The sequence below is a fragment of the Cryptomeria japonica genome, chromosome 2 (genome assembly GCF_030272615.1).
Source record: "Cryptomeria japonica chromosome 2, Sugi_1.0, whole genome shotgun sequence".
Classification (NCBI taxonomy): Eukaryota; Viridiplantae; Streptophyta; class Pinopsida; order Cupressales; family Cupressaceae; genus Cryptomeria; species Cryptomeria japonica.
Genome location: NC_081406.1, coordinates 496,241,368 through 496,313,456, shown reverse-complemented (window position 1 = coordinate 496,313,456; position 72,089 = coordinate 496,241,368). Strand labels below are relative to the sequence as shown.

The 72,089-nt window shown below is 37.6% G+C and overlaps 1 protein-coding gene across 1 annotated transcript; it reads right to left on the bottom strand.

Annotated features, from left to right (window-relative positions):
* Window positions 1–17,131: 17,131 nt before the first annotated feature.
* LOC131078896 (uncharacterized) lies at window positions 17,132–62,790 on the bottom strand. The gene is made up of 7 exons (XM_058016719.2): window positions 62,543–62,790; window positions 46,740–46,883; window positions 46,473–46,616; window positions 45,866–45,937; window positions 18,416–19,024; window positions 17,787–17,858; window positions 17,132–17,617 (listed from the first exon to the last, which is right to left on the bottom strand). Exons 1-7 carry the CDS (start codon window positions 62,648–62,650, stop codon window positions 17,381–17,383), a joined length of 1,386 nt encoding a protein of 461 aa, XP_057872702.2. The 5' UTR covers window positions 62,651–62,790; the 3' UTR covers window positions 17,132–17,380.
* Window positions 62,791–72,089: the final 9,299 nt, after the last annotated feature.

The following is a 72,089-nucleotide window of genomic DNA, read 5'->3' as shown; positions in this document are numbered from 1 at the left end:
TCCTAAAGAAATATAAGACTCTATAGCCCAAATAAGAGGAAAGGCACTGATCATTTGTAAACAAACCCTTTAACCATACCAATCACCCTTTACTTTCAAGCATTAGGATTAGTAGAGTAGGTATAGTAGGTAATTTAGCCAAAGTGTAACATATATACTTTTGTAAGATACATAGATCAATACACACATCTGAAATCAATCTGTTTAAGAAACTTGTGCCATTATGAGACTAGGAGATATCATATTAAGACACTAAATCTGCTGTAAAAAGCATTAGTTGAAGGAACAACTAGTGAGTAGGTATACCCGCCTAGGTCCTATAGAGCCTAAAGTGAGAGAGTTAGTAACCAAATAGGTTCACTCTATAAGTTGGCCAAGTCAATTGGAGGGTTTGATCACAGGAATTGGCATTTCCTTAGAACCTATCCAATCTGTTGATTTGAGACCCAACACAACCGAAATAACTCCATCCAGAAGTTACTCAGAAAACAACTATTCCTATCACTTACTATGTTTCGTCGTAGACCATGTAAGCGAAATACCTCACAAATGAACAACTCAGCCACTTGAATTGCTTGGTATCCTCTGGGGATGGGAAAAAAATGGGTATACTTGGTCAAGTTGTCTACTACGACGAAAATGCTATCCTTTCCTTGCACTTTGGGGAGCCTAGTAATGAAATCCATTGAGATGCTATCCCATTTTTGGTTGGGGATTGGCAGTGGTTGCAGCAATCTGGTCGATAAGGTGTGCTCAGATTTGTTTTGCTGACAGGTGGAGCATTTTCACACATACTACAAAACGTTGTTCTTAAGTCCCTTCCAAGAAAACCTTTCTTGGATCTGTCTGTAGGTTTTCAAGTATCTTGGGTGTTCGGCCAAGGGAGAGTCGTGCATTTCCTTAAGAATATTTTCCTTCATCTTGGACTCGGGTACTGGATAAAGTATGTCCTTGTAGTAAATGATGTCGTCAATCACCTTGTATCAATCATCCTGCACTTGACCATATATTAGTTCATAGGAAAAATTATTCTTGGAGTATTCAACCAACAGATATTCTTTCCAATCCATCAAAATTTGGGATAGAGAACATATGGCAGGCCTTCTTGACAAGGCATCAGCTACCACGTTATTCTTGCCCTTCACATACTCAATATCGAAATCAAATGCCTAGACTTTTCTCACCCACTTTTGTTGTCCTTCGTTCAGATTCCTTTGCTCCAAGAAATATCACACATTGTTGTGGTATGTCTGTATGACAAACTTTGCCCTAATGAGATACTATAGAAATTTCATCAGTGCATACATGATGGTGAGAATCTCCTTGTAGATGGAGTACACCCACTAAGCTCTCAAGATATTTTGACTCTCTAACGCAATGGGGTGATGGTCTTGCATCAACACCACTCCAATGCCTTCTCTTGAGGCATCACACTCTAGGATGAAAGGGCGAGTGAAGTCCGGTAGTGCCAGAACCAGACACGCACTCAAAATTTCTTTTAATTTGTCAAACGTGCGTTGCACCCGCGCATTCCAATGGAAGCAACCTTTCTTTGTCAGATTTGTTAGTGGTGCACCAAGCTGTGAAAATCCTTTCACAAACCTTATATAATAACTGCACAATCCAAAAAAATCCACGTAACTCCAAGAGAGTCTTGGATGGAGGCCAATCCAGAATTGCTTGTATCTTATCCTGGTGAAATTCTACCTCCCGGGCGTTGATGACATGACCCAAGTACAGGACCTCGGTCATTCCAAACTCACATTTGGACCTTTTGGCATAAAATGATTGCGATTTCATAATCCCCAATACTTCGTCCAAATGTCCCAGATGTTCCTCCCAGGTTTTTCTATAGATGAGTATGTGATCAAAGAATACCAGTAGGAACTTACGTAGTTGCTTGTGAAGATGTGGTTCATGCAAGACTGAAAAGTGGTTGAAGCATTGGTTAATCCAAAAGGCATGACCAAGAATTAATAGTGTCTGTAATGGCAACGAAAGTCCGTCTTTTCCACATTTTCTCCCTCATACGGATCTGATGGTACGTGGAGTGAAGATAAATTTTGGAGAAATATATTGCACCATTTAGTTCTCCAGTAGCTCATCGATCTTGGGAATGGGGTATCTATTCTTGATAGTCTTCTTGTTTAGTGCATGGTAGTCAACACACATTCTGAGAGTTTTGTCCTTCTTCTTCACCAGTAGTACCGAGGACGCAAAGGGGCTAGTGTTGGGTCGGATCCACCCTTTATCTAGGAGTTCTTGGATCATTTTCTCTATCTCATCTTTGAACTTCTTTGGGTGGCGATAGGGTGTGGTGATCACGGGTTTTTGTCCTTCCTCCAACTTGATGGTGTGCTCAAACCCTCGATGTGGGGGTATACCAGGTGGAATATTAGCGAAGACCAAACTATGCTCATCCAGAACTGACTAAATTCCCTCATCTTGGTAGTAAGTTGGTTGCTCTTTCATAGGTTTTGTTGAGATCAAGCAATGTGCTGCCCAGACTACTTCATCATGTCTGAAGATGGCTTCCATCCTTTTGGCAGAAATCTCCCTTGGGCCGCCATTCGACATTCCCCTAAGAACCACCTTCCTACCATCCACCTTGAATGAGAACTCCATCCTTTTGAAGCTCTGCGTGTATTGGTCAAGGGTCTGCATCCATTGAATGCCCAATATGACCTCCGTGCCATCCAGATCTCCAACAAAGAAATCATCGATCACCGTGTAATTTCCCATGGTGATGCTCAGTTGCGGAACTAGGTGAGTGCATGATAGAAGATTACCTCCTGCCACCTTGACATCTAACCCTTCATGCTCCTTTGTACATAAACCCCTTTGGGTGACGAGTGATGAGTTTACAAAGTTGAGCAAGGCCCCATTGTCGAGCATAACAAGGACTCGTTGCCCTTGAAGTGTACCATGTATCCTAAGCACACTTCACCTTGGGGTACCTGCCAATGTGGCAATGACGCCTCCCCTCTGTACCAATATGGGAATTCTCTCTACCAGGCTAGTTTCTTTGGCAGATTCTTCCCTTGGTGGTTCACTTTCCTCATGCTCCTCTTCTCAATTGGACATCACCTCAATATAATGAATCTTCCCTTTTCCCAAACATCGGTGTCCTAGCTCCCATGGCTCCCTGCAGGTGAAACAAAGCTTCTTCGTTCTGAGTTCCTGTTTGGTGGCTTCATCAAGCGATGACTTCTTTGGAAAGGGTTTATTATCCTTCTCCTTCGGAATGAAGGGTGGTTTGGTATGTGCAAAATTTCTGGAAGAGGAAGATGTTGCCATGTTACGGGCCTTTTTGATTACTTTCATGAGTGTGCTGGGGTTGAACCCTTTCACCCAACCTTTTAGTGGTTCTATCAATCCGTCCATGAACAAGACTACCAATCTCTTCTCCGAGATGTATGTTACCAACACATATAGCCTTTGGAACTCTGTGATGTAACTGTCCATAGAACCTGACTCTTTTAGTTATGCCAGCTCCTTGAAATTGAGTTCTAGATCCTTCCCATAAAATTGGTGTATGAGCCTCTCTGTGAAGTCGACATAGGAAGTTATATGGTCATGGCCAAGAGTGACCATTCCACGATGCCACCATTCGTGAGTGACTCCTTCAAGGTGAAGTTTTGCAAACTTGATAGCTTTATCTTCAGGCATTGGGTTGAGTTGGAAGTAGGTATTTTCTTTTTGTACCCAAGATCGTGTCGAGGTTGCTCTGGTCCCATCAAAGGATGAAAGGTTGATCTTACCAATCTTTCTCTTGATGTCATTGTTATAGTGTCTATAACAGCCCCGACTTCTGTCGCCCAAGTATTTCATCTGGAACTCAGCATAATCCTTGAAGGACATGTCCTTCTCGAGATTTGCATCCCTCTAATCTTGGTTCAATTGTGCTTGCATCTCCTGAAAGGTGGGTTTTTGCTCAACGTGTGATGCTTCTGATTTATGGGGAATAGTCAGCATTAGTGGCCGTGAATGTGAGCGTTAGAAGTTGGACATTCTAGTGATCGAATCATCGTCCTGCCCATTCTATTCTTCATTTGTTTTTCCCAAGGCTAATTTTCGTAAGGTTTCCTCCATGATTTTTTTCGTTTCCCCCCTTTGGTTATGGTGTCATTGAGCTGAGCTTGGCTTCTGGTTAGCTCCCTTAATAGTGCCATGAATTTTCATGCAGGATCCTATGGTTTCCCCATTTGGTCGGCAAAATGGTACCTCCTTCTAGTGTACACTTGCATCCACTACACGACTAGATAGCAAGATCACCAGCTTTGATACCACTATAAAATTTCATACATTGTATGATGCCTTCAGACACTACCCCTCGGGCGATGATCGTACAATGTGCTCCTTGTGTGGTCCATACTCCTTCATGTATGGTGATGACCGTACTGAATTCTCCCTTGATGTTCGTACGGTATACCCTCCCTAACCATACGGTGAGTATTGGGTGAAAGTATGGTAGATGTTTCTCGGTCGTATGGGGTGTACGGTAGTGGTCGTACGGTGGGTGAATACCCATTGAGTTATGCCCTTAGAGCCCTCCAAACACTTAGTCAGTTCGATGTTGCACACAGGCGTGGAATGAATTATATTATGTTAGACACAAGAGTCATAGATGAAGATTCACACATGGAAAGAGAAATTATATTGATATTGTTCACACAATAGATTACACAGAATCCAAATAGAAGCAGAATAGGGTGAGGGGAAACTCCCATTGAAACTACAAATGCCAAGTAGGGAGGATCTCTCACCTCTGAAATGGTAGACAAGGTGAACTCCAATTGGAATTCGTACATACAAAGAAAATTACAAAATTCACATACCAACACAACTGACAGACTCGACCATAAATATGGCCTCTGGAGAATTTCCTGAAGGGTTACAAATGGGCCGACACAACCAAAATAAGACTTGATTAATCTAATTAAATAAAGGGCCCGAAAGATTTTGTTATTACTTTTGGGGCCTTAGTATAAGTATTTTAATTTTATTATTTAATTATATCGGGGACATCACAACTTCATGCCATGTAAAGAGATTATGGATAGCATAGTTCTTATGTCAGAAGTCCTTCATTATATGTTTAAGGATAAAGTGAAAGGTATGATAATTAAGTTAGATGTTTCAAAAGCTTACAATAGGGTAATTTGGAATTTTTCGATCCATGTTCTTAGTAAATTTGGATTTGCCAATAAGTGGATCGATTGTGTAAAGCTTTGCATCTCCACTATAAGATTTTCTCTTTTGGTGAATGGTTTGTCTTGTGGATTTTTCGACCCTACTAATGGTTTGAGACAAGGTGATCCGCTATCTCATTTTATTTTTGTGTTGATGGCTGAGATTCTGAGTAACAACATAAAAAAATGTACCCGGATGGGGTTCTAGAGGGGCATTAAAGTTCATCCTCAAATTGAGCATATCACTCACTCTCCATTTCCAGATGATACACTCTTTTTCGGGGTTGCTTTGATGGAAGAGGTGGAAGTCATTAAAGACGTTAGATGAATATTTGAGTGCCTCTAGTCAATTTATGAATAAGGAGAAACTACATATTTACTTCCTCAATATTAGCAAACAATCCCTAGCCAGGATTGCGCATAAGTTGGAATATTAGATTGGTACTTTTCCTCTTAAATATCTAGGAATTCTCATTAATGTGGGAGCGAGAAAAACTCAGATTTGGGAAGAAATGATTAACAAGTGCAAAGCTAAAACAGTATTATGGAAGAACGTATGGCTATCCCAAGCGAGTAGGATTCAGATGATTAGGTCCATCCTATCAGTCGTGCCAATATACAATACGGCTTGTTTCAGGATGTCGAGCAGCGCCGACAACAAGCTAGATGGTCTATTAAAAATAATCGTGGAAGGAGAAAGGGAGGATAGGAAAATCCCTCTAATCAATTGGGACACAACATGTCTTTTAAAGGAGAAAGGTGGAGCTGGACTTAGGAAGATGGGTCTCCAAAATGTGGCCTTGGGTGCAAAATTGTCCTAGAAAATGTACAAACACCCAAAGAAAATTTGGTGTAGAATTATGAGATGCAAATACTTGGACTTTGAGGAGGTAGACAAATTTTTTACAGTGGCCAATGTAGAGAAACGATTGATAGTCTGGAATTCCTATGGAAATGTAGGAACCTCATTACTGATCATCTATCCTAGCAAATTGGGAATGGGAAAAAAGCCAATTTTTGGTACGATTCATGCGGAGGAGAGCGAACCTTAATAGATGAATTTGAAGATCATGGTTGGGTAACACAAGTTCAGGAGAGTTGTGGGGAGAAGGTAGTCAACTACATCGATGGTCTTGGCCAGGAGGGAGATGGAATAGTATGAAAGAGAATAGATATAGGTAATAAGGAGTTTTGTTCCAAATTGGAATCCTTATTGAAAAAAAGATCAGTGTTCTACACATTGGCAGAGGATAGACTTTCTTGGTGTGCCTCTAAATCAGGAGAATACAAGGTTAAATGGGGATATGAAGTGCAAAGGAGCAGGTCAAGAAGTTCAGGTTGGCCGTATAAATTATGTTTGCAAAAGACAATTTTACCTAAATCTAGTGCATATCTGTGGATCGCTTTACACGACACGGTGTTGACGAGAAATTGGCTAAAAGCAATTGGTATAGTAGGACCGATTTGGTGTGTCATGTGTATGCGGGACAAGGAATCTGCTAACCCTCTTTTGTACACTTATCCAGTGGCGAGTTATTATTGGGAATCGTTGTTTGATATGGTGGAGTTGAGAACTGTCTCAAATGCAGAGATGAAGGAATTCCTCTCTTCATGGCCTAATTCATTTAACTCCAAGTGGTGGGATAATTGGCTCCCTACCTTGTTAGTTTGACACGTGTGGAAATAAAGGAACAAAAGAATCTTTAAGGAGATCAACCTACCCAATGACAAATTAATCCTCAAGATCAAAGGAGCCATAGAGGAAGTAGTAAGTTGCAACTTCAAGAAAAAACACGTGAGAAGATTCATGAAATGGGACAAGGTGATGGAGTCTAAATGGTCAATCAAAGAGACAGGTCAATTTTAGCTTAATGCCAAGAAGTTGTACAAGCAAAAGGTCAAATGAAAGGTTCCCGAAAAGGGATGGACCAAACTCAATTTTGATGGCACTAGCAAAGGTAATCTGGGTAAGACAGGATTTGGGGTTGTCCTAAGAAATGAGGATGATTCCTTTATTCAAGGAGTCTATAATAATCTTGGGGAGATTACCAACAATGGAGCCAAAATAAGAGTGTTGGAAGCTGGATTGGAACTATGCGCAGACACGGGTCTTTCAAAAGTGATCATTGAAGGAGATTCGCAGATTGTCCTTAATGGAGTTTCTAACTGAAAGTTCCTCCATTGAAAGCTAAGTAGGTGGCTTCCTAGAATTAATCATCTTCTAGAGAGTATTGGGAATTACAGCCTAGTTCACACCCTCAGAGAAGGCAATAAAGTGGCAGATTTTTTGGCCAATTTGGGAGTCGAAACGGAGGAGACTTTTAAGATGATATGTCCTCATGATATTCCAGAGGATCTTGATAAGATTATCTATATTGATAGGCATGACCCCCCCGTGAAGGAATAGGGTGATGATCTTTTCCTCTTTTCTAGCAGTAGTAGGTAGTAGGTGTTTGCATTGTAGGGTGATGTACATGGAGGGAAATGTGATCAACTCACACATTTAAGAGAGAGTGTGAACCTCAGTAGGTTTGTTAGTACGGGGGTGATAGTAGGAGGTGGTATTTGTCTTCTTTTTTTACGACAGTCAGAGATCACAATTGAGAACCAGAGATTTGGATTCAGATGTGTAGTGCTTTGGATAGAGAGATTGGGATATTTTTTGGATACCAGAGTGTTCTAGAATTTTGAAAGCTCTATTTAGGGCAATAAAAACAAATTGTAGTGTGTGGGCTAAGGAACTCCAAGGGTGGCAGGGATTCAAGCATTGTAGTTGGATGGCAATGTTTGTTGTTATGAGATGTATGAATTGTGAAGAATCTATTGAGAGACAATGCCTAAACTTGTTTATCAGAGAGGATGATATCTATGAGGTGATCCTGGAAATGGTGGATGTATTTATGAATATGCAAAGACATTGGTGTGATTGATTTATTTATGAGGTGGTGCTTGTACCTCTGTTCAATGTTCTGGAGTCAAAGGAGAGATGTATCAAGCTACTTGGGGATTTTGTGGAAGTAGTGAATGGGGATGTAGTGGCAAATTCTCTATGGGGTTTGCAAAATGGTTCCAAGGAAAGCATTCCAAGGATTTACTTTAATCCAGCCACATATTACTCCTCAGACTTAGAAGAGGAGTCTGAAGTGGAAGATGACCAGGAGGAGCCAAATGTGCACGGAGAGGAAATTAGTGAAACAGACTCAAAGGATAGGGAGGAAAGGGAAAGGAGGGCAGAGAAGAAGAGGAAGAGGAGGTTTATCGTGGAAGCATGGCCTGTTTTCAGACAAGGGGTGATGAATGGGGATCTATCTGAATTTAGATAACTCAAGAACTTAGACGATTGGTGGCTGACAAAGGAATTTGCATCTACCCTATTCGACTTAGGAGAGTTGGTGTCTCAGCTGTTGCATTTTCTTATGTAAATGTTGTTTGGGTATGTTGTGTTGGTGGGTAGGTCATAAGGTAGTGTTTGTGCTCCATTTTTTGTGTAGTTTGTAGTTTGGAGCGTTAGTCCTGCTGTGTAATGTAATTTTATATATATATATATTGGAAGTAATACATGGAGCTATCCACATCAAAGAATAGCACTTACCATTAAAAAAAAATAAAAAAATTGAACAATTTAATTCAATATAAAAGATTGCATACCAAAAATAAAATAAAAGACTTAACCACTAAAAAACGTGCGAGGGGAAAACTAATGTATAATTGTTTCATTCAAAGAAAACTTTGTAAAAGCTTCACGTCATTGATATGCAATAAATTGCAACCATAACATGTGATTTTTCTCAATGATTTTATCTTTGCAAACCATTCTCGACAAACCATATAATAGCAAATAACATCTTTCAAACTAAGTCTTGTTAAAATATGAAAACAAATCAGCTTCTCTAAAAAAACCAGAGAACCCTAATTATAGCCTTAAAAATATGCAAAGCCAAAAGATGTTTACGTGATTAATAGAATAAACAAAAATATTAACAAAGAACCCCAAATAACAACCCTCATATTACTATTCCCAAAACTCCCTCAAAAAACTAAAACCATCAAATCACTTCAAATCAACCAAATATGTCAATCGATTCAAATCACATCACATAATATTATTTATGGCAAATGACACCAAGGTCCCAAAAACAAGTGCAACTACATTAGCTTCCAAAACCCAATGCAAATACCTATACATTTCTGTGTGCGGGAAAAGCGGGTCGATGAAACTTAAAATGTGAAAATGTTCAAAGGGACTTGTCCACACACCCACAAGACTTCTTGGTGCAATTTATAGAGTCATTCTAATTTCTAATCATTCTTGATAGTTGTATCAACAAGCCATTGTTACCAAGTAGATACGTTCAATGTTTCTTCATAATGACTGTCACCTCAAGTGGAGTACTTATTTCATCTTATAATATAAAATTACTTATTATCTTGAAACAGGTAAAGATCACAAAATTGAATAAATAAATTAACAAGTGCTTTTCAAATGATAAAATATTGAATGTTTAAATGTACATCTGATAATATATTTAAGTACATGTAATAATAATGATACATTAATCCAAATTGCTTAACGTGCAAAAAATGATACAAAGACTACCAAACCAAACTCACTTTACACATGCTACCACATCACTTATTCACAGATTAAATGTAATGCTTGCCAAAATACCATAGAGAAATACACTAACTAACATGGAAATAGAGATAAATTTTTTTAAAAAAACATCTACCAATGCTACATAAAAAACTATCTTCCCATATGCATCAATCATCCAATAACAAGAATAACATCTAATCATCATAACATAATCTCAACAACACATAACGCAAGTAAAAATAAACACAATGCACGTAAGCATTCCCTAGGGTACTCCAACATCATTACTTCCTATCAACACATGTAACACATCCACATCAAGAAGCCATTAACATCTATTACAACAATTACTTTTTCCCAATTAGTTACCATCTTCCTTATCATGAGAATCAGTAGCTTTCAATGCATAATTTAACATAACCCATTATCCTTTTGGTTCAGTTTATGGCACCAAACCAAATGTTCCTAACTCCCATTTACTTATTCATTTCTAACACCATAATCCAATTCCAAGATGATCTACCACATTTCCAATATTACATGAAACCAAATGCATAACAATATACCCAATGCCTTTATTGCCATTAATGAATCAATATCCAATATACTCACAATACTTCATTGTGTTTACTTACACATCATATACCATATACATGAATACAATATCCTTTTACAACAAGGAACAAAACACTTATTCATATTACAATTATACTATGTATCCAATACATATATATGTCATATCAATCATATACATCAATTTGCTACAAATATCAATCCATAGCTGAGAAGAAAAGAGATCCACATCCAAGGAAGAATGTCCCAATGGAAGAAGGCATCAAACCACCCGACCATGTGGAACCAAATGAACCACCCCTTGTGCTGGGAGATGACACAAGATTCCACTCACACTCTAGATCTAGGATGACACCTAACAACCAAAGGAAGACTAATACAAAAAAATTGCAAGAATGCAAATAATAAAATCTCCAACCATAATTCCTCTAGAGGCAACACATCAAATCGATACTCAAGGCACCATGACCTACATCTAGGGGAAAGAGTGTCATCACATGCGACAAATGAGAACCCGGGCACCTATCCTGCTCATCCTAGATGCACATGAAAAGCCATCTCAACCTCTATGGAGTAAGGGAGATTAGCTTACCTGGGTTACCAAGGCCTTCCCAATCATATCCCGAATCTCTACCACTGGGCAAGGCAAAGGGGCCACCAACCATTTCTTATCTTATTAAGATGAACTATTCTACCCAAACCCCAAGAATTATTAATTAGATTATCACTTGATTACAAAGTATAAACTCCCAATGAGATATTCTGGCGATCTAGACTCTGGGTAACTTGGTTGTCTACTCCACACAATCCTAGTCACTCACTTGGAATCCCACTCCCCCCTAGCATGCTCCTAGAACTTTAGGGAAACATCATAACAATGCAAAACATGACCATGGGCTCACAACCCAACAAGACCTAGTAAACCAAGGTACAAAACAACCAATAACATCGAAAGCACAACAAGAAGGCTCACAAGAGACATACAAAGCAAGAACCTTCACCAAGCATGGGAATAAAGGAACTAAAGCATAGGTATGAAATCAAGACCAATCTAAGAGAAAATACAATCCTCAATAGTGAGGCAATAACATCCCACTAGAGTTATCATAAACATTTCTCAACAACAAGGCATCGTTCCTCTCATCGAAGCAATCAAATGCATAAGTGCAATCCTCAACGGTAAGGCACAAAACCTCTTACTGGAGCTCAAAAACCATTATGCAAGATCAAATGGCATCATAAACAACTCAAAGAAACTCAAAACAATCCAAAAATGCCTCTGGGAAATGCATAAAATCCGAAAAACCAATCATACAAGTCAAACTTGCAATTTTGACACTCTTGGACCAGATTAGCACTCCTGGTTTCTAGATTAGCACCCTTGGTACATAGAATGGCATTTTGGGTGAATTGGGTAGCGTTTTGGGTTGATAAGATAGTGTTTATGGTTAAAGTGCATAAATTCAAGGGAAACTGACAAATGAAGAAGGGGCACTTGCCCAGGTCTGCACAGGAGCTCACAAATAACCCAAGAGCACTCCCAGAAGGTTCGGGAGATTGAAAAATCATAAGGGAAACACAAGTATAAGGAATTGCATACTCACAAAAAGAGTCATCATCCTTTGACAGTCACATACACTCTCCAAAAGTGCTCCCTATTTGCACATCAACAAAGGAAGACATAGTAACACCATAATATCTACAAAGAAATATTACTAAGGCTATTCCAATCCTATACACATCTCCAGACCTTCAAAAATGGTTTATGACCAAAAAGCAAGTCACAGGGAGAAACAAACAACTCCTGACAAGCTACAGGGCACCCCAAAACTCACAAATTCAATACTATAACAAAGGAGAAGCAGAAAGCACAATAAAAGAGAAATCAAAACTCCATTCCAAGGATTTTAATCCAAACAATTCACAAAGATTTGGAGGTATGAATCGCACAGAGAAAAGACACAGAAAAACCATTCCCCTTAAAGCTTCATTTCCAAAATTTGCAATTAATCCAATTCTGGTTCCAACTTCCTCAAAGCTTTCCCAAATACAAATTTGATCCTTAAATATCAATCCTAATTCCCAAACAATCTTTTGACAGGCACCGCGCTTACAATCTTTACCAAAAATGAATTTTGTAGAGATAAAGCCATGAGCTCCAACCTGGAAATGCATCCCAAACAAAAGAAGATTTGAAGAAAAGAAATCTATTCCAGCAAGCCAAGCAATCCCAACTTCAATCTAAGCTCCCAAACAAATTCGAAATGCAAATCCAAAATTCTTTTGGATAGTAATCTGACAACATTCCAGAAAGCTTAAATAATAGAAAATCAAACCTCAAACTATAGAATTTTTTGACGAATCAGAAAATTTGATGAAACAATATATTATACCTACCATACCATATACCAATGCAAAAATAATATAAAATAATATTTACCAAACTTACCAAGCTCACAACCAATGGTAAAATAGGGTAGGTAGAATAAACAATTAATTAAATAACCAAGTGAATAAAATAAATTAAAATAATATAATCAATCAATATAAATAAAACCATGGGCACAATTAATTATAAAAGTCCATTAATTAAATAATCAAAGAAATATAAATAAATACCCATATATATTAAAACCACAACAAATAATTAAATAAGTAATAATTAATCTTCAACCATAATAATGATATTAAATCATTAATTTAAATATAAAACCAAGAATAATTATTAATAATAATAATCACCCATTAATTTTAAAATATTTATATCAACTATTTATTTAATTTATTATTATAAACTATATTAATCCATTAATTTAATTTAACATTATTAAACTATATAAATCAATCCAATTAATTAATTAATAATTAAATCAAATAATAATCACAACACTTCACAACAAGAATAACCCAAGGAATCACTAGACACTAAACAACAACTCGCACCAAGACACTATACCGACATGGGTAATCAACTTAAACCTAAAGTATAAAGTGGGTTTTCATGTCATCTCCAATCAACTTGCCATTGCGATTAGACACGCTCAAACCTATGAAGCCAGGTGGAGTCGATGTCTAGTACCTACAAACGTATCATCACTAACTCAAGTACAACAACATATTTGATAACATATATCATAAATAAGCAAGCAAGTGATGAGAATTGCAACATCATATCATACTTGCAATGAGTGATATGACATCGTCTCTATCACGAATACACTTAGAAGATAGTCACAACAATCAAGCATTATCATAATCATCATCATGAAATGGGGTTAGTATATAGTACAATACCATCATATCATCTTAAATTAGACCAAGGTATATCAATATGATATATTGTTGTACAAAGGAGCATGATGACTCAGGGAGAGGCACTACATTAAAACAATTCAAACATTTGAATCCTACAAACAAAGACTAGCCTATGAAACAAATTAAATTTGTCATGTGAATGACACTAGGACAAAAGTTTTGACTTTAAAAAGTTTACATTATTGAGACCTAAAATATTTTTGGATAATTGCTACTTCCAAAACATACATACGTTAAGCACCTGGATATGAAACAACACAATAAAACACATACAAGTCACTTGGCTCAAAACACATATTAGCTTATGGGAAACTTGCATATTTTAGGCTTAGCTCTATATAACGCTTTGATAAGGAAAAATAAGGCGAAATGCTTTTGAAACTAACATAATAACAAGCGATGTCAAGTTCCTACCAATAGTAAAAGTGGAGATGAAGATAGAGGAGAGGAAGAGGAAGAGAAATAGATAAAGAGATAGAGAGAGGTTGAGGGGGAGATTAAAAAAAATGAAGAGATAGAGATAATGTGGCACTATGATAGAGGGATAGAGAGATAGAAATATAAATAAATATTTAATTGTTGAAATGAGTGTTACTAGATTATAAATAAATTTTGTTGTTAACAAATTAAAAAAGTAGTCACCTTGTTCTATTGTTTAGCAAACTTGAAATTAACAAGGCATAAAATATGGAATTGTGCATATAAAATCAAATGTGGAAGTAACTATTCTTATTGTCCTATAATTTATGTATTGACAACTGCATGTGCTCCATGTGATATACTATAGTCAATTATACATTCTACATAATTGTATTTCATTTTGACAAAATAGAAACTAACATTGTTTGCACTTGCATAGATATACTTAAAATTTAAATTACAATCCTTTTAATCTAATAAAATCTTTCATCATCTAAACTAGACAATTATGGTGCCAAGGAAGGTCTATATTTATAAACATTGTACAATCAACAACATAAGAACATGTATAGTGAAAAATAAGACACTATTAATATTAATCTAAATCTTGTTAGAGAACCATGTCTTAAATCAGTGAAAAATTATATGTCCATATGAGATTTTTAATGACACATTAGTTATGCTTTAATTTAAGCTTTCTTTTTTAACATTATTAATGATAATGCTAAGAAGTGTGATTTAATTAGGAGGTAAGTTATAATTCATTAAAACTAGCAAAAGTTTTTAAAGGTGTTATTAGATGGTTTGTGTTATTAATATGATAATTATGTGTGAGTGGAAAGCAGTTTGTGTGGTTATTTAATATGATAATTATTAAAAAAATTGAAGTGTAATAATTATGTAATAAATTGTGTATTTTCTTTTTTTTTAAATTCACTCACATAAATATCAATAATAAAAATAAGAAAAATTATATTTTTATAATTATATTAAATAAAAATTATATTTTTATATTTTTAATAATAAAAAAAATTCTTTGATTTTATTGATAAAACTAATTGAAAATATAAATTAATAATAATAATTACATAAAAATTAAAATAATCACATAAAAAATCAAAATAATCACATAATATATCCTCATATTTCTTTAAAAAACAATCTACTGAAATATTTCACTCCTCCATGAACATAGGATGAAACGCGCTAATCGCAATCCAGAACAAAATACGGGGAATGCTACACTTGCAAAGTGAAATTTCCAAAATCATCCAAGAACTGTTAAATTCAGAGAGATCAATGATCGACATTTAATACAATGACTGCCAACCACAGTAATCAATGGTCTTTAATGAACTTGGACGACTTTTTAAAATTTTCCTTAAGTCTTGACAACCAAAGCATAATGTTGTAGTCCGTGTGTTCAGTCTGAACTTTTGCTAGTTTTTGACTTCCTACTACGTCGCAAAAGGCCTTTGTATCACAAATTTCTCAAGGCATTCGCACCTTATAATTGCAATGTTATGTTAATGTTTGACGTAGCAAGTGTATCAAATGGGTCCTGAGCTCATCCATTTTTCCCCCTTTAATGCGCAACGATCTAAGTTTCCACCATCATTTGCACATGTCTATATGCTATTGCATCATGTCTCTTTAGTCTATTGTGTTTTCCCGTGTTACAATCTCCAAAGTTGCGACCTCATGAAATGATGACAATTGTTTGTATGGTCAGAACTAGGCCCAAATATCTTTATTCTTCAGCCCAAAGGAGCGGGCCCGCTCACTTCTTGCGCAACGTTCTTCTATCGTGTCTTCATACAACGGGCCCTCGTTCCAAATTACGAGCATGTGTGATGCTGACATGTGGCAACCAATGTAACAGTTTGATACACGTGAAGTATTTGAGTAATTGCGATTTGAAGAAGATGATGAAAGAAAATTTTTAATGTCCATGAGACTAAAAATAATCAATAAGACTGACCACCTGATAAAATCAACTTTGCAATTCCATCCTTGCATACAATGTGAAAAAATGATGTGAAAGAAATACAACAAAATGCAAACAGGTCAACTAGCTATAGGACACGTGTTAGGTTAATGAAAATTCACAAATTTTAAGCTCCACTTAAATATATAAAGCTATATAAGCAAAAGTAAAGTGATATGAGTAGAATTTGACAACTCGAACTGGCACAGCACATAATAACTCAAATTAACAATATCGACCTGCACCAAGGGACAAATTTCGTTTTTTGTTTATAAAAAATCTTTTGCATTAAAAAAACTCACATCTTTACATTTGATATCAAACACGTTTAGTTTAATCTTGAAAAATTCTAACTCCTAATTTGTTGGAATGTACACTTTCATTTTAAGCAATATGCATTAATGCCTCATTATTATATTCACCAAATAACCTTATACCAATATATAAAACGTTTAAACCTCTAAATATTTTATTACTTGAAAAACACTTGTGACTACATAATATTTTACACAACTGATATTTTATTATTTGAAATGTACTTGTTTTTCTCGAATAACGTGAAGGTACACTTGTACATTTACATTTTAAGCAATATGCATCAATGCCTCATTATTATATGTGCCAAATAACCCTATACCAGTACAGATTACATATAAACCTCCAATATTTTGTTTCTTGAAAAGTACTTGTGACTACATAATATTTTAAACAACTGATATTTTATTTTTTGAAATGTACTTGTTTTTCTCAAACAATGTGAAAGCCCCAAAAATGACTCAGACCTCAGCCAATTAGATTGCAGATATTCAAATCTTTAAATATTTTCCGTTTAAAAATTCAAATGATAACAATTGATAACATTTGAAAACATATACATTTGCTTAAAACAAAATATTCTAGCACTTCATTTGATAACAGGTACACAGATAAATCAGGTCATTAAGTGATTTGGAATACTATAGTTCCCGCCTGTCAGGTACTAAAAATTATACAAATGCATAGTGAGTAAATTATTAGCAGAACAATAACATGCCAAAGAAGTTCCAATGAAAATTGAAACACATCAAATATATTACGAAGTTCCACAGAAACACACCAAAAAATATTGCAGGCTTAAGAGAATGCCTCTAAAATCCAGAATCCATAAAATCATGTTCATAATAATAAAACCAATACGTTCATGTTAATAATCAAGTAACCAATATGAAAAGACTGCTTGGCACTTTAAAAACGTAAAAGAAAAACATTTCATTGCCTTCAAAGCATACAAATGCCACAAAACAATTTCTGTTGGGCCTAATCCTCAGCTATAGGAAACACTGATCCAATTTTATCTCCTTCAAGTGGATAGCATTTGATGTTCACATTGTAAGGACCTAATTCAACGTGATTGTCCTGCCTTCCCACACAAAAGCAAAGGGTGTACAGAGCAATCTCAAACTCTGGGCTGACCCCAATCAAAACGCTAGAAACTGACTTGAGAACACCATTCCATGTAAACTGAGCAGTAAGCAATTGAGTTTCAGAATCTGGCTGCACATTTTAACACCAGAAAGGCATGGTTAGTAAGTTCAAACTCCTATTGTATGTCCAAGGAAAAGAGGTGTGTGTGTGTGTAAATGTGAGAGAGGGAGGGGATGAGTGGAAGGAAGGGTGAGAAGGAGCAAGAGGATGAGAGAGAGAGAGAGGTAAGTGCACTCACAAATTGTCCACGCCTCCTTGGATAGATGTAACCTTGATAATCAACCCTTCCCTTTGATTCTTCTAAGTAAAACTGTGACACATAAAAAAATAACTTATTAAACAAACATGCATCATTGACAACAAAATAGCTTTCATCCTAATGAAGGATCATGGAATGATCCAAAACATTGATGGGAGAAACTCTTACACAGTTACACCTAGAAACAGTATCAATCACTATCATGGACTGTGGAAAATTAATACTATGTCTGTTACAGCTTTCATGTTTGTTTTTCTTGTCTCCCAAGGGTCTGTACTTTTGCATTCAAATTCACTTTTATGTCCTTTTCAACTTTAAGCAAAAAAATTTAACTGATGAAGGAAAGCCTTATGTCTAGTCGTGAAGAAAACATATCTTCAGTGTTTTTCCTCCAATCAAGTGTCTTCCCTCAAAAGAGAAACTAGTAAGGCATTAAAATCGTTCCTGTATCTCTTTTTTGTTTTCCATTCTTTGCTATTTGAAAAAATGACCAAGCAATGTAGAATATTGAAAAATAGATTCAAAGAGATTGTTGCATTACTTTCAAGCTGCACTGCTTTCAGATTGAAATAACAAAAGAAACAAAATACTTTGGAGACTGTCTGCACCTGAATCCAGTTGTGGAAGCCTGAAACTTCTTTTGTTTGATGCCGCTTAATTTCTCCAACAAAAACATGTTCAAATGCTGAGGAGTTATCACTAGTCCCACATCTATCCAAGAGATCAAACCAAATGGATTTCAATTTTCCCTTGAAAACTGCATAATTAGGAGATGTAAGTCCCTTGGCAACCAGGTATTTGTGGAGATACTTGATTGGGACAGTTCTACTGATCTCTTCAATAAACGCAGTTTGTTCCTGTTCTTCTTCTGAAGTAACCACCTCATGTGACCCTTGACTTGGGTTGTAGTTATCCAAAAGAACATAGAACCGAGAATATGTAGGTCTTCTAAATACATGCTTGTTCACCCAGCTGAAAAGTACATTTGGTGCATCGTCACCTTCATTGTATGGTTTTTTCCCTTTTCCACAATCAATTTCATAGTCCTGACCAGGTACCAAGCGATTAAGATCAAGTTCCCAAAGCCTGTTACATGCTCTTGACAAGTCAGAAATCTCCTCTTCCGTTGGTTCTAGGTCAATATCATCCCCGACTCCATCTGCATATGACTGTTCACTGGGAGGCATTTTATAGCTCTGCCCTTGCTCAGTAGATACCTACACCAAGGACACTGTTTATTGCAATAAGAAAATGTATAAGCTATAATGAGTAAATTGCAAATGTGAAATTGATCCACTAAGAACCTATGATTCTGGAATAAAATAGAATGGGAGAGAAACTTTTGATTTCAAAATTGTCAATTTTTGTACAGTTATCACTAACTGAGCCTTTAATGACTAACATTACAATAGAAAGGCTTCTCTCATTTTGCTAGCTCAAATTTATTCTAATGTGAAGCTCGTGAACTGATACCATCTATGCCTACCAGATCTGCCAAGCACAGGCTACCTCACAGAAATGGTATGACTAGATGCAAAAACTCTTAATTTTCACAAAAAAATAACTTCAAGTATGGAAGCTGCAACTAGTAACATGGTGAAAAGGTAACCAGGATTTCAGTAGTGCTTTGACGATGCAATATATAAACATGCTACGATAAAATTATGCATTGAAATGGTACCTTGAAATCTAGAAATTATTAACCATTATCATAGGAGACTAGCTTGATGAAACTATAAAGAATTACCATGGATAGAATAACCCACAACGTTCTAGAAGATCCTTGAGAAATGTGTCAGCAAGACAAAAAGGGCTCTCAGTGACACCTAACGGGCTAGATATTCCCAGGCTATAGATTCCTAGGGTAGAAAGGCACCTAGGCACCTATCCCTGAGGGTAAGACTATTGTTCTTTTGTAAATTTATCCAAATGTACTTGCGGCTGATTGTTTACCACTCCTAAATAGGTTAGCCTCTTGGATGCAAACTAAAGACTCCACAGGAACATACTACACCATCCAAAGAGAAACAATACATGCTATTCCATACTGATTACGAAAAAAAGACAGACTGAGACATTAATTTTCACATGTAGGCTTCAATGAGAGATAAAGGATGCATAGACTCGCTCTCCAAATTTTATATTTTCTTCTTCAATCTTAGTGAAATTATGTGGCAGCTAGACATAAAGGATGAGCAGGCTCTGAAAGCAAACTAAGTTGGTGGAAGCTGTCTAAGAGATGCTTGATGCCTTGCCTGCTTGGGTTTTCCTAAACAAAGAAGACGTGGTAAACTGAGACCATCTTGATTCTTTGGTTTATCGAAGTTTCCATGGATCAATTCTTTCCCTTCCAATCCAGTTTAGATGTTCCCCCTCAACTTCTGACAAAGTAGGGCATTAGTAATGCTGTCAGAAAAGATATATATGGCAATATATTTGGGACACTACTCTGTCAACCTGATGCATGGTAGAATTCTTAAGATGTTCTTACTTCCAATAGATATAAACACTATCATCTTGAAGCTAATCAGTAGAACTTGGTGAATACAAATACTCTATAATGGTACCCCCAAACAAAAAACCAAGTAACTCAAAATGCTAAAGGAATAGAAGTTAGAATCCTCACCAGAATGATAAAGAAAAATACAATCAAGGAAGATCTGGATAATCGGCAGACACATTTATAGAAGAGAACCTCCTTGAACAAATCATATATAAACCCACAAGTCTATCATATTCTTCTTCTAATAAGTAGGATAATCCTCCTCAAATCTCCACCATAAACTCAATCAAGACAAACATATTAGATGTGATCTACCATGACACAAAGTAAGTAAACCAATAAAAAATGTGCTGAAGTAAGCAGGCCCTAACAAACATGTGTTGTTAAGTATTAAGAAGGTTTGAGACCCTGAAAATGGAAATTTGATCTGTTGTAACTAAACATTAATTAAATGAATTAAAGTTCTCTACTGCTGTAACTCTAATAATCATTCTTGAACATAAATCATGCTACAACAAAGGAAATTAGCTCCAGCAGATAACACATTTGATTCAAGATATGTCATTGGAAAACCCAATTGAGAACCTACAAAATGAAAAGGATGCACATCATAATTCCTTCAGTGAATCAGTATTTACCAGGAAAATTACAGAAGACATGCTCCCGATACACCAGTGTAGCTCATTGCTACAACAATCTCACATGCTCTGATTTTCTTTTTTTCTAAAACAACATCCTATGTCATTAAACACTGCCTGCAACTACTAAAGGAACCCTTTCACCATGAAATACTTTGTTTTACCACCCAACAATGATAATTTATATTGAGTTAAAGGTGGAATGCCCATCCAAGTGTGGAACTGGACTGATTATAATGTTTACCTCCTAATGACTAAATTTGGGAGATACAGCATCACTCCTTGATGAATTTGTCAACCAGAAAATCCGCTCTGCTGAATTTCTACCTGATATCCTTGGCAGTGAATGACTATCAAGGGATTTGTCGTATAGTGATGGATTCATCAATTGGAAAATATATTTTGTATATATTTTTTCCCAACTCCTTCAGTTTCATGAGGGACTGTTGGTCCTTCTAAGGTGTTTAGTTAGCTGAAATTAGGAGTGAAGCTGCAGGATTGGGTTTGTTCAGAGAGTATCTTCACTACTTAGTACTTTGTGTCTTATGTCTTGTCTTCTCATGTCACATTGGTGTTTTGAGGTGATTGTTCCATGCTTGGAAGTATGATGCATGATATCAAAAGATCATAAGCTATCTGATAAATTCCAGATCATAACTTCCCATTTTGGGAGGCTTCTATTTCTTATACTAAGATATACTCAGGCATAGCCAATCACTTACATGCAATTGAGAATGTCAAACAAGGATTCAATTATGATTCCATAATGGAATTGATAGAGGATCATTGGAAAAAGTTATGTTCCACGAAGTCCTTTGATGAGGGGATGTAATGTCCTTGCTGGACAAAAACCAAGTATGTTGGCTAAACCCTGACAGACATTCCTCCGTCATGCTGGTAGGCATGCACCCAAACCAATTGCTGGTGCCAGCAACCACATGTCCACAAATGTGTGAGACCCTTTATGTACCCGTGATAGAATTATCTGTTACTGTTATTAGTAGTCTGACATCTTATGAGACATTTTACGACGAGGTTATCATATATGGACATCTGAGTTTAGCACATCCATTTTTAGAGTTATGATACACATTTATATGATTTCAGTTATGGTGATTGATTCATGTTGCCAAATGTTTATGTGTAGGATTGGTTTATGTATGGTTAATTCTATGACGTGATGATTTATGGCATGTTTTGTATATTATGGACCTCTGATTATATGTTGGAGGAGGCTATTCAATGGCAAATCAAAATTCAAAATGATTCTATTATGTTATTAAATAATATTTGTTTTTATATTGCAAATTGATGCTCATTGCTTTGGCTATTAAATTAGTTGAGTCATTATTAGTTCTGTGTTGTGTCCAAGTGTGGGTATGACAAAAAGGGGTTGGCCTACACTAGCACTCTAGTGGGATGGGATGGAAACCCCACTCTTAACGCCAATGTGCACCATTCACCATTAGTTCAAGCTTTTGGCATAGTGGTTGCCTTGCTTGGTATCAAAGTCGAGGTCTCAAGGTCGAGCCCTAAAGAGTGTGGTAGGCATGTAATGTCCCTGCTGGATGAAAACCCAATATGTTGGCTAAACCTCAACAGGTGTCCCTTCATTGTGCTGGTGGGCATGCACCTGAACCAGATGATGGGGCCAACAGCCATGTGTCCACGAAGGGGCTGGCCTACACTGGCACTCCAATAAGACGAAAACCCGCTCTTAACACTGGTGGGCATCATTCACCATAAGATTGATCCTTTGGCTTAGAGGTTGCCTTGGTATCAAAGCTCTTTAAAAATTTAAAATATAACTCCCAAAAAGTTCCACCAGAGGTTATAAAAAGAGGATGAATTAGCTCATTTGGATATGTTTTGTCATTTTCATGTCTTCTCATTGTGAGGTTTGGATTGTGTGTTCAACTCAAAAAACCAAAACCCCAAGGGTAATTTGTCTTCTCATTGTGAGGTTTGGATTGCGTGTTCAACTCAAAAAACTAGGACCAAAACCCTAAGGGTAATTTGTCTTCAGAGATGAAAGGTTTCTTCCTAGTCAAATCGAAGGTGAATTCATATAGGATTCACGGTTTTCATTTAGATGATGAAACAAATATATTGAACTAAGTTGCTGTTTGTAGGCTCCAATAATTTTACATACAAATTTATTGGGATTTGCCAGCAAATAATAAATTTTTCAATGTTGTGTGTGAAATGGAAAATAAAACAAATATTGTAGTGTGGTGTGCCAATGGAAGAGCATCATAAAATCAGATTTTATATTAGTTGGGATTTCAACCTAGTCGTAAAATTTAATAGCTCCCTAAGGAGCACTCCCAATCATAAGAGGTGAGTTGATGCATATGGTAAGGCATTTAAGCTTTCTTAACAACCAGCACTGCATATAAAGGAGGAATTGCAGCACATATTAGGCTGTCGTGCACCCTTTGTAGGGGTGTCATACCATTTATGAGAGAGTCGTACCATGTCATATAGCTTTGGGAGAGAGTCAAGAGTAATAAGGGAACGCAGATTGGACTGAATACTTCCTCATCAGAGTTCAGCAACAAAAATCAATAAATATTTATTTTTGTTTGATGTTATCATTCCTGTAAGGAAATTCTGTATGTTACACTTTACAAAACAATATACACATTTGTTAATAATAACTGGTGCATATATATTTGTCAGTAAATTAGTAAGAGAAATTTGTTATCAGCATCTGGAATTGTGAATATTAATTCTGGGCATCTATTTATGTCATTATGATATAAGGCAAATTGTTTGATGAAATGTCTATATGACATGAATTGTAAAACTTGCAAGTTAGATCATTTTTTTCTGGGTAGTATTATTACAAGGTATGCAAGGATATGTCAAAGGGATAGGGAGACCAAGGGCCTAGATTTGGGATGGCCGGATGCAAGGAAATGACGTAGGCGCAAGGAGATTGAGGGTCTAGATTTGGTGACAATGGGGGAATAGAGGTGGGTGGGGAGTAAGGAGGCAAAGCCCCCAACAAAGTCAAGGGGCAAAAGCCCATTGTGGGGTCCCTCCACCAGCAAGCCCAAGTAAGGCATTTGAAACCACACAAACCTTTATTTCACAATTTTATCACTATGTTTTCCGCAACGCTAAGTCCTTACTATTTCTAACCGAATCTTCATTCTTCAAAAAACTAATAGTGAAAGTAAAGAATATATAGTTTAAATGATGAGGGCTACATAGTTTTCATCAATGTCCACAAAGACTTGCACTTTTTGCTTTCACTCTTCCTAATGCTCACACTCAATCAATGAAGACTTGGCTAATGCTATCACTCTTTCTATTGCTCTCAATTTTCCTATCCTAATGAACTCTTGTAGCTTCTTGTTGCAACTTGCAGCATTGCTCAATGCTATGGAAACATGATATTGATTTGAAGTGAGGTGGGGATCATAATCTATTGCTTTCCTCGAGTACTTAGGGTGTGAGTGGGATTCATAAACCATTAGGGTTAGGATTAGTGGTCCAAATATTTTTAAAATGTTCGATTTCCTTTAAAAGAAACATTTTTCCAACTATTTGATGCAAGGGATTTCTATGAGTTTTTGGCACATTTGAGGGATGCTAACAAGTCCATTGAGGGTCCCCAAGATGTCTCTCAATATCCCTAAAGTTTCCAAATCAGGGGGACAACCCAAAAGTGTTCCTAGAAGAGGTGGCAGAAGCACAACAAGGGGATGTTTTGTTGGACTCATTGCCTTGGAAATGGTAGGAATTTGAGGGACGGTGAACATTAGGAAAAAGCCAAAGGAAAAAGAGAGTAATTGATGGAGATCACAAAAATAAATGCATAGGTGAATGACAAATGGATGCCACTTGAAAACCCATGTGCCGAAGATCACAAGGTTGTTGCCATATAGCTAGTTATAGAGGACAAGTGAAGTTCAATGGATGATCCTCATATGTGAAATGATAATTCGATGTTGTAATTAATTAAGGAGAGGAATACTCCTTATATAGAAAATTATAAGACATTTTTTCCATAACGGAAACAATCAAGAATAGAAACACGATAGTAGAAAGGAAACGTCCTAAAACTAACTAAAGACGAAAGACATAAATGGAAGTTTCTAAATACTAACTAAATGACTAAGATGACCATTATATCAATATTACAATATAATTTTAATACCCTCCCTTAATGGTCATTCTACTAAGTACCCTACAGAAGAAGTGACATAATCTACAGATCATTTGGCTACGAATGCATAGAAGGCTGCCTCCTTCTCCTCGAAATGCTCAGTGACATGAGCCAGCTGTTGAGACCCTCCTTGGTTTTGTAGAACTTCTAGATATGACCAAGTTTACCATAATCCTTCTACCACAATCCTTCCAACATGATGTTGGGTAACAAAGCCATCCCTCCCTTTATCCAGAGACACTAAAATCAGCTTCTCAAAACTCGTGCAAAAAAACCATCATGGTTTTATTTGAAAAAAAAACAGCAAACCTAGAAAACAGCAACACCCTTATGATTTTTTGTGGAAAAAATCAGAAAACCCTCCAATAGAGAAAGAACCCATGATTTTTGCGTGAAAAAATCATGCAAAAAACAAACAGAGAAACCACGATTTTCGAACAGAAAATCATGCAAAACCCTCCATATTTTTTGTGGCGAAAAAATCATAAAACCCATCCACAATTATGCTGATTCATAGGAAGAACAATAACATGCATAGAAATGAACATAACAACATTAATATTTGTTAGAGTAGAAGGTATTAATTTACTTAATTAATTAAATCCTATTGATTTGATAATTAAGTCACCTTTTCTCTATTTCACTTAAGCTAAACTTAGGAATATTAAAAATTTAATTTATTATTAATTATTAATTGCTTTTAGGGTTTTCCTTTTTAGGTTTGATCTCCTTTTATAAGGATTGATCCCTTTGTAATCCTTAACCAATCTGATTATCATTATTGTATTCTTGCTTTGGGTTTTCAAAGCAATATTTGTGTTTTGTGTGAATCTTCCAATGTTGTGACAAGTTATTTGCATACAGGTGTTCACTGGGTTCTGTGAGGTTGTATTTCACAACTTTAACAATATTTTATACATTATTCTACATTTTATTAAATGAGATTAGTAACATAACAACCAATCATTATACATTATGTCCCATACCATGCTATTAAATATTTATTAATGTTGTTGGTCAATATATGTTATCATAGTTCTGCAGATTGGTTTCAGATCGTTTGTTTGATAACTTTTCTTTGATGCCTACTTCTGGATACTGGAATGATCCCTTTGTACCCTCCATTTGGTGTTGGAAAATCATGTCCTCTTTCTAATGGTTGTAATTGTTGTGAGAGAGTTGTCTCTTAAAGGCTGCCCGTTGACCTTTCGTAACAAATCATATTTAGAGTCACTTTGTTTCATTTTATTAAACCCGCTTCCCATTCTTAATGCTTAATTAGTTGTTTAACATATCTTCAATGGATTTTGTTGTAAGGGAGTGAAAGAACTATTGGTCGATACATATAATGATCTTTATTCCATACGATCTGCTGCAAGGTTGTTGATTGTTGTGATCAAGGAGGAAATTGTGAAGTCTTACTATTAGTAAGACAATTTCCTGATTATGTTCAATGCTAATTGAAGTGTCATGGCAAGGGCATGACAATCCACCCTTCCCAAAATTGCTTGAAGATCTCTTCCCCTTCCCATGTGGCATCTTCCTCTGGTAGGCCCTTCCATTTGATCAAGAACTCCGGGATACTTTTATTCCTCAATCGTTTCTCCCTCATATTGAGGATTGCTTCAGGTTCCAAGATTAGTTTACCTTCGTCATCAAGCAGGGGTAACTCTTCACATGGGGTAACTTGTAGCCCTAACACTATTTTGAGTCGGGATACATGAAATATATTATGTATGCGGTTGTTCTCAAGCAACTCCAATTCGAAGCTACTTAGCCGATCTTTCTTAGGACCTTATATGGCCCATAAAATTCAAGTTTCAGTTTTTCATCTCCGCTTGTCTTGAGTGAAGATTGCTTATATGGTTGCAGTCGTAAGAATACCAAGTCTCCCACCTCAAACATCCTCTCAATGTAGTTTCAGTCAACATAGATCTTCTGTTGATTTTGTGTTTGATGCAAATTGTCTTTGAGGGCATTCATAATGTCCATGCTTCCTGTAGGAAATCTTTTGCCCTTGGCACTTGGCTCTATTGTGAAATCAAACTTCCAAAGGTGGCCGGTTCATAGTTGTACAATGTTATGAAAGGACTCATCTTGATTGACATGTGATGAGTGGTGTTGTAGAAATATTCACCAAGATGTAACCATTTTATCCATGCGCTTTATTGGCTGATGACATAATTCCTCAAGTATCCCTCTATCCACCTGTTGACGATTTCAATTTACCCATCTGTTTGAGGGTGGCAACTTGTGTTGGGTGTAAGGTCAATGCTTACTAATCAGAAGAGCTCTTATCAAAATAGGCTAAGGAATCTTGGTCACTAAAAACATTCCTTGGAAGACCACGTAATCTGAAAGTTTCTTTGAATACTTCTGCTATTTGTGGAGCTCGATACTTCGTGGATATTGCTATAAAATGTGCGTACTTAGTGAGTTGATCCACTACAAAAAAATTTAGGCAAACACATTATGAAGTCCATCGAGATGCTTTCCCATTTTTGGTTTGGAATGGAGAGGGATTGTAGAAGACCTACTGGATAGATTTGCTTAGTTTTGTTTTTTGACAAGTCATGCATTCATGTACATGCTTTAGAACATCTTTCTTGAGTCCCTTCCAAGAATACCTCTCATACCTGTTTGTAAGTTTTATAATATCCTTGGTAGCCTGCTAAGGGATTGTCGTGGTATTCCTTCAAGAATTTATCATTCATTTTCAAGTTGCGTACAAGGAATATCTTGTTTTTGTATAGGATAAGCTCTTCCATTGCTTTGTACTCTTCATTGGGTAAATTTCCTCCTAGGATATCATTAGCCTTCATATTCTGCAATGATATCATTCATCCATTCTGCAGCAATGCTTGTTAGAGTGTTCAAATAGGGTTGTCATGATAAAGCATCTGCTACAACAATATTTGTTCCTTTTACATACTCAAAATCAAAATTGTAAGCCTGTATTTTGCTTACCCACTTTTGTTGTTTATCATTTAAGTCCTTTTGATTCATAAAGAACCTAAAGCTATTGTGATCAATCTTGACATTGAATCTCCCACAAACCAAATATTGTCGAAACTTGGCTAAGACATGCATGATAGCTAGCATCTCCTTATCACAAATTGAGTAGAGTCTTTCAGTTTCAATGAGCTTGCGATTTTCAAATGCAATGGGATGCTTATTTTGCATAAGGACCACTCCAATTCCTTCCCCTAAAGCATCACATTGCAATTTGAAGGGTAATGTGAAATCAGGGATAGCTAAAATAGGGCATGATCTCATTGCTTCCTTTAGTGTTTCGAACATCTGTTGAGATACCTCACTTCATGCAAAAGCCCCCTTCTTGGTCAAGTATGTGAGTGGGGCGGCTATTTTGGAGAATCTTTTACAAAGTGTCTATAGTAACTGCATAATCCCACGAAGCCCCTTAATTGTGTTAGGGTTTTGGGTTTTGGCCATTCCTTGATGGCTTTAATTTTTTCTTCATCTACACTTACCCCTTGTGCATTGATCTTGTGACCCAAGTAAAGGATCTCTTCTAGGCCAAACTCGCATTTTGAAGCTTTAGCATACAAGGATTCTTGTTCCAAAATACTTAGGACTTCCTCAATGTGTTTGAGATGGTCTTCCCATGTCTTGCTATAGATAAGAATGATATCAAAAAAAATGAGTAGGAACTTTCTTAGTTGTTTCCGGAATATCTAATTCATACACGACTAAATGTTGTTGGGGCATTGGATAGTCCAAAAGGTAGGACTAGGAACTCAAAGTGCCCATAATGACACCAAAAAGAGGTTTTAGGAATGTCTTCTTTTCTCATCCTTATTTGATGATACCCTAATTGTAAATCGATTTGGAGAAGTATCTAGATCCATGGAGTTCATCAATTAACTCATCACTTCTTGGTATGGGGTATCAGTTCTTTATTGTCTTCTAGTTTAAAGCCCTATAGTCTATATACATTCTCATGGTACCATCCTTTTTCTTGACTAGTACTACAGATGATGCAAAGGGACAGGAACTAGGTTGAATATGACCCACTTTTAGCAGTTCCTTAAGAGTTTTTTCAATCTCTTCTTTCAACTTACGGGGGTGTCGATAGGGTGTGGTGATTACCGGTTTTGCCGCTTCTTCCAATTCTATTGTATGCTCAAATCCTCTTTCTAGGGGAATGTCATCAAATACATTCTTATACTTGCTCAAAATAGGTTAGATGTCAATGTGAATTGTTTTGTCATGGGTAAAGGTCTTGTCCAAGATCAAACATTGTGCAACCCACTCTCCTTGTCCATGTCTAAAAATCCTTTCCATTCTTTTGCATGAGATTATTTTTGGGCATTCGTCAAGTAACCCCTCCAAGGTGACTTCTTGTCCCTCATGTTGTAAGCGAATTTTCAAGTTTGGGAGATCAAACATGAAGCATCCCAAGGAATATATCCAGGGAGTGCCTAATATTACATCAGCGTCTAAGGGTACCACATAAAAATCTTCTTTAATGGGATGCTTCCCTAAGGTGATTTCTAGTTGGGGAATGATTTTAGTACATCTAGCCATAGCTCCCGTAGCAATGGCTACTGTAAATCCCTTAAAGCTCTCAAGTTTCAACTTCATCCTTGTAACTAATTTATCATCAATGAAATTGTGGGATGCCTCACTATCCACTAGAGTGATAACCTTATGTCCTTGAGGGTACTTTTGATTCTAAATGGATGGTGCTTGGATGCTTGAAAAATGGTGGCCAAAGTTCCATACTCTTCATCCTCATACCTTGCTTTCTTGCTAGGATTCTCTTGTGTTTCTTCATCAAAATTTGCTCCCATGTTATGCATTCGACTTCCTTTCCCACATGTGTCCACGTTCCTCGAAGCACAGATTCTTCCTGTTTAGGTCATCTCGCCGTTTTTGGGCATTTCCCTCTTGGCATATATGTCTGAGTTCTCTTTTTTCCTTGCACTTGAAACATAATCCTTTTCTTTGGCATTCCCTTTTGTCTTTGTAGGATAGGTGAGAGTATTGTCCTTCCTCCTCCTTATGGAAAGGTTTGGTAAGAACATTGGAAGGTTGGCTTTTGGTAGGGTATGTCTTTTGTGGGTGTGATATCCACGTTTAGTGCCTTTTGAATTGTATCCTTGAGTGATGAAAGGCTAAGGGCACTTACAAAGCCATGAATAGAATCCTTTAATCCTTGGACACATAAGTAGGCTAATCTTCTTTGGGATACTTCGAGTACCATTATGGAAAATTTCCGGAATTGAGTGACATCTCCACAATTCCTTGTTGCCTTAGTAATGTGAGTTCCCTAAGGTAGCACTCAGGATGTTTTTGGTCAAATCTTTGGATAAGTTCTTGGGTGAACTCATCATAGGTAGTTATGTGTTAATGATCTTGAGTAATGATGCCACCAATCGTGGGTTGTCCCCTCCAGGTGAAGCGTGGCAAATTTGATAGCGTTTTCTTCGGTCATTGGGCTAAGTGCAAGGTATGTGTCTAATTTTTGGATCCAAGAACATGTTGTTATCTTCCCTGATCCATCAAATTTGGGGAGGGTCATCTTGCTAATTCTATCTTTTAAGTCTTTGTCATGTTGCCCTTTTCTTTTCTTATTATGGACAATTTTTATTTTGGCATCACAGTAATCTTTGAAAGAGATGTGTCTCCTAACTTCGGGGTCAAGTCTAGAGTATGCTTCCCCAATTTCATCAATATTATCCATGGGCGGGGCATTTGCCTCCTCTTCTTCCATGTGTTTCTCCCTAGGTAGGAAGGGAGGTCTTGTTGGCCCAAGGTTTGCTACCCTTGGGGAAATGTTATTGTTCTTGGAGTGGTTGGAGTTAGTATCCCTCCCATTGGATTGGTTGGGTCCAAAATTATTACTTATATTTTGAATGGCTTGGAGGAGAAGTTGAGTGGTTCTTTCATTTCTCTCATTTTGTTCCATGATGGCTTGAGTGGTTTGTTCCAAGAAGCTTCTCAACTTGTTGCTCATTTGTTTGCTCGTGGTATTATTTGGTGTAGAGCGGTTGGTGGATGCAAGCTTTCTCCTCTCTCTTTCAAAAGCCCTTTGAGCCCTTTGGCTGGATTGCACCAACTACTTCTCACAGGGTGGCAAAATCACTGCTCTGATACCAGTTGTAATGTCCCCCACTGGGACTTAACCCAATTCTGCCAAAAATTCTTCAATTAGAATCTAAAATAATGCTCGGGAATGGAAATTGTAACTCGGTTTCTGAAATAGGGCCTGCAATCAGGTTAGTATTATTAAATAAATGAACACATGATACCAATATTGTACAATTATAATTCAGATTTACTGCTGTGACATACATATGGAATTCCTTCTCAAAATTATATCCAAACAACTCATCATCATTAGGGAGCACCAGTTGAGAGACCATACACGGTGCCTCGATCCGTTTCTTCTAGCCCAAGAGCACTGAATGACAATCTCCATTTTGTCTCCCAGCCCCACATGGGGTTTCTCTACCGACATGGCTTCCTAGGTGCTTGCAATCCTTCATATGTACCATGCCTCCCCTCCAAAATGAGATGATTGATTGGATGAGAAATTAGAGGAATCTTAATAGCCAGTCTATTATGCAGATTCATAGGAAGAACACTAGTATAGATAGAAATGAACATAACAACATTAATATTTTATACGTTATTCTATATTTTATTAAATGAGAGATCAGTAACATAACAGCCAATCATTATACATCATATCCCATACCACACTGTTAAATATTTATCAATGCTGCTGGTCGATAAATGTTATCTTAGTTCTGCAGATTGGTTTCAGACCATCTGTCTGATAATTCTTCTTCGATGCCTGCTTCTGGATACTGGAATGATCCCTTTGTACCCTCCATTTGGTGCTAGAAATTCATGTTCTTTCTAATAGTTGTAATTGTTGTGAGAGGTGTCTCTTAAAGGCTGCTTGCTGCCCTTTCATAACAAATCATTATTTAGAGTCACTTTGTTTCATTTTATTAAACCCGTGCTTCCCATTCTTAATTCTTAATTAGTTATTTGACATATCTTCAATGAATTTTGCTGTCAGTAAGGGAGCGGAAGAACTATTGGTCGATACATATAATGTAATGTCCCCATTTTGAAATAGGATTTAATACTAAATAATAGACATAAAATTATAAAAATGTAATATAATATAATTAAAATGTAATTAAGTTAATGAATGGTCAAAGGGAATGGAATGAAGAGTTGTGACTCTCTCAAACATGAGATATAAGAGAGAGAAGAGATCATTTGAAAAGGGATAAGGAGGAGGGAAGAAATGAATGAAGCATGGGAATCAAGGAAGGATTAATGGAGGAAGAAAGGAATGGGAAGTAGATAAGATTGTCTCTCTTTCAAAGGGCAAAAATTATGAAGGGTTGTACTATTTCAAAGGGTGCTAATTATGAAAGGGTGTGTCTCTTGCCAAGGAGCGGGCATGGTGAAGAGATGTGACTTCTCCCTCACATGGGAAGATATAAAGGGAAGAAGGCTCGTTTGAGGAAGAGATGGAAGGGAGATCAATTTGGAGAATAATATATTATTCTCAAAAGCAGCAACGAAAAGTTGTGACTCAATTGTTACGAAAGGCAGTGCCTCTATTCCTATAAAACATGCTGACATTTCCACCAATAAAGTATAAAGGGGAGATCATTCCAAGCATTCAAGGATCAAGGAATGAAATCAGGTTGAATATTAATAATCAAACATACAGCAGTTCAAATATACTTGTGGTTTTGGGTATGAGTTCTTTATGCACAGCATGATGAATATTATGATATTGCTATCAGGATTCAACTATGTAGTCTTTGGGTCAATGAGTTTGACTCGAAGACTACAATGTTGAATCCTGATAGAAATATCATAATTTGACTTGCTATGGAAAATATCTTCTACTTATCACATGATGAATATTATCTACTCATTGATGACTAATAATATGCTGTTGTTTATTAATCCCTCTTGAGGATGCAGAGGCGAGGGCGGATGCTAGGGTTTCAACGTTTCAAATATGGCCGGGGAGATATAGGTGGAGGTGGACGAAGAATCCAAAGTTTCAGTAATGCAGCATGGCGACCTCCAGGTCGGGTTTGGGATGATCTGACAAAGGAAGGACCCTTTTTTTCAACCCAAGGGACGAAATGATGGGGTGCGAGCCCAAAACCAACCTAATAGGTGGGGCTACTTGGAGATATCAACAGGAGGTGGAGGCAGATGGAAACCGGTTGAAGGCAAAATCTGGAAGCCAAAGACCCAAGAGAACACTAAAGCTAGAGAAAAAGTAAGTTTAGAGACTTGCCAGAATCGTTTTATTCCCTTGCATGAGCAAGAGCCGGTGAAGTTGTTTCATGAGAAGTACTTTATGAAGTGGGCAGGTGAGTGGCCGGCTTTTCCAAGAGTCGAGAAATGGTGTGATGAGCAGTGGGAAAATGTTTTTGGCTGAAAACCCTTCCCAATGGTTTTTACTTGGTCACTTGTGAATCTGCCAAAGAAAAACAATGGATTCTCAACAATGGTCCTTTTTAATGGGTGGCATGGACTTCTATATTAAGGTCTAGTGCCTGAATTTTTTTCCTATTAGGGTGACCATAGAAGAAATTCAGGTTTGGGTCCGATTGAATAACCTCCCACACTAATATTGGAATCTAGAAACCCTAAAAAACCATTGGGAATAGTATTGGAAAGTTCCTAAAGGCAGATGAGGCGATGTAAAAGAAATATTTTAGCATGCATGCTAGAATCTGCATTATGTGGAAACCCCACCCACCACTCCCTAAAGCCATTGAGTTCAAAATTGCTGAAGGAATGTGGTGGCAACAGATTGAGGTTGAAGAGATTGCGGAGAATTGTGAAATCTGTAAGGAGGTTGGTCATTCGGTAGAAGACTATGTGAGGAATAAAAAAGTTAAAGATATAGAACAAGACCACCTTATCAACAAACTTCATGATTTGGAAAAAGAATGGGCGAAGAATCAGAATATTATGGGGTCGGCTATTGATAAGGAGAGGAAATCACCCTCAGATGTGACGGGTTTGGAACCAGCTAATAGGGTTCCAATCCAAAGCAGTCTACAACCTTCTATGGTGGATAAATGCAAGGTTTTAAGTTCTTCAGTTGTAGATGGTGTGAAGAATGATATCTCCAAAAAGGGGGTCGAGTGTCATAATGGTGGATGTTCTCCGAAGGAAGACACCTGTCAGCTTGGGGTTGAGCCCCAATGGTGATGGGGAGAGGGATGTTTTGGACTGTCTCCATGGTGTGAACTCTCAGATTTATGTGTTGGAGGATAAGGTTCAAGAGGTAATTTAGGGATCAGAGGATTGGTTCCCACGTAATGGGTGACACGGTTGGGGAGTTTCAGCTAGTGACCCCCTTCAAAAAGAACGCGAAAAGGTTTGGTTTTGATGATAGTCAAAACAAGAATTTAAGTAATGGAATTGGTGAGGAAGAAGCTACTTGTTTTGAGAAGGATATTGATGACCATTTTTTTAAAGATATTTCAGCTGTCACCTATCAAAGAGTAGATCTTTAATGGATTGTCGACAAAGGATGATGAAGGCTCTCCTTTCAATGTGGGCAAAACAAGGAAACCCCACTCGGATGGTGAAGATGAGGATTTGTTAGGACTTGATGCTTCCGAGGGTATTTTGGAGAAAAGGTCTCTAGGTTAGATGAAATCCTACACCGATAAAATTAAAAATGGTTAGAAGAAATCCAGGGGTCCCAAGACTGTCAAGATAAAATTGGAACTTGTTAGCAGTGCCAAAAGACAGAGTAAGCTTAGGTGAGGGAAGGGTTATGCCTTTCCCCAACATCTATGAAAATATTATCATGGAATGTCAAGGGTTGCAATGCCTCTAACAAGAGGCGACTAATCAAGTGGTGTTTTGATCAGTTGTGACCGGATGTGGTGTTGCTTCAGGAAACCAAGCTGAACAAGGATGAGGGTTTGAACTTCATTTGAAGCTTAAAGTGTTGGCATGGGGCCTTTGTTGACTCGGATGGTGCTTTTGGGGCTTTGGGTCTTATTTGGAAATCGAGTTTAGCCTCAGGTGAGATGGTTCAGCACGGCTAAATTTGGCAAATGGTCAGGCTCAACTCTTTTGCTATTTTATGGAGAAAGCTTTATTATAAATGTCCATGGGCCAACCAACTCAAGTTTGAAATGGGAGGTGCGGCTACAACTTTCTACAGTATTTCATAATCTCAATAATAAGGTGCTTATTCTTGGTGCTGACTTTAATGCAACATTGGTGGCATCAAACAAGAAAGGTGGGAGGGGTTCTTTTGGGATTGTGCAAGCGGATTTTCAAAGCTTTGTGACTAGGAATGGAATATTGGAAGTTCAGTTTAAGAATGGTGAATTTACTTAGACAAACTAGAGACAGGGCTTCTTGAACATTGCCGAAAAGTAGGATTGCTTCTTTTTGGCCGGGGATCGGACGGAGAAACCAGTTGTGTGTGAGGCTGGTATCCTGCCTATTTCAGGTTCAGATCATTACCCGATTTCTCTGGTTCTACAACATGATTCTATCCCTTTACGGCGTCTGTTTAAATTTGAAAAAATGCGGTTGAGAGCAAATGGGTTCAGGGATTTGTTTTGCTAAATGGCAGCAGAATGCACCAGTTAGATGTGGGAACAAGGCTTTCATTTTTTTCAAAAACCTACAAATTTAAAAAAGTGAATCTGAAAGAATGGAATAGGGTACATTTTAAAGATATCTTTGTTAAAAAAGTGCTTCTTGAGCAAAAAGTTGAAAAAGCTTCATAACAGAATTATTCAAAATGGCATGGTGGAGGAGGATTTCCAAGAAGGAGAAATTTTTGGATTCCCAATATTTGGAAATTCTAGTGCATGAGGAAGTTTTTTGGAGGCATAAATCAAGAGTGATGGCTCAAAGAAGATGACTGCAATACTAAGTTCTTTAATAACTCTGTTAAAGCTAGAAGATTGATAAATAGAATCTTCTCAATTAAGGACAGTGGGGGGCAGATGTTGAGTGATCCTAAAAACATCAACAAGGAGGCAGTTCTTTTCTATAAGAATTTATTAGCAAGTGATATGGTTGAGAATGAGGAGGCTCACGGGAGATTCTTAATGTAATACCAAAATTGGTCTTAGATAGTCAAAATTCAATGTTACAAGCTCCTGTTCAATTGGAGGAGGTAAGAGCTGCTCTCTTTTCTTTAGGTGGGAAGAAGGCCCCCGGGCTAGATGGTTTTCCTAATTTATTTTTTCAAAAATTCTAGGATTTGCTCAAGCTTGATATTTGGGGGGTGGTTGAGGAATCAAGGGCCTATAGATTTGTTTTCAAAGATATGAATAACACTTTAAATGCTTTAATTCCCAAAAAAGAATGTGTGCAATCTTTTGAGGATCTTGGACCCATTTCTCTTTGTAATACGATTTATTAAATCATCTCTAAAGTCATGGCTAATAGATTGAAAAAGACTTTGAATGTAATTATCTCTGAAGAACAGAGTAGCTTTGCCCCTAATAGATCTATTGTTGAAGGTATCATTATTGCTCACAACGCTATTCACTCTATAAGGGTGGTGGGTATGGATAGAATGTTTGTGAAGCTAGACATCCATAAGGCTTACGATCAGGTGAACAGAAACTTCCTTCTAAAGGTTTTGGAGCAGTCTGGTTTTTGTGAGTGCTGGGTGGATTGGATCCGTAGCTGCATTGATGCCCCACAAGTTTCGGTTTTGGTTAACGGGAGATCGCAAGGTTTTTTCTATACTTCCAAAGGGCTTAGGCAAGGTGATCCTCTCTTGCCTTTTCTGTTTATTATTATGGCAGAAGCTTTGGGCAGGCTTATTTCTAATAAGCAAATGGAGGGGCTATGGAAAGGAGTCAGGATTGCTAGAGGGGTTGATTCAACCTCACATCTCTAGTTTGTTGATGATACTCTTTTGATGGGTGAGGCCTTTTTTCAAGTAGGCTAGATGTATTAAGGCCACTTTGGAACTTTATAGTAAAGCATCTGACCAATGTATTAACTGGAAGAAGTCTGAAATCTTCTTCTTCAACGTCCAGATTAATAAACAAAGAGAAATTTCCAAGATATTGGGGATTAATTGAGTAGTCTCCAGGGGAAGTTACTGGGAATGCCCTTGTTTGGAGGGGCGTGCAAGTCTAACTTATGGCAAAACTTGGGTGTATGTTGTCTTATGAGAATGGACGATTGGAAGAGCAAATGGTTAACTTTGGCTGGTCGTATATTGATGCTGAAATTTGTTATTTCGGCCATCCCCATTTTTTCAATGATGTGTTTACGAATCCCAAGTAAAGTTATCAAGATGATCAAACAAAAGATGCATAAGTTCTTTTGGAATGGGGACCATGAACATGACAAAATCCCACTACTTGTCTGGGATAAAATCTTTAAACCAAAATTTGTGGGTGGGGCTAGGTTGAGAAATTGGCAACTTTTGAATGAAACCATGGGAGCAAAGCTTATTTGGAACATGTATTGTAATCCGGAGCAGATGTGGGTGAAAATTCTCATTGCAAAATATTTGGATTTGGGGACAGACAAAGATTTCTTAAAATATTGGATCTACCTCAAGGTTCTATAATATGGAACTTTATGATGTCTTGTGGCCATGTTATTACGGACCATATTACCTGGCTGATTGGTGATAGGAAGAATGCCAACTTTTGGAAAGATTCATGGGAAGCATTTCTGGCTTTGGGGGGTGATGAGCGGTATAACAACATTAAACAGAAAACTAAAGATGTGTGGGGGTAGAAGGTGGTGGATTTTATGGTCAAAAGACAAATTAATGGAAGAGAGGAATGGCAATGGAAGGCTTTTGGGAACTTAGGGCTGAATGCTAATGAGAACAAATTACTACTTCATATTTTCTCAGCTTGGAGAGTTATGTTGATAGGGGAAAAAGATGAGGTGATTTGGTGTGGGGCAAAAGAAGGAAATATTCGGCCAAGATTAGGTATAATTTTCTTGAAGCTGTGACAGTTGAAGAAGATTGGCCTTACAAGCTGTGTTGGAATAATAAGTGTCTTCCTAAGGCTAGCTCCTAGTCATGGCTAGCCTTGCAAGGTAGAATTTTGATGGGGAAAGACTACTGAAAATTGGTTTTTTGTTTTTTGGGACCCTTTAAATGTGTGTTATGCAACGAAAATGGTGAATCTTTAGATCATCTTTTACTGCAGTGTGACTTTGCTAATAGCTGTTGGAGGTTTGTAATAGGGAAGCTTGGCTGGAAACTCCCTTTTCCTGCTACTGTGAAGGAGCTCTTTCAAAGTTGGCCTTCCTTTGGTAAGAAATCTTATTTCTCTTGTATATGGGCAGTTTGTCCTTCAATAGTGATCTGGAAGATATGAAGGAGAGGAACAGGAGGATTTTTTAGAAGGAAGTGGAGCTTGTGCATCCATTCTTTGGTAGAATTGAGTCTGTTATTTCTGAACTGGTTAGTAAGGCGGTGTCTCAGATTGATCCATCTAGAATTAAGTTCAACAAGGAGGATAGCTTTATTCAAGCGAATTGGCCTCTCATTAAACTTCAGCTTGTTAATGGGCCTTCCTAGGCTAGTCCAAATTTGAGTGGTACTATGGAGATGGTGTGGAGCAAGCCTAACGAGGGATGGGTTAAAGTCAATTTTGATGGTGCCTCGAAGGGGAATCCAGGACCATTTGGAGCTGGTTGGGTGGCAAGAGATGCGAAGGGTGATTTGGTAGCGTTCAAGGCAAAAAAAATTACTAAATGGGACGAATAATGAAGCAGAAATCTCAGCTGTATTATAGCAATCAAAATGGCAAAAAAATTAGAGGTTACTCAACTTCACCTGGAGGGTGACTCTTTAATTATTATTAATGCAATCATTCAAGGTGAAGCTCCATCGTGGGAATTGAACAAATATATACAGATTATTAAAAAAAAATTAAACTCTTTTTTAGATTTTAAAGTCTCACATGTAAAACGGGAGTGCAACAGTGTAGCTAACACGTTGTCAAAGATGGTTGTGTCAATTAATGATGGGCAAGACTGTGAGATCTATGAGGATTTCTGGAATGTGTGCCTACGCTTGTGAAATTGATCGTATGCTGCCAAAGATGGATGGGAATAACGAGTCGGACGAGGCATTTATTATGGCAGGTTGGCGGCTTTATATGGACAAAAGAGGTGATTTTTTGACACATAGCAAATTGTGGTGGAGATTGTATTTGTGGACGGCTGGCAAGACTATGTATATCACGGAAGCAAATTTCCCTCTCAGGACCACCAAACAGCATTTAGCCTTTCAGGGGACAGTAATGGAGAAGAGGATGTGTAGTTTGTTTAATTTTGATGAGCCCATCTTCATGCAAATCATTGACATTTTGTTGGGTGAAGAATTCATCAATGTGGAACACAAATATTGAACTAATGTTGATATTGTTTCCATGGTACTGGAGTGGGGGTTGGAGCTTGAAGAGAAGGAAGAGATTGAGTGAGTGATGAGAATGTGTGTCAAGGATGAGTGGTTATTTGGGATTTGATTTTTGATGGCAATGGTGGAACCTAGGGTTTGTAACAAATGATGAGAATTGGATTCAAATTGGGGATTATGTCCCCTTTTGTGACCCTTCATTCGCTACAGTGTGACGTTGAACAGGGAGGAGCGGAAGATGGAATTTCTTTGTGAGAAAGAAAGGGAGTGAGCTGAGGATTTTGACGTGAAGTCAAAGGGCAAGAAATGGGCGAGGTTCATGCCGAGTGACTGCTAGGTGAATGAGGCTCTGAAAAGGGTCAAGACAGAATGAAGATATGGCCCTGGGTTTTTCTTGGCTGCTAATAGTACATGTTTTGTTTTTACTACTTCTTGGTGTCTTTGCTATTTTTTAAATGCAGACAGGGTGTAGGTTTTTTATGGATATATTGTAATCAGTGTATAGTTCTGTGAAGCCATAGGGCTTGGTGGGATGAATCTTTTTGTAGGGTCAAGGTTTTGTTGGGCGGGTGGTGAAGGTTCTTTGTAAATGAATTTTGCTACAGATTTATGTTTTGGGTAGTAGGATGGACTGGTAAATGATTCTTCTAGTTTCTGCTGCTATTGTACTTTTTGTTAAATATTAATAAAAATATACTATTATTACTGATTAAAAAATAAATAATATGCTGTTGTTTATAACTGTTTGTAATATATATGACTGTTTATGACTGTCTATAATATGTTGTATGTTAATAACTGCTTAGGATTCATTATATATCCTGCTTGATTGTTATATTCAGCCATGATAGGGAAAATGAGGGATTACAAGGAGGGGAACAGTGATGGGGTACTCTTCTAGATACATTGATGCACCACCTCATGGTGATGATCAAATGGTCCTATGAGGCCAAGGGGATACAAGGGGTACTGCCTTTGGGCTTAGAAGGGATGGACTTCCGAGGCACCCTATTGTAAATACACCTCAACCCTCTGTCATGGGGATCAACATGCTTAGGAGTCCAATCATAGGAAGTGGAATTGGATGACATGATGAAGGGGAATGGTTATGGACACCTCACTAGGTACACCACCTCGTATGGATGGCATGGGCCATATGAGGCTAAGAGGGATGGCATATCCACTCTTGGGCATAGGGTAGAGGATCTCTAGGGCACCCTATCAAGTCACCTTATTCTAGCTTCCCTATGGTTGAATTTCTCCAATAAATTAGAGATATCTTATGATTAAGTTAATGTTCCTAACCCTAGTAGGATTTTAGGGCAAAAAACTGGGGCACTTATAAAAGGTTACATTACATATAATGATCTTTATTCCATACGGTCTGCTGCAAGGTTGTTGACTGTTGCGATCAAGGAGGAGATTGTGAAGTCTTACTATTAGTAAGACAATTTCCTGATTATGTTGGATGCTGATCAATTGTCATGGCAGGGGCATGACAATTACAATGGTTGATACTTGATTATGATCAAATGGAAGGAAAGAGGTTACAAATCTTTATTTCAAATTACAAATATCAATTAAATACAGACTGAGTGTTGTCTACCAGTACTTCAGAAACTTGTAAAGACAATCTGAAACTAATTCAAACCCATAAAAATACTCGTCCTAAATGCAATCATAAACACACTCTGAATGATTTTGTTTCAAAGATTAAGTATTTTAGGAAATTAGATGGGTGGATGTGAGCTCATTATAAAAGCACATTCCAGATCTGCATTTATATGGGTTTCAATCGAGCCTTAGACTTGCCCTTGGAGTGCTCACATGTTTGCATATGTAATGGAAATTTTCTCCCCCCGAGAGAGTATTTCATCATTGATTGGTTAATAACTTAAGCCTCTAGATTCAGATAGGATGTTCTCTAGGTCTTGCATTATGAAAACAAATTAATGACCTAAAAAGGAGATAGCATAAAGAAAGAAAAAAATCAAAGCCCAGCTGGAAATTTCAGTCAATAATTACAGCATTCTGGAAAGTGTTATTGCATTAAGAGATCTAAAAGTCAATATGAGTCTCACTCAGAAGCTGCAAATTTAACATCAGTTCTCTAATATACTTTAGCCACAGGATGTGATGTCCCCGTCAAATTAATACTATTTGGTATTTATTATGAATAAAGTGAACTTTCCTTATTATATATTAGTTCTAATGTTGACTAATATATTATAATAAGAGTTTTTTTATTTTTCAATAAAAATTAAAGTTAAATATTAGTTTACTTAAATACTTTTATTTAATTATTTAATCTTGCGGGAGTTGGTTTTCCTATGGGAATTTTACCCGCAATTGTCTTTTAAATAAGGATTGGCAAATAAGGAGGAGCATGGAATTCCAGGATCGAAGTTGAAAGAAAAAATCCTCCAATCTATGCATGAATTCCTCTAGCAGGGCATCCTGGATACTTCAAAACGTATCGTCAGGTAAAAGAAAGTTTCACTTGGAAAGGATTAAAAAACGATGTCCTACGCTATGTCAAGGAATGCACCACTTGCCAACAAAATAAAGCAAAGCAAACTTATCCTGCAGGTTTATTACAGCCACTACCTATACCAAATCAGAAATGGGAAAGTATATCAATGGATTTCATCACAGGTTTACCGAGATCCCAAGGTAAAGATTGAATTTTTGTTGTGGTTGATAGATTAACTAAATTTGCACATTTCTTTTCTATCACTACAGAATTTACGACAGTTCAGATTGCAAAGTTATTCTTCAGAGAGGTTTTCCGTTTACATGGTTTACCAAAGACTATAATCAGTGATAGAGATAGCAGATTTTTTAGCATATTTTGGGGGGAGCTTTTCAGATTGACATGTACATAGTTGAATCATAGTACCAGCTATCATCCACAAACCGATGGACAGACGGAAATAGTGAACAAGTGGATCGAAGGTTATCTTTGTAACTATGTAGCCGGTCATCAGAAGGCTTGGGTTCGTTGGTTATATTTGGATATTGCTATAATACTACCTTTCATATGTCAATTGGTATGTCTCCTTTCAAAGCATTAAATGGCTATGATGTACTCTCTTTTCTTGACCTTGCTTTTGAGCAGAGCAATGTACCTAAATCTCGTGATTGGCTTCAAGAAATCCAAGACATTTTGTCAGCTCTTAAGGAGAATTTGCAATGTGCTCAGAATCAACAGAAAATCTATGCAGATAAAAAGCGAGTTGAACGCAATTTCAAAGTGGGAGATTTGGTGTTTCTCAGGTTGCAACCTTATCGGCAATCTTCTCTCAAACGTAGCGGGTCTGAAAAATTAAAACCTCGGTTTTATGGTCCCTATCAGGTAGTTCGGAAGGTTGGTGCAGTAGCCTATGAACTTGATTTACCAGTGGACAGCAAGATACACAATGTATTTCATGTATCTTGTCTCAAGAAAGCTTTGGGGCAGCAGGTGTCAGTTTCCGAAGATTTACCTCCTTTGAATGATGAAGGGAAGCTCGAAATGATTCCAGAAATAATTTTGGAAACACGGGACAGGCAACTGCGGAACAGAACTATCAGGGAATATCTCATCAAATGGAAAAATCTGCCTCAGGATGATGCCACCTGGGAAAATGAAAGAGTTTTGGAGTCGCTTGAGGGCAAGCAACACGAGGCAGGGGAGACTGTGATGTCCCCATCAAATTAATACTATTTGGTATTAATTATGAATAAAGTGAACTTTCCTTATTATATATTAGTTCTAATGTTGACTAATATATTATAATAAGAGTTCTTTGATTTTTCAATAAAGATTAAAGTTGAATTTTAGTTTGCTTAAATACTTTTATTTAATTATTTAATCTTGCGGGAGTTGGTTTTCCTATGGGAATTTTACCCGCTATTGTCTTTTAAATAAGGATTGGCAAATAAGGAGGAGCAAGGAATTTGATACAAACAATGCCTGAAGAGAAGTTTGATTATCTACGAGATATCAAAGCTTGTTAATGATTTCCTTTTGCTAGGCATAATTGGCCTATTGGAACTATAAACCAAGGAATGATCTATGGCGTGAGTATTGACCGTAATTACTGAAACGCATATTCATATACACCAACTGGAGGAGACTTTCAGAAGTCTGACAGGGTGCAAGCAACTCCATCTCTCACGAAGATTAACGGCAGCGTAGCGGAGACTTTCAGAAGTCTAGCGGGGTAACACGCAACTCCATCTCTCACAAAGATTAACAGCAGCGTAGCAAAGAGACACACAACATCAAATTTTTCCATCGTCTCCCTAGATACCCGATATCGGATGCAGCAATTAATTTAATCTCTTTTCCGCTTCATGTAAGTCAGAGACCCGATATCGAGTGTACTTCCGACTTGTTCCTGCAGTCACGAAGGCAGCGTCACCAAGGGTGTAGCAGGAGTATCGTACTTAATGGTGTAGCCAAAGTATCGTAATTAACAGTGTTGCGGAAGGATCATATCCGTGGTGCAGCAGAAGTAGATCACCAGAAGTATCATTACCCCATGGTGCAGCAAAAATAGAATATCGGAAATATCATATCCGTGGTGGAGTTGTTGCAGGAGGGATACAATTAAGGAGGTTCCATTTCCTTTATACTTCACGGTGAATCCCTGAAGATTTCCGGTAACCAACAGTACGTGAATAGCATCCACAGTTATAGCGTGGAAATCAGGTGCACTATATATACACTACTTGAATAATGAATGACTTCTTGAATAATGAATGCCTTGTTCTATCAATTAATGAAATACCAGCAAGTAGGAAGGGAAATTGAGTTAGTGTGAATGGAAAATATCACTGTCTGAACGTTATTCATTGTCCTGCCAATAACTCACTGGCTATGTTGAAAAACATGTTGTTGATGAACTGGACGAATGTCTAATAGATAATTAAAGAATTTTACACAGGATGAGCACTACTCTAATTCTACTGTTAGGCTATTTAATCTCCTGAAGGATTCAGTATGGTAGGACCTGACAGGACAAACGATTACAACTATCCTCAAACACAGGGATTGATTATTGCTAAGATGCAACTAAACTAAGAAGGATTGCAACCAGCAAATACAGATGTTACTGTTGTAAAACATGGACCAGGTAGGGACACCAACCTAAGATCTACTATAGGCACTGCTGGGCATTCTACCACTGACCCTCCAACACTTACCAATTTGGGCTTTGTCAGAGGGTAGACCTCCAACAGTTACAGCACCTGAAAGTTTACATAAAATATTCCGCAAGAATTTCAGTACTAGGAAAAGGTTAAGCAATATTACCATGTGCCAGAAATATAATGCTCAATTTGATAAGAAAAAGTATGCGTTAGGTTTTCTTTCAGTTGATTCAAGGAAATAAGAATAAAACTTCAGGATTGTTTTGAACGGGAATGAAGAGAGATTACTGTTGATTGTAACTAGGTAGGATGCGGATTCCAATTGCCTTAAGGCAACATTGGAATCCGCCAAGGGCTGGGCCCTTCTCTCCCCTATCTCACGCCACACTAAAGGGAAACGTGTTCCCCCTAATAGGGCCGACCCTATAAAGCAAAAGTCATAAAATAAATAAAAGAGATCAGCACCAAGCTGACCTCAAATATGTCCTCTTGCCTCATATAAATGAACATCTACTTGACCTCATTATTACAATCATATCTTTCCTCTCTCATGTGAATTAGCTGTCAAGTTGAAGCGAAAATAGTCAGTTGTCTGCTGTGCATGAATGCGAACTTCATCTGCTGCCTTTAGGTGTGAATATCTACAGTGAAAGGTACAAACTGCTGTCAAGAGTAAGGCGTCAAAAGTGCAGATCAGGTTACTGGTTAATGAAGACAAAAGTGCAGATCTGAGGTGCAGACCTGATACTGTTTAGTCATCTACATCAGCCCTAAAGTGTGGCCATTTCAGACCTCCTAAAGAGATAAGTGTTGTAATCAGAATATTGTTTAATTCATAATCAGATCTGAGGATCTCTTCTTGCTGGGTTTTTCCTCCTAGGAGGTTTTCCCAGGGTAATACTGTCTTGTCTCATTTTCATCTGTTTGTTTGTTTGCTTTCTATCAGTCACTAAGTTGAAAACCCTAACAACAAACATCTATTTTCTGAGTTTATTGTTAATCTGAAAGTAAAACTAACAATTACAAAATTTAAACCAAAGGGCAAAGAGGGCATAAAGAGGCACTATACGACTTCTTTCAATTAAAACATAGTTTTTGCCAGAAAAAACAAAGGAGAATCCCTTGTTAATCTACCCCATTTTTATCGAATAAACAAGCTGAGAATTAATATCTTTAGGATGGGAATAGACACACCTTATAGTATTTCTGTGGAGATTTGGAATGGTGTTCTCCTACTGTCTCCCACACCTCAGAATCAGCTGCAGCCTGCCAAATCTGGACATTAAGTGTAATAGAATTGCAATTCTTTTGGGTGTGGCCAACAAGCATTAGAGATTTTTAGAAATAGAAATTTCCACAATCTTTTTAATAAAATAGTGGTAAATCTTTCCATCAAAAAAGCACAAACTCTATGAATGATAGCTTAATATCATAGTTGAAAAGAAAAGATTTACAATTAATAATTTAATAGTAATAAATTTTAGCCAATTAATAATCCAGGTGTAGGTGGATGGGTAAGGCTGGTTCTCTCAAGTTTTGTTAAAAGATTGATTGATAAAGAACCTCAGAATTTGAAGAATAAATCACCCTTGTTTATAAACACGGTTTTGGAGTTCTCTAAACACATATCTTAAATTTGCCTTCACCTGTTTAATTAACATTCGGCTACTAGTTCTTTTATTAGAATGAAGGTTTCCACAGAAAGAAATTTGCTGAAGTTCTACTGGATAGCCTGAGAGAAGTTTTGCCCTATACGAAATTTGAAAATATTGTTATTGACTAGTGAAATGCAAAAGAGCACCTCATTTTGCTGCTCCTGCCATGGAAATTTGGATTGCTTCTTCTTTTCCTGCTGCTTAAACTCCTCATTGAAATGTATCGCATTCTTACTATTCTCTGCTTCTTCTTCATAATTGTATTCTTCCTGATTGTGCCCACTAACTACCTGCAAACATGATTTTGTCTATTATAATGAATTTAATTTTAGATCTTTAAGATTTCCACAAGTAAATATTTCAATAAATCTATTTGAAAACAGCTGCATTATATCTTTTTTAATTCAATGTACCTCATTTTGCTGCTCCTGCCATGAAAATCTGGAATGCTTCTTCTTCTCCTGCTGCTTAAACTCCTCATTGAAATGAATCCCATTCTTACTATTCTCTGCTTCTTCTACATAATTGGCTTCCTCCTCCTTGTGCCCACTAAGTACCTGCAAACATGCTTGTGTCTGTTATATTGAATTATATTTTAGATCTTTGAGATTTCCACAAGAAAACAATTCTGATAAATCTATTTGAAAACAACTGTATTATATACTTTTTGTTTTCATCTTTGAAGGAATAACTTACAGATCATAACGATCTTGTGCTTGAGCAGAGGATGTGAAGGTTCAGGCCCTGAGGAGACTAGGATATGTGTACTTTGTAGGCTAAATACGGTCAGGTACATGGAATACATTAGCTAAATACAATAAGTGCACTGGGTATTCGCATATGTGGAAATTCTACCTGCCTACAGCTACATCAATTCATTTTTTAAATTTCTTAGATCTTTGGCATTTCACATGTGAACATCCAGAAAAATCTAATGGGAAACAACTGTGTTATATCCTGTTTTATTTCAGATACTTGAGATCTAACTTGGGGATGGCCAAGATCTTTCCCACATGTTCCAATCTTGAAGGTGTAGGGTATGTGTTGATGTGTTTTTATGTACTATGCAACACAGAATAAAATACCAAAGGCACTCTATCCTCTCTTGATCAAAATTTCCTCAGATGCTAAGTTATATGATCAACTGAGATGACTCCAAGGTTTCTATTGTCAGGTCTAGACATGTAGATAGCTCAATGGTTGATGTGATTGTTGGCAATCCAAGGGGACTTACGTTGAACATGAATGTTGCTGGAACACGAAGAATTGCTTAACTTGGAAAACAAATAGCAAAAGGAATTAAGGGTTAAGAAAGCTAATCTAATCCTAAGAATGTAGGAATTGATTGTTGATTAGGTGTGACCAAACCAAGCTTTGTTTCGCCATCAAGAAACAACTATACAAAACTGGTGCAATCTCCTAAGGATAAACGAACGATTTTCATATCACCAATGCACATCAACCACATGAACAATGAGCATGAAGTAATAGAAGTTAAGCTTTCACACAAGTTCAGTCAACTACGCACTGCAATTTGTAATCAACAATTTACTAGTATGAACATTCAGTACACCATTCATCAACAATGATATCTTCCATTCATCTCCAACTTTAAAGCAAATGAGAAGTAGAGACCATGCAACAGTTTGAATTAACATAGAGAATTCATCATAACTTCAATGAAAACAATAAGTGTCTTACAACAAGATCTTACCAACAATCTTCGCCTTCTCCTCCTACTCTATTCTAATTGCTAACTATTGACTGCTTCTGCTACTAACAATTATCTATTAACCAACTATTGATCCACTACTAACTATTAACCTTTGAAAAGAGAGATTTGAGCCTTATAGAGAGAGCTCTTTAAAATGAATGGCCTAGGCTGATTCACCAATCAATGGCCAAGATTACAAAATAAAACCCTAATTAGAGTTTGTTATAACAAAGTTCTTTTGGCCAATGAGAAAATTACAATATGATGGACACATATCCTCTTTGATTTCTCACCAATGAGAAAATAGGTAGGTATGTGAAACAGTATTTGTTGTAATGTAATGCCCCGCCAGGAAACCCCGAAGGGATAAGCCAAAATAACACAAGAATACAGTGCAAATTTTTTTTTTAAAGATACAACACATAAGATGCAACATGATACCAAAGATTCAGATTACATAGCGGAAGACATCAACCAATCTCCTAAAGAGTTTCCCAACGAGATTACTTAATTTTCACAGTTCACTTAACTCATACAAGCTTTTCAATTTAAAATTACAAACCATACATCTACATTTTCTAATACACTAGGATTTCATCATAACATAAGAGATCATTCCAAGCATATTTAAATTCCTTAACAATAGCTGAGTATAATTTATTACTCTAGGTTACATTCCTTCATATTCCAACATATTGCATTTTAAAAGACGATTACATACAAGCATCAACGGTGAATCTCATCTAAACCACTTATGCATTCGATCAACATGGCATTCAAGAAAGAACTGCATAAAAGCATTAAAAGCTAATTTCATTTATCCATTTAACCATTCTAACATGAGTTAATCATACATGATAAGCTGAATAAAGGAAACATAAGAGAATACACCACAAAACACCATAATGATCTCGGAGTTCACCCCTAAAGGGCTACATCTCCGGGTCTGCTCAACTGCAAGACCCCCTCTGATAAATGATAAAGTTAAGAATACAAGAGGTTACACCAATTACAATCCAGCCATCAAGGCGATACATAAGCAATATACAAACGACCACACCGGTCGATAAATACATAAACGATCCTTACAAGGAACAGGATCCAGCTGAACATAATCAAAGCTAATAACATAAGAGTCCATGAGAGCATCCATAAAACTGAACCATCACCACCCAAGGTCTAACATGAAACCAACACTCACAAGGGCAGAGACAAAGGACGACTCACAAAGGTACTCAAACAGGACAAGACGACAACACACTAGCGAACGTAGGGACAAGTGTCATCACACAACCTGGTATGGATACCATGGCAAGTCTTCATAGGTCCCGGCCCCATACACTGGTAACCCTGGCAACCTAATCCGAACTTCCGGCCCATCCAAGCCTCATGTGGACCCACACATCCTCTCATGATGACAAGGAAGATGGTTTGCTATTTCAGGCCTTCTCACAGCATGTCGAGTCTATGCTAGCACCCGTCCCATGTGTGAGGCACATTATCTTATTTAGAGATTATTTTCTAATCTACTTAGGTTATCACTTATTAGACTCACTTTCGACGGGTTATCCAGCAGCCACTTTGGGCGCGGCCCCCAATCGAAAGCCACTTTCCCATACGACACTAGACTAACTCAGACGAACTCAAACCAGGGAATACACATGGTCTGACAAACGGAGTTCAAGAATAGATACACAATCATCAGGTCAAACACGACTCAAGGGTAATCACTTACTGACGGTACTCTAACTAGAGACCTGACAACTAAGGTTAACCACGAATCATTATTCGACTCACTCAAAGAGGATTTGATCAAACGACACTATCACAACACCATAGTCAACTCAAAGTTCGAGGACTGAAACAGGAACACCAAATCATCCATACGATAGGGTCCTTTAAACAAAGCAAAGCATGCCATTTCATAATTAAAGGCGAATACAGAATTTAAACTCGCAAGGCGATAATCAGAAAAGACTATATTTCCTCAAATTGATTTAATCATTAAAATCGATCAAGTTTTCTACAAGATCTAAAACAACTTACAGTTATCTACCTCATCAAGGGATAATTTGTTCTTGGTTTTCTAACTCCTAAGGTTCAAGCATCGAACAGGCATATAAGGCCGTAATGAGTTTTTAACCAATTCATATTAATAAATCTCAGACAACCATTAATCAGCTAATATAAGCTATTAAATCTCCGGCAAAACATCATTAAGTAGAATTTACATCGTATTCCAACGATTTCCAATAACATATTATTCTCTATTATTTTTAAACAATACTACATCAATTAGCCATCTTCCCAAATTAGCTAGAAGGGGAGGTACAATTTTACTGGAACAAGATCAATCAAAATATAATCGACAATATCCAATTCCGAAATTACAGTTGTAGAACTTAATTGAAAAGAGGGCATAAGTCACGGAATGAAGCTAAATAACAATTAACCTATAAGCTCAATTATAAAATTAATCATTATCAAACTAAAATTTGTGACGATTAATGCCTCCTTAATCGAAATTAAGAACTAATAAAACTCAACATTTAAATAACATACATCAAAGGTCATAACATAACATATGCATTTTTTTTTTTGAATGATAAAAAAAAAACGCATTAAAAAAAACGTTTTATCATCTATGTTTTAAACAAAACAAACGCATTTAAAAAAAAAACAAAAGGAAGCGAGCTGGGAAGGGCCGTGCCCTAACCCTAGCCGCAGGGTAGCGCGCAGGCGGCGCCCACGGCGGTGCCCGCAGGTGCCGCGGCGCCCTGCGGCCACCGCAGCCCCTGCGGCCACCGCCGTGGGCTGCAGCCGCACCCGTAGCCACAGCACTTACACAGCGAGCGGGAGGAAAGAGAGAGAACGCGGGCGGAGAAAGGGAAGGACGCGCGGCGAGGGGAGGAGGAGTAAGGGGCGAGTGGGGGAGAGGGGAGGTGGAGCGGGTGGAGCTCCGCTCCCCACCTCCAATCCCCAAACCCTCAGCTTGAAGCCATACAAACGCCCAGCCCGAAACTCTTAAAACAATAACGCCCACTATTAAAAAAAATAATAATGTTCAAGGATTAACGCACAGGGATAAACATTGATATTTTACACAGCGCTGCAAAATTTAAAACCCAGATCGAAATTACTCCCATATAATTTTAAAACACACAGTTCTAAAATGGTCACAAACGCCCAGCCGAATATTGCTAACTGGGTTTAAAACGCAGAGACCGGTTTGAACAAAAAGCCCAGTTCGATAAAATCCATCATATTTTGAACACACAGTTCGTTTTACTTTGCAAAAACCAGAATAACAATAAATGGGTTCGAATTCCACATTTCGATTTACATACCAGAAATCCATTTTCCTAAACTTGGAGATATGGGTTTTACAACATTTCCTCCCAGAACAGCAAACCCCATAAAAATTTAGAAAAACCAAATGGATAAACAACCCTACCTGATCTCGCATTCTTGGCAAGATCTGACGAAGAATCCAAATCTCCAGCTCCCAAATCCTCCTTCTTCCTCCAAAATCCTCCAATTCATCTCCCAAAATCTTTCTCAACCAAAAATCCTCCAAAATGCCCATCCTCTCCAAATTTCCCAAATTGGGTTATATGGAAGAGTTGACCCAAAATTTTCTATTTTTGGAATTAAAACTTTTATTTACAATTAATTCCTCAAAATTTAATCATTTTCAACAATATCAACAATATAACTTGCTTTTCAATTAAAAATCGATTCCCTCATTTAAACAATTTTAATCTTTTAATTCAAATAAGCCAACAGAACACAATTAACTCTATGGCGATAAAATTTAAAACTTTCTTCTCAACAGCATATATAAAATGCATTAAATATTCCAAATCAATCATTCAATCGAATTTACTCCCAATTAAAAACGAGCAATCCAATAACAACGAAAATCACATTACGAGAACCCGATTAATTTAATCCATTAATCATCAATGCACAAACGCATATTTAATCACGACAATTACTGAGGACTAAATAATCAATTAAACCAGGCACACCAAGCACGCAAACCGAGAAGGTCAACCAAACAGACGACTCGCAAACCCAAGCAAGAAGGGATTACCGACGACGACTGGCGATGCTCACTTGAGCACGACTAAGGCCGACTAAGGTCTTACGACCACCTAATCCAACTCTAAGGATTAGAAGGTATGCTCAAACCTGCAAAACCAGGGGACGACGAACCTCGCACTCATGCGACTTCGTACCTGAAATCTCCTGCAACCAACGATCATACATGCATACATATATAATAACTTAATGAATGCGTTAGCTCGATGAATACCATGAAATAAGAACATTAAACAACTAGCATAAAACTAGTGTGAGAACCACATCAATAGCTATGCGTAAAATCAACATCTGACTATAACATAATATTACGATTAACTAATCAAGATAAAGCCAAGGTTAGAAATAGACTAGGGTAGGGGTACTACAGATGCCATGTGTCACATGTGTGATTGTCCTCCTTGAGATGAGTCAAGTTCAATGCATCTATACGTGCTGACTTGGAAGGACTTGAGTGGGTTGATGATGACTAGAATTCCACCTCAACTTGCCATGTAGATGATCACAAAGTGTAATTGAGCAATATCTCTTGATACTTAACATTTCTAGCCTTTTGACAGATTGTGATGGTTCATATTCCTTAATTGCGTCATCTTGACATGTTCTTGATTTCGTTCTTTAGCACTTCATCTTTACCGGATGGACTTCTAATTTTGGTTAACTCTTCTATCTCCTTAGGAATGAAAATTGCTTCCCCTTTATCATCTTCCTTGCCTTGACCCTTCTTTTGCATTTCATCCCTTCGTGTTGTAATTGCAACATTGAGTCCTCTTTTTTTCATTTTTCATGATGTTGATTTCTTCCATGCCTTTAGCTAGTGCTTATCTTGATGTTGCATTGCTGAATCAATCTGCTATGCCTTGATAAATTTGATGTTATGATGCCATCTTGCTTGCTAATAAACTCTTCCTTTCTTCATTAGTAATTGCATCCCAAGCCCTTGATGTTGCATGATTCATCTCCTTGTGTTGCCTTCTTGTGAAGTCCTCTCCCTCCTAGCTTTCCAAGTCTGATTCCACTTCACCTTAAGTGCTTCTGATTTTACCCTGAATTTACACTCAGCCTACTATAATTCACTCAATATCTGATTTCTTCCCCATGCTTGCAGGTCTGCTCCTGCTTTGTTTGGCCTTGAAGCTACCTTCTCTTGCATTGGTAAGCTCCCTGATGCTGTTTGCAGTCTGCACCTTCATCCTTTTCCTTAGTCATACCTGCAAAATAAACAAAGATGGCATCAAATGCACATGATATGCATAAATTTCACAAACCCCCAATCTGATATGCCCACAAAATGATGATGAAATGGTGATTCAATTTGTGATTCCCGTGTCTGATTTTGAAGTGTTCCAAGGTCTGAGTCCTATGCTTGGAAATCTGCACATTAGGTCTTCCTTCCACACGTTTGATTTAGGATCACCTTAAGCCTGCCATATTTGCTTGGGCGGATTTTCTGCCTTCAATTGCACAAACATGGGCAGATTTTTCACATTCAATTGCATAAATCCTAGGTAAGGGCGGAAATTGAGCATGTAATTGCATAAAATGATAAACATTTGTCTTGCTTAGTTCATGCTAGACGGGTTTTCACCTCTCAATTGCACAAATGAGGGTGCAAAATGAGCCTTCAATTGCACAAAATATTAAATGCTTACCTTTCTTACCTCGTGCTAGTTGCATGTTGGGCGGCTTTTCAATGTTCAATTGCATAAAATGTTAGGGAGAGCGCATTTTGGAGGGTCAATTGCACAATTAAGGGTGGATTTTGACCTTGTATTTGCATAAAATGATTGCCTTCTCTTCCTTGATTTGAATAAAATATTGAATTTGAATGCTTACGTCGATGTTGCCTTGCTTGGGTGTGTTTGCCCTCTCGGCTAAACAGTTAAATGCAATACGTAAATGCACAGAACATAATGGAAATATATTAAATAACCAGCCTCTATATTAATTCCACAGTCCATGTACAATAAGTGCTTATAACATTACATCTGACACGACTAACATGATCCCACTTCGAAGAAAAGGTACACAATATATAATACCCGAAGGGGTGCGACACAACCGTCGCAACTCCAACTACCTACCCGTCGGCTAACTAACTGACCACCGTAACTCATTATTACCGACGACAACATAAACATAATATAACAACATAACATAATGATTATTCTCGACAACATCATCCCCCCCAAGAAAAGAAGTCGACTCCGACGACTTAATACAAAATAGAGATGAATGGCAGGAACTATTGACGCCAGTCGGGCCCGGATCTTATACACTTGCTGCGTCCGCGCCTGAAAACCCTTTTCTGCTACCATCCGATGCTCAAGTGCGGAATTCACCAATATTGCTTCCTTTGCCATCACAGTCCTCCTGTGCCTAACCCAAACTTGTCTGCAAAACACGTTTTTCAGTCTCAGCTTCCACCAACTGCTACTCAATTGATACTGTCTCCCTAGCCAATTTGTCCTCGATAGCCACCCGTGCTACTCTCCCGACATCCAACTCCTGCGTACACTGAACTAAGTCTCACGCAATTATTGCCTCCAACCTGGTGGTCAGCTCCTCCCGAGCCCTCTGTGCATCCACCAAGGCAACCTCACGTCCAGCCAAGACATACTCCGAGTTCCTCAAAGCGTACCTATCCTGCCTGGAGGTGGCCACAACCCACTGGCACAAAGGCTAGGAGACACCTCAAATCCTCCATCACACTCCCCAAAGGCTAAAAACTGAACTGAATAACTCCCTGGTGTCATACAACTGCGCGGACCTGCAATGCCTTCCCTCAAACTCTGTTTGTTCCCAACCTCCAAATCCGTCTCCCTCTACGGCTTATGGCTTCCCCGCCAATGCTTAGTTGTAGACTTCTTTCTCACAATACGGACAACCACAACACTTCCCGTGGTCTTCTGTAGCTCAAAATAAACTGGGGTCGAGGGGCAGCGCCCCTCGCGGGGTCGACTCGAGGGGTAGCACCCCCGTCGCCAACACCAATTTACAACCCTCAGAACCATACGAAAGTCCATGGCGCACAACATTTCTATGATATTTTAAGATGCCAAAAACCCTTCTTTTCCACTCTGAATTTCTAGTGTCCTGGCTTCAAACTCCAGCGAATCATTTTAAATCTGGCCGTCGTCGTTTTTTTTTTGGCACTGTAATGTCCCCGATGGCACCCCGGCCATACAACCTCCCTGTACGGTCAACAACAGCATTGGCACCTCCGATCGTGCGGCCTACACCCCTCCACCGTACGGCGGACCATGACGACGGAGCGGCTGTGCGGCTTTGTGTGCGGCTGTGCGGTTGACCACCGCACGATGGCATCCACCGTCGGTGTCCACCGTATGATGTTACCAGCGCCGGTGGTCACCGTCGGTGGCCCACCGCACAGTGGTCGCCGTTGGTGTTACCACCGCACGGTGATCGCCGTCGGTGTTGCCACCACCGGGGTGGCCCACCGCACGGTGGTCACCGCCGTACGGTGGTCCGTTCTTTTTTTATAATTTTTTTTTTTTTATATATATATATAATTTTTGACCGTACTGTCGCTGTCGTACGACCATACGATTTTTTCATTTTTTTTAATATAAATTTTTGACCGTACGGTTGCCTATCATACGACCGTACGTTTTTTTTTGTTTTTTTTTGTCATCTCCTAATTTAGTTGTCTTAAAGAGTCGTCTACTCGGGTCCCCTGTCTCTGGGATTGCCCTTCATCCTTCTCGGTTTTCCTCGCCCGAGAGTCGCCTGCTGTGGTCCCGTGCCTCTTGAGTCGCCTACCTGGCCTCTCAAGTCCCCTTCCATCCTCTCGGGTGTCCGTCCGGCCTCTCAAGTTCCCTGCGCGCTTCGTGTGGTAGGGTTTCAATTTGGGCCCGTTGGTGGCCAATCTATTTTCAATGGCCATCGGAAGACCTGGAACCACAAATTCTACAGGGACCACGACCTCCTTCCCGTACATAAGAAGAAGAAGAATAATAAAGATTTTGAAGACTGCGGTCTTCCACACAGGGTTCCAATTGTTGCCAACACTCTTCGGATTATCTACGTCGCCAGGGTTTGGGGTGTCTCCCTTCCAATATTCTTTGTATTCCGGCAGGTACACCTCTGTTGGTTGCTCTGGTTCCTCTACTTCGAGCCTGTAGCTTTGGAACATTTCATAATCCTCCATTTGCCAGTGGAAGAGCCCGTTAAGTGAGCATACCTCATCTTCAGAACATCCCTCCAATTCGAGCACCCCTTCACTGTTCGGCTCCATCGCGTTCTTGCCCTTGCTTTCATCGGGACCCCCTTCCCCTTTATTAGAGTCCTCTGAGTCCGAGTCGGAAGAGGCGAGCTCTTCGCCGACATCTTGGGTGTGTAGGTCAATGGTATATTTCCGCCCTCCCTTCTCCATGGAAAGTGTATTTTTCTTCCAGTTGTGGTTTACCCTCGCGTTGATCAACCACGCTCTCCCCAGGATGGCGTCATAGCCTTTCTTCTTCGAGGGAATAACCACGAAATCTAACAAGAATGGTTGCGTACCAATTGTCACTTGCTGGGCCATCAACAGGCCGAGTGGCTTAATGCCGTGTTGGTCCGCTCCCACCAGGTTGAATGTGGGTGGCCACAGGGTGGGCTTCCCTAGCCGCTTCCATGTTTCTTCTGGTAGTACATTCACCCTAGATCCCCCGTCCACAATGGTGTCCTTCAGAATGGTCCCACGGATACCCATTTCTACCACAGCTGGGTGTCTACCACTGCTCAAGGCTAGTAACATCAGGTCAGTTGAAGGGCTAACGAAAACCTCCACCTGTGGTGTACTCTTCGAAGCGATGGCGGGAACCCCTACCTATGGTGCACTCGACGATGCGGTGGCAGGAACCCATACCTGTGGTGCACTCGATGATGCGGTGGCAGGAACCCCTACCTGTGGTGCACTCGATAATGCGGTGGCAGGAACCCCTACCTGTGGTGCACTCAACACTGCGGTGCTTTGCACATTGGTGAGGATGGCAGTCCTCAATTGTGGCATAGAGTCTAGAAGGTCTTTTACCTTTATCGGCACCTCTATCTGCAAGATTTGCCCAATGATGTTATTTTCCACTTCCGTACGGGATGATGTACTCGCCACCTCGTTGTCCCGTTGTTTGGTCGTCATCTCACGTTCAATATTGGCCTTTGCCTCCCGTAATCTCTCCTTCTCCGTACGGGGGTCGGGATAAGTGGTTTTTTTCGTCTGGGCGCGGGTGATCGCCAGTACTTTTTTCTCACGAGTCTTCTCAGCCTTCTCAATGTTGAGGAGATTAACCCCTGCCTGCGGGCAATTTGCGTCCTCATGGTCGCCTGGCCCACACCAACGGCAGAGGTGCTGAGGGGTGGCTTCCTTCGTGCAATCACGGGCGAAGTGCCCCCACTGATTACAGGCCCTACATTGGATAATTGGCCGGCCCTTGGCGTCATACTGGATACGGCTTCCGTTATTGTTATTGTTTCTATTCCTTCCGCCGCTGCGTCTGTTGTCCCGGTATCCTCCAAATGATGCCGTTGTGTTAGTATGTTGGCCGGTACCCGCTAATGCGGATGTTGTGGCCTGCTCCGTGAATAGCACCCGGTTCATTTGCGTACTTCGGGTTTTCATGTTGTATGGGCACTCCTTGGTGGAGTGTCCCATCACTTGGCAAATCTCGCAGAATGCCTTCTTTTGGCAAGTACCCTTTGTGTGCCCTTCCTCTTTGCACTCAGTGCAGCATATGTCCCCTTCGTTCCAACTAGTGCTTCTCATTATTTTGAATTCCTTTCTCATTCGCTCCATGTCTTTCTGGAGCGCTTGCACCCGTTTGCCAGCCTCGTCGTCGCTGCTGCTTTCCTGTGAAGAGTCATCATCCTCGGATGAGGATTTATTACTTTTCTTCTTCTTTGATGTTTTGTGTTCGCTCTCCAGGTCCATCGCCCTATTATAAGCGTCGTCATATGACGTCGGGGGTACAATTTTCATCTTCCTCCGTAGGGAGGATTTCAACCCTTCAACGAACCATCGTTTCTTCAATCCATCTGCGGGTTGGCTTTCCATTTTACCCAAGAGTTCTTTCAGCCTTCGACTGTATGCCCGTACTGTCTCCCTGGTACCTTGTTTGGTACTGTATATCTCCATTACAATTTCATTGTCATCACAGAGCAACCGAAACTCCCCCGTGAATTCCTTCTGTAGATTGGCCCACGTGGCCACTTTTTGCTTGTCCACATCGGAGTACCAATCTATGGCAACTCCTCGTAACGTGGCTAGGAACTGTTGTACCCAATCATCCTGGTCTGTTACTCCATTGGCAGACCAAATGGTTTCACATGTACGGCAGTGCTGTAAGGGGTCTTCCTTGCCCTCCCCTGTGAACTTTGGCAATTTTTGTTTACTCGCCATCCCACCGCTGGGTCTCGCTCCTCTAATTCCTTGTGTGCTTATACCTGGCGATCCTCCGCCTCCTGCAACTGAACCTCCACTCGTGGGTCCTCCGGAAAAAGTTGCTGACACCGAACCAAACAAATTGCCTCCCGTACGGTACCCTTGTGCTCCTTCAGCACCTTAGGTCGTACCGTCACCTTCCGTTGTCTCCCTCCGGTTGGTTGTCTCCCTCCAGTTGTCCTCTGAAATGGACAAATTCTTTAGCAAGTCTCTGGTAGCGTCGATTAGGTTTAGACTTCGCCTTGTTTGTTCCACCAACTCTTCGCAGCTTCTTACCCTACGATGGTATTCTGGCGAACTGTAGAGTTCTCCTTCGGCACCCTCCGTGACTCCTTCTCGCAACCCTACAACAGTGTAGACAGTGTAGTTCTCTCCGTCTATCTCTGCCTCCGCAACCTCCGTGACACCTCCTGGGTTCCCTTCGGGCAACCCCTCGGCCGATCGTCCCTCAGCAAGCTGCCTTAGCCTACGCCTTCGTTCTATCTGTTGTTTGAGATTCAATGCGGTTTGTGCCACTTCCCATTCGTCACTCTGTATCTTTTTATTTTTGTCCTTATTTAGTCTATTGGGCATAAGTCACTTCCATACACAGCAAACACACGCCATGTACACAAAAAAACTTTTATTATTTTTATTTTTTATTTTGCCTTTCGACCACAATTTATATCAGCAGTGTGTCGGGATTATTACAAGGTTCAATTTCCCCTCCGCCTCTTGCCATCACGCTCTGTGTCCCACGACGATTGTTCCCTTTGCGCATCGTCGGCCTCTGGGTCAGCCTCACCAACGAGTAGGTCCGTTGTGTCCGTGCGCCATCCGTGTCTTCCATTCCCGAGTACATCTAGGCAACGGTGCCAAATGTTTGCAGAACGTAAATGCACAGAACATAATGGAAATATATTAAATAACCAACCTCTATATTAATTCCACAGTCCATGTACAATAAGTGCTTATAACATTACATCTGACACAAATTGCCCTTGATGAGCAAGCACTTAAAGGGGGCATGACTTGAGAAACATTTGAACTTAGTCAAATTTTGAATTTACATCCAAATTTATCAATTTTATCACCTTACTAACCTTTCTCTTTGATTGTTAGCATGAGCACATATCTCATGCTCAATTGCACAAAGTGGCATTGCTTGATACTCCAATAGTGAGGGTGCAAAACTGAGGCTCAATTACACAAGCTGCTCTTGGTGAGCAAGCTAAGATCAAGACCACGACTTAAGCAAGATTTTGACTTAGTCAAATTTTCTCTCTTCAAACTTCCATGAGTCCATTGCCTTCATTTTTCACTGTTTGGATGTATCTCATCATCAGAAGGCAACCTTGTAAGCCTAAGACCTCACTCCCCAGGGTGCAACATCTAGCCTAGTTTACAAAATGTCAAATGACATGCTCTCCAAGGCAATTTTGCCTGTAAGCTCTCAATGGTCGTTGGATCATTTGGTCTCATCTAGACTTACTGACCATGTGAATCCTTAGCAATGTGACAACTTTCTCACATGCTGAAAACCTTAGCTACCTAAGCTCAACCTTGACCTTGACTTACCATAACAACTTGAGCTAACCTCCTCTCACTGAAAGGTTAAAGACTGAGGACTGACACCTAACCAAGACAATTAACCTAAACAACTAAGCCAACAGGGAAAAAGTGGGGGTCCCCATTTGCAATGGGGCAATGTGTGAAAACATCACAACAGTATGTAGGCTCCATAATCTTAACAGAATTAGGTGCATAGAGGGTTGGGTACTTTTTATGTGCTACCTTTTCACCCTTCGGATTTTTTCACAAAATTTCCAATAATTAGCATCAATTGACAATGTTAGCTATCAAATTGTCATATAACATGCATTCTTCAAAATTTGCAACAGCTAGAAGTAAATTCTTTATTTTTCCTGAATATTCACCTAAAGGCTAAATTTTAATTTTCCTGTGAAACTGAAAAAGATATAAACTTTTATATAAAAAATAGGTTATTATTGGCATTAAGTAGAAGCAGGTAATTATTCCTATACTGTAAATCATAGATGACACACTCGCCGAAAACTCGGCAAGTGACAAAAACTCGCCGAGTTTTTGGACCTGGCGAGTAGTAATGACTTCTACTTGCCAGGAAAACTTGCCAAAAACTCGGCGAGTTTTAAAGAAAAACTCGCCCGCATTAGCATAACAGCTGAAAACGGCAAAAAATACATACATTTTTTGTTTTTCGATATGGTTTTGGGCTGAGAAGGGGGAAACTCACTTGGAAGGGCCACGCCGAGAGACCACTATGCCCTCAAGTAATCGCCGAGTTTTTTGGTGTGTCCGTCAGGATTCATATATGGAATATAACATTTAAGTATAAGTGAATACTTTAAGTTATATTCCATATATACTATCAGGATGTTTGAGAGTGGTTTCGGACCTCTAGGAGTTATAATGCAAAATCTAGTTTTTGGAAGATTCTTCAAAGTTCTAGACTTAGTCAAATTTCAGGATCCTTCGGTGATGCCCCTTGACCCCAACTTGGGGGCGCTGCCCCCAAACCCCCGTCGAAAAATATAGGGGGAAACTGCGCTGATGGAAATAGGGAAAATTTAACCTCCGAGTCTGATTAGGCTCCATATAACAACATAATTAGCATTGAAGAAATCCTGGTATTATACATTTTAGAGTTGAAAGTTTGAAACTATGAGTATGAATGATGAAATTTCAAATATGATGAAAGTTTGAAACTAGTTTTAGCTAGAGCTGGGAAGAGGAAGTTGTATTTACTTTTGGTTTTACAAAAACTATTTACTATTTTGCTTCCAGCCATCAACATTTCTCATGAGGATGCGATTTAGTAGACACTTTGCATTTAAATATATCTAGAATCAGCTTGTTTCTTTTGTGTTATCATTTATTGACTCATTGGATGCATCTTCTCATTAAATTTTGCAAAAAAATGCATTTTTTATTAAAATTAAGCGTGTTTTTACGTTGGCGAGTTTTTCGCCGAGTTTTTGCCGAGTTTTTTTCTCAGGGGCTTGGCGAGTCGAGCCGAGTCGCGAGTAGTTCAACTATGCTGTAAATATCCATATTTCTAATATCAGAGAGTTACAAAAAGGATCTAGAATATTTATAGAGTGGATTTTAAATATAAAAAATATGTTATTATCGGTACTAAAGAGGAGGAAGTTGATTGTTTGTGCACTATAAATGATCCATGTCTCTAGTATCAGAGAGTTTCAAAAAAGTCTAGAATATTTATCTTTCCAACAACCAAAAAAATATTGGAAAACAAATACAAAAAATGTAATCATAATTTGGGGTTCATGCCATAGTGTGATAGTTAAGTAGTGATGGTGGTGTTGTTATGGTCACCAAGATTCAATCCCCATTGGACTATTGTGATCATGGGTTTTATACTCTTGTTGATCCAATGTAACATTGATGCTGTTGGCTAAATGACTTAGCGATCCAGATTGTGCTCCAGACCCCCTCTTTGCCTTGCTGGGCTGCTGTGTGATGATTCATGTTGATACTATGTGTTCATGCCACCCAATGTGTGGCTTCACCTCTAGTGAGCCACGTAAAAAATCAAATCTTTCTTCCCGGAAAAAAATAATCATAATTTTTAAAAATAAATTTTATGCTATAAAATTTATATTCTATTAAATTATATAGAAAAACTTACATAAGTATTATAGATCACACTTCATGATTTTTGTAAATATTATTAGATTAATTCACCCAAAAATTTAAGCATTAAATACCAAAATAAAAATACAATACTCAGTAACTATGTTAAAAACTGTAACTAACCTATTATCCACCATAATTGGTAACCACGAGAAAAGAATTCGCCGAGCATTCCATACTTGTGGGCAGGATGGTTACTATGCTAAGTTTGGGTACAAATGCAAGGAAAACACAAAAGGAAGTTTATCTTTTCACTTGAAATTGAAAATGGCAGAGATTGGAACCTCAGCCCAGGTGGATCTATCAATGTAGGAGGGAGGAGCAGCATTATCATCCTCCGTTTCCTCCTGCTGCAACTTTGTGCGAATGAATCCCTTAATCAGATCGTCCATCCTTCGCTAAATGAGAAATAACAACAACTTCAGAAAAAGGACAGAGAGTCGCAGTAGATTTAGATGAGCACGATGCACTTTTTTGCATTTTTCGTGAAGTCGTTTTCATACACAAATCAAAGAGTCCACTTTGTCATTTATTTTCATAAAAATCTGTTGTGGTATTAAAGACCGGAAAGGTACAGTTTCTGTTGAGATAAAGTTTTGGTCCTCCTTATTGGACGGTGGAATTATCTCGTGGAGTTATCTTTCACGTTAACATGATAATGTAGCCTATGTTTTCTTAGGATTCAATTACATTGTTTTGTTTTGAGATCAAGTAAACTAGAAATTGCATTTTTGGTGTGCAATGGTACGCCGAAGATGTTTGAAAGGTTAATTAGTGATAATACTAAATTTAAGGTTAATTAGTAGACATCTAAACATGATTAAAAGGACAATTAGATTCTTTATCGGTTCCACTTCTAGATTTGGACTCAAAACCAAAAGCAATTCCAAAAAAAAAGAGTGATCAAGTGGCAGTTTCAGTTAACTGGCGAGCCCCCAATGAACACTGTCATTATGGAAGCAGGGTGATAAGCATAGGCAACTTACCTCGTTTATTCAAATTAGGGGAGATAAGAAGATATAGGTAAATAAGAATATAGAGATTGAGATGGAGGAGAGGGAGAGATAAAGATAAAAAGGAAAAGGGGATAGATAGAGATAGAAGAGATAAATATATAGAGATAGAGGAGGAAGAGATAAAAATAGATGGAGATATAGAGATTGTTATTGGGAGATGCATAGAGATAATAAAGATATAGAGTAAGGGAGATAGAGAGAGAAATAGAGATATAAATATAGATAAAGATATAGAGTAGGAGAGATGAAATTTATGAGATAGAGAGGAAAGGAGTGATACATATAGTAAGAGATGGATAGAGATAGAGGTATATATAGCTAGAGAGATATGGATAGAGAGGAGTGGAGGGGAGGGTGGTGGTGAAGAGAGATAGAGATATAGAGAAAGATACATAGAGTTAATAAAAGAGAGAGGAAATAAGGAGCCATAGATAGAGTGTAGTACCCCTGCCCTAATCAATCTCTAATCTCAGTTTAATCTTGTTCAGTTTATCTTAATATTATTATTATAGTCAGATGTTTGATTTAATGCATAGCTGTTGATGTGGGTTCCCACACTAGTTGTATGCAAGTTGTTTAGTGTTCCTATTTCGTGGTATTAATATCGGGCTAACGCTTTCATTAAGTTTATATATGTATGCATGTATGACTCTTGGTTGCAGGTGATTTCAGGTACAACGTTGCATGAGTGCGAGGTTCGTCTTCACCTGGATTTGCAGGTTTGAGTGTACCTCTTTAATCCTTAGAGTTGGATTAGGTGGTCGTAAGACCCTAGTTGACCTTAGTCGTGCTCAAGTGAGCATCGTCAGTCGCCGTCGGTAATCCCTTTTTGCTTGGGTTTGCGAGTCGTCTGTTTGGTTGACCTTCTCGATTTGCGTGCTTGGTGCGTTTGGTTAAATTGATTAATTAGTCCTTAGTAATTATTTTGATTAAATATGTATTTGTGCATTAGAGATTAATGGACTTGATTAATCGGGATTTCGTTATGCGATTTTTGTTGATATTGGATTGCTCGTTTTAATTTGGGAGCAAGTTCAATTAAATCGCTGATTTTGATTATTAAATGCATTTTGTATATGATGTCGAAAAAGAAAGTTCTGTATTTAATTGCCATAGATTAAATTGTATTCTGTTGGCTTTTGAAATTAGAAAGGGTAAATTGGATTAAATGAGAAAATCTATTTTGAATTGAAAAGCAAGTCAATTTGTTGTTATAGTTAGAAAAGAATTAATTGTGAGAATTATTTTTAAATAAAAATTTTAATTCCAAAAATGGAATTTTGGTCAACTCTTCCATATAACCTAAAATTTGGGGAAATTTTGGAGGATGGATGTTTTTGGAAATTTTTGGTTGGAAAATATTTTTGGAGGAAATTGGGGGTTTTGGGGAGGAAGAAAGTTCTTCTGGATCTGGCAGGATTGGGCTCTCCTTCAGCTATTCCAGGAATGCGTATGAAGGTAGGAATTACCTTAACCGTTCTTCCTTGTTGCCATGGAAATATGTTCTGTTGGTAGAAAACAAATGCTGGTTGTTAAAGATCTAATCTGTTAAAATTGAATTTTAGTTTTAGATTTGGACTTATGGGTTTGGATCTATGCTTATTTGCTTATGATCTTCAAGAAAACAATTTTGGTTGCATTATTGTGGTAAAAATAGTTCCCTGTTTGGCAATTTTGAGTTGACTGGAAATTTTATTTGAGATTTTGTTATCCCTCAATGTTTCCTTTTGGGTGGTTTGAATCCCATTGTGTTTGGAGGAAATGAATACCATCAAAGAAATTATGATACCCAAAACTTATTTCATTGAAACCAGATCTTATTCAACCGAAATTTTTAAAGCAAATTTTGAGTTGTTGTTTTTGAAAAAAAAAAAAAAAAGAGAAATTTTCGAACTGTGCGAAATAAGCACGGTTTACATTGGTTGGGGTTTGGAGGGCGGGGAGCGGAGCTCCACCCGCTCCTCCTCCCCTCTCCCGCTCATTCCCCCACTCTCGCACCAGTTAACAACGGCCGCGGCTCACTGTGGTGGCCGCAGGGCGCCGCGGGACCTGCGGGCACCACAGTGGCGCCGCCCGCGCGGTTCCCGCCTGCGGCTAGGGCTTGGGCGCCCAGCCGTCCCCGTTGGGAGGTGGGCCCCGCCTTTGCCCTTTTTAAAATGCTTTTTTTAAATTAGTTTTTTTTTAAATGTTTTTTTTTATGTATTTTTTTAGTATTCAAAAAAAAATGCATATAATATTTTTAAATATTATTTTAATGTTAAGTTTTAATTAGTTTCTTAATTATGATTAAGGTGCAATAATCATGATAAATGTTAATTTGATATTGACTAATTTTATAATGGAGTTTATAGGTTAATCATTATTCAATTTCATTTCATGACTTATGCACTCCTTCTAATTAAGTTCTAAAACTGTTAATTTCGCAATTGAATATTATCGATTATATTCTGATTGATCTTGGATTAATAAATTTATATCTTACCTTCTAGCTGATTAGAGCATTTGGCTAATTGAGGTAGTATTGTTTAAAATAAAATAGAACATTATGTTATTGGAAAATTGTTGAAATGCGATGTAATTACTATTGATGATGTGAAATATTATTCAAGAACATATCATTGGAGTAATCGAGAAGTAAGTGAGATATTTCATCGTTGGATATTTGAATTTAAACAATGTGCTTTTGGGAACTTAATTTAGTATCATTTGGGAAATTGTTTAGTACTGATATTCTCATTTAGTTAAATGAATGGTTAAATTATATTTTCCCTTGTTTGAGAAATAGTCTATGGTACTATTGTAGATTATGGTATTGTGCTCACCTGGTAACGGTGATTTCTCGTCAATGCTTTTTGAAAACTTAGATCAATCAGAGAATTGGATCAACTGTTATGCTTAAATCCATTTGAGAAAATATTGTCTTTTCTGATTATTGCCTTTGTGAGTTTAATTTCTGTATTCGCCTTTAATTATGAAATGGCAAGAGTGCTTTGTTTGATAGGTACCTATCGTATGGAATGATTTGGGGTACCTGTTTCAGTCCTCGGTCCCGAGTTGACTGTTGTTTTGTGGTAGTGTCGTATTTTGGTCATATCCTCTATGTGAGAGTCGAATGATGATTCGTGGTTGACCTTAATTTGTCAGGTCTCTAGTTAGAGTACCGTCAGTAAGTGTTCATCTTTTGAGTCGTGTTGACCAAATGGTTGTTCCCTCTTCTTGAACTTCGTTCATCTGACCATGCCTATTCCTTGGTTTGAGTTCGTCTGAGTATAGTCTAGTGTCGTATGGGAAAGTGGCTTTCGATTGGGGGTCGCGCCCAAAGTGGCTGCTGGGTAACCCGTCGAAAGTGAGTCTAATAAGTGATAACCTATCAGTAGATTAGAATGTAATCTCTAAGTAAGATAAATGTGCCTCACACATGGGACGAGTGCTAACATAGACTCGACATACTGTGAGAAGGCCTGAAATGGCAAACTATCATCCTTGTCTTCACGAGAGGATGTGTGGGTCCACATGAGGCTTGGATGGGCCGGAAGCTCGGATTAGGTTGCCAAGGTAACCCAGTGTATGGGGCCGGGACCTATGAAGACTTGCCATGGTAACCATACCAGGTTGTGTGATGACACTTGTCCCTACGTTCGCTAGTGTGTTGTCATTTTGTCCTGTTAAGAGTACCTTTGTGGGTCGTCCTTTTGTTTATGCCCTTGTGAGTGTCGGTTTCATGTCAGACCTTGGGTGGTGATGACTCAATTTATGGATGCTCTCCTGGACCTTTGTATTAGCTTTGATTATGTTCAGCTGGATCCTGTTCTTTTCAGGGATCGTTTATGTATTAATTGACCGATGCGGTCATTTGTATATTGTTTATGTTTCGCCTTGATGGCAGGATTGTAATTGGTGTAACCTCTTGTATTCTTAACTTTATTATTTATCAGAGGGGTCTTGTAGTTGAGCAGACCCAGAGATGTAGCCCTTTAGGGGTGAACTCCGAGATCATTATGGTGTTGTGTGACGTATTCTCTTATGTTTTCCCTTTTTCAGCTTTATCATGTATGATTAGCTTATGTTAGAATGGATAAGTGGATAAATGGAATTAACTTTGAATGTTTATATGCGGTTCTTTCTTGAATGTCATGTTGATCAAATGCATAAGTGGTTTAGATGAGATTTATCGTAGATGCATGTATGCAATCATTTTTTAAATGCAATAAATTGGAATATGAAAGAATGTAACTTAGAGTAATGGAATATATTCAGTTGTTGTTAAGGAAATTAAGTATGCTTGAAAAAGATCTCTTATGTTTATGATGGAATTCTAGTGTGTTAAGATATTAGATGTATGGCTTGTAATTTTAAATGAAAAGCTTGAATGAAGATTATGAATAGATCTTAATGGATGAATCTTTGTTTGTGATTTATATTTCCATCTTTTGAAAGAAATTATCCTGATTAAGAATTATCTCGTTACTAAGGTAATCAGCTTATTGGATTAATTGTGTGAGTTAAGTGAATTGTGAAATTTAAGTAATCTCGTTGGGAAACTCTTTAGGTTCTAGTTGATGTCTTCCGCTATGTAATCTGAATCTTTGATATCTTGTTGTATCTTAATGTGGTGTAACTTTTTTTAAAAAAAATTATTGCACTCTATTCTTGTGTTATGGCTTAATCCCTTCGGGGTTTCCTGGCGGGGCATTACATAGAGAGGGGGAGGTTGAGATAGCGATATAGAGATAGATGGGGCAATGAGTAAGACATAAAGAAGGTGTCATAGACAAGTAATAAAGAGAGAGGTAGAGAGAGAGAGAGAGAGAGAGAGAGAGAGAGAGAGAGAGAGAGAGAGAGAGAGGGGGGGGGAAAGTTAGAGAGATAGAGATACACATATAGATAGGGAGGGAGAAATGGGGTGTGTGTGTGTGGGAGAAAAATTGAGAGATAAAAATAGATAGATGGAGAGGGAGGGAGAGAGATGAGAGAGTAGAGAGATATCAAAAGAGAGACTAATAGAAAGAGAGGGAGAGATAGTAATAAAAAATTAGCTAGTTATGTTTTTTACATATAATACTAGTCAAAATATTAAATATATTATATGTTTAGGAATTTTTATATTTATTATTGAGAAGTATATTAAATTTATTAAAAATCCATGTAAACTTTATTTATTATTACATGTTATATAAATTATATATTTCATAGATAATATTAGTGAAATATAAATAAAATATATAATATTTTATACAATAAAATATGTAATATAAATATAATAATAATATTATTTTGAAAATGGAATTAGTAATTTAAATTGTATAAAGATAATATGTAACAATAATATAATTTATTTAGAATTCATATATGTAGTAGATATGTTGTAGAGTACAACTCTAGCATATATGAATAATCAACATTAGAGTTTATCAAATCTAACATAACTTTGTTTTTCATCTAATTTTAAATTTCTTAAGAATTTGATATACATTTACTTATTCATTTCAAATTAGGTAGGATTACATTATGATCTATTTTTTCTTCTATCCCCCCACCCTAAGATATCTGATCATCATGGTACATGTTAGGGCTTGTCCTTGACTAACTTGTGCACTTAAAAATTGGGTTATGTCATGTTCTTATCATTCATTTTGCATGACATATCTATTTGTGATATAGGTAAATATTTTTATTTGATGGATATGAGTGTCTTCTCTCTGAGATTTTATTTTACAACGTATTGTCTTTTTCATCCTTCATTGAGATGATTAATGTCTACCTCTGTATGTTAGATATGCCTATGCATTTTATCTATACCTTTCATGTTGTATAATTTTTAAAAATGATGAGCATGCCTTAAGCAAGGATGTATTATGTTGTTGACTTTATGACACTACTATGTATCATGGTGACACATCATTTATATGTAATCATAATCCTATCTCCACATATTCATTTACTTTGAATCCATTGCATTTATCTCTACATGATGATGAGCATAGTAACGATCATTCCTTCACATCCCATGTTCAATCTATGGGACTTATTCTTCACATAACTATTCCCCATATAATTTTAAATTACACATTGATGATATTTTATTAGATTCTCATATCTCATTCAATTTTGTTCTATTAACGTATTATGTAAGTTGCATTATGACATTGTAAATCTTAACATATAATTCTTAAATTTTGGGATTTTGATTGGATTATAAATTCATTCATAAGCGTGAAACCATCATTGCTTGTTAATTATTGTTCACAAGGATCATAACATCAAGTATATATGAGTGTGTCTAGATTATACCAAAATAGTATATCTTTATGACAATTTTATCTATCCTACTTTTTCTACACCTTTACAAATATAGCCAATCATTTTTACAATCTTATATCCCTAACTCACATAAGGTTAATACAAACTTAGAAATTACCTCTCGTGATTCATCATTTGATCCAAGTTTTCCTATTAATATGGCTTTGTGTGTGTTACCATTGCCTTTGTGTGTGCCTTGGGTGACTTTAGCATAATAGATACCCTTAATTATCAGTTCTTAACGAAATTTTTCTGAGCAGAAGTAGTGTGCTCCTATACCGAATAGAAAAGCAATTTTGTGAATGATCTAAAATTTTCTATTAAAAATTTAAAAATATGATCGTTCCATTAATAAGCTGAAAATAATAACATTATCATTACAAATAAATGTTATTTATATTTAATTGATAAATATTATTTTCAAATATTTCAACCATAATAAATATTAGAACTTAAAATTATTTTATAAATTTAAATGATTATAATAGATTTAATAAAGAAATAAAAATAAAAAATATTTCAAACTAAATTAAAAATATTAAATTATCCATTACTATAATTTTAATAATAATAAAGACTAATAAATATATTTAAAACAACTCTTGGAAACATTTTATACTCAATTAGTAATGATTTTTTATGGGAATTTAAAATATATATTTAAAACAATTCTTAGTGAAAAGTAATAATAAATAATTATGAAAAAAAAAGTTTAGCTGTGCATTTTTTATGGGAAGTAAATGTTGTCATAGGTGACTAGGTATATGGGACGTTCATACTTTAGTCTTTGCTTCCTTTATCTGCTAACCAATCGAAGGTGGACTTGACAATAATTAACATCACACAAAAAAATTGAGCTATCGAAGGGCGCCAACAATACTGGTGAATAGGGATTCTAAAGTTATGGCAGCGTTTAATTCAGTGCTAGGTGTGTTGGCAGAGACGGTACAAAACTCCGTGCAAGCGTAAACTCCGTCCTCAAGTCGCAAAACGGAAATATAAATGGTGGAGGTTCAAAAAAATGTGAAAGAAACGTAACGTTCAAAGATCAATCTGACGGCCAAAAACATTTCAATCGTCTTGCTTGTCTATTGGGAAGCGTGAACCGTTGATATGGAATTTGAGGTCGTTCTTTTCAGATAAGGAACGCCTTCGGCGTAATAAAAATATTTTTAAAATATTTTTAAATAATTTAATAATATTTTTGGAGAGATATTGTTCTCATTATTTATATTTATTTATATAGATATATATTTATTTTTATATATTATATGTAAGTAATGTATAATATTAGTAGATTTATATTTTCAAATATGTAAGTAATGTATAATATTAGTAGATTTATATTTTCAAAAATCTATATAAAATATCTTTAGAGGTATCTAATTCACACATAATGTTAGTCTGGTAATATATTTTCTAATTGAATGACAACATTAATTGTAATAAACATATCTAAACCATAACCTAATTTTAATTTTAAATAAAATATCTTTAGAGGTATTTAATTCACACATAATGTTAGTCTAGTAATATATTTTCTAATTGAATGACAACATTAATTGTAATAAACATATCTAAACCATAACCTAATTTTAATTTTAAATGAACCTTAACCCAAATTAAACCTTAATCTTAAGCCTAACCTACTTGACTTCTAAAAATAGCATAACCATAAATAAAACATGATCCTAGGTCAAATCATAGTTAAACTTACCCTATTTCTAATTAAAGCTTAATTCTATCCCTAATTGAATCCTAACCTCAACCCTAGTGGCAACTCTAACTATTATCATATAAATAATCATTTTTTTAAGTTTAAAAAGATAAGGATTGAAGAGTAAAATATTTTTTGCGATGTTATAATATTAAATGGATGTGTGATTTTTTCATTTCATTTTTGTTTCATTAATTTTGAGCATTAATAATCAATACTAACAATTACAAAGTCATGTTTATTAAACATTAAATTAACACATAAGCATAACTATTGAAACACGGTCAACTACCCTATTATATATGAATATTTGCTCAACTTGAAACATTAAATTATCATATAATCACAACTATTGAAACATGCTCAGCTACCCTACCACATTCAAGTGTCAACCCCAATCATTTCCTTCCTTAAAAGAACTCGAACCTAGGACCTTCCATACGTTGTTGGAGTGCTCTACCACTGAGCTATTGGCCCCTCTTGGACTAGTCCATCATCGGTCCGGGTGTGGCTTATTTCCAACACCAACAAATACTAACATCCAACATATTTGTGCCACAACCACACATATATTTATATTGTAGACCTACCAAAAAAAATAAAAATTAAATAAATCAAGATTGATGTCATATTAATTAACAACATTCATTGGAAATAACAACACTGGTATAATAACTTTAAAGTTTGTATTACAAACACTTCACTCATATTTTGAAAGATTTAAGCATTCATGTTTAATAATTGTAAATCTTCTTTCCTTGTATCATGTGCTTCTTAAGCCAACACAACATAGCTCAG

Bases quoted from the DNA above. Each gene is read 5' to 3' on its own strand.
- LOC131078896 (XM_058016719.2), bottom strand. From the start codon at position 62,650: ATGGACGATCTGATTAAGGGATTCATTCGCACAAAGTTGCAGCAGGAG. The intron at 19,025-45,865 runs GTGTGTCTATTC...TCCTTGGTGTAG, and splicing joins CTCCACAGAAATACTATAAG to GTATCTACTGAGCAAGGGCA. The intron at 17,618-17,786 runs GTGAGTGCACTT...TAAAATGTGCAG, and splicing joins CAAGGAGGCGTGGACAATTT to CCAGATTCTGAAACTCAATT.